The 71,675-nt window shown below is 38.8% G+C and overlaps 4 protein-coding genes across 6 annotated transcripts; 1 reads left to right on the top strand and 3 right to left on the bottom strand.

Annotated features, from left to right (window-relative positions):
• Window positions 1–13,550: 13,550 nt before the first annotated feature.
• On the bottom strand, window positions 13,551–18,492 carry CRYGS (crystallin gamma S). Its single transcript, XM_063307790.1, has 3 exons — window positions 18,390–18,492; window positions 16,709–17,046; window positions 13,551–13,963 (listed from the first exon to the last, which is right to left on the bottom strand). Exons 1-3 carry the CDS (start codon window positions 18,490–18,492, stop codon window positions 13,691–13,693), a joined length of 714 nt encoding a protein of 237 aa, XP_063163860.1. The 3' UTR covers window positions 13,551–13,690.
• Window positions 18,493–22,700: 4,208 nt separating this feature from the next.
• TBCCD1 (TBCC domain containing 1) lies at window positions 22,701–35,062 on the bottom strand. Of its 3 annotated transcripts, none has more exons than XM_063306825.1 (8): window positions 34,931–35,062; window positions 30,273–30,634; window positions 29,811–29,960; window positions 28,350–28,716; window positions 27,373–27,559; window positions 26,757–27,254; window positions 24,198–24,356; window positions 22,701–23,151 (listed from the first exon to the last, which is right to left on the bottom strand). In XM_063306825.1, exons 2-7 carry the CDS (start codon window positions 30,606–30,608, stop codon window positions 24,227–24,229), a joined length of 1,668 nt encoding a protein of 555 aa, XP_063162895.1. In that variant the 5' UTR covers window positions 30,609–30,634; window positions 34,931–35,062; the 3' UTR covers window positions 22,701–23,151; window positions 24,198–24,226. The 3 variants fall into 3 exon arrangements, with proteins under 3 accessions (XP_063162895.1, XP_063162893.1, XP_063162894.1); XM_063306823.1 differs by lacking the exon at window positions 34,931–35,062 and adding an exon at window positions 33,796–33,912; XM_063306824.1 differs by lacking the exon at window positions 34,931–35,062 and having other exon boundaries at window positions 30,273–30,766.
• Window positions 35,063–35,118: 56 nt separating this feature from the next.
• DNAJB11 (DnaJ heat shock protein family (Hsp40) member B11) lies at window positions 35,119–50,414 on the top strand. The gene is made up of 10 exons (XM_063306826.1): window positions 35,119–35,274; window positions 38,538–38,694; window positions 40,817–40,914; window positions 42,642–42,774; window positions 43,676–43,818; window positions 46,266–46,348; window positions 47,195–47,252; window positions 48,076–48,187; window positions 48,366–48,525; window positions 50,040–50,414. The coding sequence occupies exons 1-10, from the start codon at window positions 35,207–35,209 to the stop codon at window positions 50,102–50,104; spliced, it is 1,077 nt and encodes a 358-aa protein (XP_063162896.1). The 5' UTR covers window positions 35,119–35,206; the 3' UTR covers window positions 50,105–50,414.
• Window positions 50,415–52,846: 2,432 nt separating this feature from the next.
• On the bottom strand, window positions 52,847–58,656 carry LOC134499925 (endothelial protein C receptor-like). Its single transcript, XM_063306827.1, has 4 exons — window positions 58,331–58,656; window positions 56,180–56,431; window positions 53,901–54,170; window positions 52,847–53,323 (listed from the first exon to the last, which is right to left on the bottom strand). Exons 1-4 carry the CDS (start codon window positions 58,389–58,391, stop codon window positions 53,211–53,213), a joined length of 696 nt encoding a protein of 231 aa, XP_063162897.1. The 5' UTR covers window positions 58,392–58,656; the 3' UTR covers window positions 52,847–53,210.
• Window positions 58,657–71,675: the final 13,019 nt, after the last annotated feature.

The raw sequence follows: 71,675 nt of genomic DNA on the forward strand, positions 1-71,675 counted from the left end.
GAGGGGGACTTCCCCATTCAAGACTGGTGCACAATATCAGGTCATCCTGAACTCCCAGCTCTTGCTTGAGGAGCAGATAGCATCTGTGGCCAGGAAGGCCTTTGCAAGTTTGCAAATTGTGCCCCTTCCTTCCCAGATCGGGAGTCCCTCCAGACAGTCATTCATGTCCTAGTCACCTCACCAATGGACTATTGCAAAGCACTTTACATGGGGCTGCCCATGAAGACCACTTGGAAACCACAGCTCATCCAGAATATGATGGAGGTGGTGATGGACATGCCATGGTATGCCCATCTGTCCCTGCTGCTCTGCAAGCTGCACTGGTTGATACTTTGCTACTAGATGCAATTCAAGACATCCATAAAGCTCTTCTTGACATACTGCCTGGCTATTTGATAGACCATCTGTCTCTGGGAATTTCAGCCCATTTAGTGAGATCAGGCAGAGTACATGCACTCTGAGTCCCTTCAATTAAACAAGGCCACCCAGGAAGCATACCTTCTCTGTCACAACACCTGCCCTCTGAAGCACCATCCCCTCAGAGATCCATATGGCTCCCACTCTGGTGACATTCCAAAAGTCTCTGAAGATCTGGCTATTCTCCCAGACCTGGAGCTAGGGTGGGTGTCAAGCTAGGTTTCCAGGCACATGTGGGTTTTTTTCCTCAGGTTTATGGTTCTCTCTGTTTTAATTGTTAGCCACCCAGAGTGATCTGGAGTTAGGCAGCCTCTACGTATAAATAAATAAATATCCTAAGCTCTACTGAAATTGGGGTGGCCAAACTATGAAGTGGGTGGGACCATTGACCTTTTTCCTCCATTTGTTCTGACAATCTTATTTTGAATTTAAATGTATGTTGGAACATTATGCTAGCTCCACAGCTGGTGTTGTTTTCCCCCTACTGGGATCTCTAGTGGGAACCAGTAGATCCCAAGCCTTTTTCCCTACCCTATTTTGCCATGATGCTCCCCTTTCAAACTTCTACCAACAGAGAGGCCACTGGGGACAAATCCCTTTTCTCTGCTTGCAAATCTCTGTTTTCACTTGTATAGCATAAGTACATAACATCCACTGGCTGCCCCCCATTGCCCTCTCCAGGAGGACTGCTTCCTTAAAAATATTAATATAAACTCTAACATTACCTAGTATGGTCTCCTGCTTCTGTTCATGTATCACCTTTTTGTTCCTCTGCAACTTAGATAAAGATAGCAGCACCACCATGTGTAAATTTATGGAACAAAGTTACTGTACAGTTTAGTTTGCAGAAAGCATCACCAGAAGGTAAATGTTCTATAGTTCCATAATAGCAATAGTGATTAATTCCAATATAATTTCTCAGATTGTTTGTCATTTGATAGAAACATCAGACAAATAGCTATACTATGTTCACCATATGGGGACTTCTTGCAATGACATTCACATTTTGATGGCTCTGAGCAAACAGCCATTCATCTGAACCAAATCACCACAAAAAATTTACCTCATTGCAGGGCTCCATCAGCTGAGGCTAGGGAAAAAAATGCCCAGCTTGAAATGAGTTCTGTGCAAGGGTCAATCTAAAAAGGAAGCTACTGTATATATATATTGACATGGTGTTTTTCAAACTTGGCAGTTTTAAGATGTGTGGACTTCAAATCCCAGAATTCCCCAGCCAGCATGCTGGCTAGGGAATTCTAGGAGTTGAAATCCACACATCTTAAAGTTACCAATTTTGAAAAACACTGTACTAACAGGTTGCCATGTGTAACAGGTGTGATCCTAAGAACTGCAGTAGATAGTGATTTATTTACAAATTTTCATAATTAAAAATACCCCCAAACAGATTTCAAACTACTGTACAGAGCACACTTTCCTGAGTTTCATGTTACATATTTACCTGTTTCACATTTATGTATTTACAAGAGAGTGACTTTCCCTCTTACAAGAAACAAGTAAGAATATTTTGCCTTGGAGGAGCAATTAAGCCCACAATTTTTACTCTAGGAAATGATATAGTCTTTGAATAGACTGTAATTGTATGATTATATGAGACTGCTGAACTAATGTTCCATGGCATAAATTTGCTAAATAAATAATTAAATAAATAAAGTTAGTCTTTACCAGGGTTTGTCAATCAGGGTTTCATGGCACCCTAGGGTTCCACGAGAGGTCACTAAGGGTTCCCTGGGAGATCACGATTTATTTAAAAAATTATTTCATATTCAGGCAACTTCACATTAAAGAGGTAAGTTTCATTCTTTATTTTTAGTTTAAGAGCACTGTTAATGCATATATACAGGCCTACACATGAAACAAATATAATAATTTTGTAACTTGTGGCCTATATTTGAGCCTGAATGTGCAGGGGTTACCCAAGGCCTGAAAAATATTTCAAGGGTTCCTCCAGGGTCAAGAGGTTGAGAAAGGCTAGTCTTTACTATCGAGATGTAAGAATTATGTCATCACTAAAGACCATCCCAAAGAAGCATCAAGAAGTTAACTTTACAGTCTCATTACATCAAGAATGGACACCTGCAAATAGCTGTTTATGCAGTCCCTTTTTTCCTTCTAGGAACTGCAAAATCATGACCTGTAAGTTTTCTGATCGCAGAGAAAGAGTTACAGGTTTTTTCAGATATAAAGGTTATATATACTTTGTGTATGTGTATTCTCTTATATGAGAATATATATATCCTCATATAAAGGTTTGCTCGTAAGAATGAACCACTTCAAATATTAGAATCTGTTCCAAGGCTAACAGGCCTGTCGCTTACAGGATAAAACTGAAGGACAGCAATTCACAATTGTTAAAAAAGAAAAGAAAAAAAAAGAATTGCAAACAGCAAAATTAAAACCACTTAAGTAAAAACACTGAACTTTCATTTAATTGTGCTTCTGTTTAATGTAATTGTTAAGGTTAGCTGATCTGGATTCATACTTCTTACCAATTTACAGATCAACTTTACATTATTAAAAGTCTCATGTTATCCAACTTCCCAATTAAAAGCTGTCAACTTTGAAATTTTACATATTTTGATATTAGTAAACTATAATCAGTACTACCACCTCCTCCCCCTCCTTCTGCAGAGCTTCATAATATGAATATTGACAAATAAAGTAATGTTTATTTAGCAAACTTTTAAAAACAATGTCTGAATCACTTTTCAAAACTGATGGGAAAAGACTGCTGTCAGTAGAAATTACTCTCTTGAAGGGGGTGGGGGGCTTAACTATGCCTTTGGTGCCATCTGCTGGTGATTTAAAAACAAAAACCACTTATCTAATTTACTTTGGGATAATAAAAGCAGACAAACTAGTCCATATTTAAATAAGACAATTCCTTCCACTTTTATTGCTGCTTCAGCACACTTTTGATCCATTACATTTTTGTCCTGACTGCATCATTATAAGCCTAGAGATCATGAATTCCTTGTGCTCATGGAATATTTAGGGGGGGTTGGGAAAGTTATGAATAAGTACTATTTTGGTTTTAACATTTTTGTCAGCCACCCAGAGTTTTTGTAGATTAGGGCAGAGTATAAATACTGTAAATAAATAAATAAAAGTTGCAATTTCCCAGATCCATCCATAACTTTTTCATGGAACAATCCAAATGACAATCTCCAAAGGATTAAAATAGAACAGGAAAATCCCTTGTCATTAAAAATACCAGGAGAAAATCTCGAAGTAAGAAAGTCTGCCCTATGTTCTCCCTTCATTTCCATAGCAGCTCCCTGTAAGTACTTTCCATGCATATTAAAAATATCTTGTAGCTTATGTTGCTGCCAGCTTAAGAGGGAAAACATAGCTTTAAAATCAGAACAGCAAAAGAATTGTTTAAGTCTGTCTCATTCATGGGCTGAGGATGAGAGGAAGAAAATGTCATGGGAACAGGATTGCCAGGACACATTTGTTTATCATGGTTATATACAATTGGAGAAAGGCCCTTGCACTCAAAAGTTATTCCTGTATTCAGTTGTACAGTACAGTTGTACAGTAGTTAATAGAAGGAATTTTTTAAGGACAAACATTCCTACAGTTGGTCAATAAAGGTGGCTATTAATGAGCCCTTCATACTGTATGAGCCCTTCTGATCCAGACAAGCAACTATAGTCTGATGGGTGTTTAATTTTTCTTTTAAAAAATAAGAGCATTGTCCACATCCTACTGGGATTATGCAACACTATCTGAAAGACCAGGCAGAATATCTGCACGCTGATCCCCACTTTCAAAGATAACCGTGCCCCTTATGAAGCTGCCACCAGGCATCTCTGAAAAGTTACAGATTGACAACATTCTGAGGAATATTCTTCATTCCCAAGCATATCAGTCATACCCCCTGGCACAAAGCACATCCTCTCTTATTAATATCCCCTACATTTGCTAGCATGGAAGTCTAGGAAGAAAACAGAATGGTAAGTAAGGCAATGGTGGGAGAGAGAGACACAGCTAAGCAGACTGCTTTTGATTAATGGAAAATCCAGCCATTCTGTTCCTATCTAGTCCGTATGTACAAGCAAAGAAGATACCCATTGATGAAGGCTTTTTATAGGTATTACATTTTGGTATGCCCTTGGATATACCAAGATCAATGAGTAGTGCTTTGCTCACAGAATGGGCAGCCCTCCCCAACTGCAAAAGCCATCTCTTGGGATCAGGACAAGTTTCTAAAATAGCATGTGATACTACACAATGACTGAGATGACATGTGTTTGGTAGAAGAGTAGAGACTACAGAAACAGAATTAATGATAGAAACTGAATTAGCAGTAATCCAGCAGCCATACATGCATGCCTTCTCACCCAAATGCCTCTTTGGATCTCATGCTCCAGTGCATGCAAAGCCTCTCCTTCTGGTTATAAAGCCTTCTCCTCTTCTTCTATCCTGCAAATTGTCCTCTACGCCACGCTCTTTGGAAGCCGGGACTTCTTGATGGCAGTGCCAAGATACTACTCTAAGAAAACTGGTTGGCTAGGTTTTGTTGTGGGGTAGGGGAAGGTTTCCAGTAAGCAATAAAGGATTCTTATTTTCCATTCTCACTATGCATTGCTTTGAATTTTTTCTTGTCTGCCTGTGTGATTTGTGATGTGGTCCATGTATTCACTGTTTTGTATTATCATTTGCACGTTGTATCTCTGACTGGGAGGTAAGGTTATATACCATCTAAAATTTAGAGGCCTTCCGGTTAGAAATTAGCTAATTAAATATATTATCTCAGGACTTTTACTTTGTCCCCCTAAAAATTCTATATGGAAGGAAATTACAATGGGTTGGCAATCTGCATAAGTAACTTACAACGTTTGGGGTTTAGGGGTTTTTCATTTGAAGTGTTTCTAGCTCAACCAATCAAAACATATTATTTAACTATTCCATCTTTAACTTTTTATTACCACTTTTGGATAGGTCATTTGACTTTTCTCTGTCAAACGTGGGCTGTTTGCTTGGAGGCCAAACACAACTTTAATTCTTGATCCAAGACTCCCTTGTCATCTTAATTTCATATTTAGAATGTGTTGACATTAGAACCAAGGATTATCCAACAATCCAACAGTATTAACTGATAGAGAATAAAAGGCAGGGTAAATCTTAGCAACTTAAAAACAAAACAACAGCAACAACAGATGTAACTTCCAACCAATTATAAATATTTCACCTCCTGGCCTATAAACATTGTGAAACACTCTCAAACTAAGCTTCTGGCAGTTTAGAGGATTACCAACTCCCTTAACATTCTTCTTACTCACTTACTTATTTACACCATTTAGCATCCACATGGCTATAGTACCAGCCTGTATCTTACCGTCACTAAGGAGATCCAGGTCAGGGTTCCCTGAGCTTTGCAGCTCTCAGATTCTCAAATTTGCACTGTTTCTCAATCTTGGATACTTGAAGATGTGTGGACTTCAGCTCTCAGAATTTTCCATCCAATAAAGTTTCAAGTTGCCATGGTTAAGAAATACTGTACTAAAATTTCTCCAAAATTCAGGTAACCACTTTTAAACCTCAAGCCAAACAGGCAGCTTCTCTGGGCTCCAACATCCAACTTGCCAAATTGGACAATTTATTTCAAAAGTACTGTAAACTGCTTAAAGAGCTTTTTTTTCCCATTTCTCTCCTACTGAGCCTGACCCAGTCCCATGAAAGCTTGCTAATATGTTAAAAAATGCTGCTAATAATACAGTATATTGTTTTATAATAAGGGGAAACTCAACTCAACTCAATGGCAACTCAGATTTAACACTTGTCCAATAGAGCTGTCATGATGCAGACCACAACTGAATAAATAAAGTGACAGGAAACTGTAATACTTGGAGCAAATAATATTCTTATATAAAATAAATAGTGACAGAGTTTGAAATAATTGCTATGCTTGGTGCAATAGCCCTGGCAGAGTTGAAAGCACATATTTTGTGTAATAACATTAGCAGAGATAGAGGAAGAGTGGAAACCAATCGAAATATGGAGTACTTCCAGGATACCTTTTAAAATGTTAGCAATCCCACAAGTGGAAGGTGTCTTCCTTTTTGTAATGGGTACAAAGCATAAAGAAAAGAATTCAGGTCTCATAATCTTCCAGGTATCATATAGAACCGTGAAATAGAAAATTTCATGTTCAAATGTTATTTCAACTATGAGCTGCAATCCTTTGAATTATTTCAGTGGAACCCAGGACACAGCCAGACAGTACAGTACATTGCTACACCAAGCATTGTCTATTGGCAAGAAAAACAGCCACCAATCACTGTCCATAAAATGGAGTGGTGCAGGGTAGAATGAGTGTATATGGGTGCTTAGAAGGGAAGATTTACCATCTGTCAGGATGCAGGTCACTGATACAGAGGTACTCCATGCCTGTGACCTGTAAGTCAGAGTATTTCTGATCACAGGTTTAGCTCTCTTCTGAAAGAACATTACACTCAAGTTCAAAGGTTCAAATAAAGGAAGGGCACAGAAGAAAGTGAGAGAGTGCTCCTGCTCCAGATAACCCTCTTCCGTACCTGAGAACTCTTAGCCAGGCTACCTTTCACGTGGGTTTTAGCATTTTTCAGAAGAATACTACATTCACATTCAGAAATACCTCTATTTTTTGGTCTCAGATGTAGAGGAGGGATTGTGAGGATATCTAACATTGTGCCACAGAGAAACAGTGGAAGAAAGAAACCAGGGTTTTACTTACATCCTCAATACCCCAGGGATAGATGGAAGCAAAGCTTGGCTGTCCTTTGTCATTTTCTAGAGGACCTCCAACTACCAATTCTCTGGAACAGTAAGTCTCTGGAACCCTTTCCATTTTTATTTCCTTCATTTCCAGTTTTGGCATGTGTGAAAGGGACCAAGAATGCAGGAGGTAAGCAGACACTCTGTCTTGGACTGCCCCATTCAGCCACACTGTATAAGGGTAGGCAGGGACAGCATTCTCAGGTTTGGGCTGTTCAAAAGCTCTCCCACACATTCCTACATCTGTTAAATAAAGGATTTTAGGCAGCTTCCCTGAGATAGGATCAGCCCAGTACCAATTGTCCATTAAATTGAAGCTGGCTTACCTCCTCCCCTCTAGACCTAAGCATTATATTCCAGGGCCATTCTGCCTTGGGAAGTGGCACAATCCAGGTCTCTCATTCTGGGATGTTTTCATATATCCATCAGATCTCTGAGCCAATCCTTGGTTTGGAGGTGTTGATTATCCTGAGTATTGCTGACTAGTAGTGCAGAAGCAGGCAATGTGTGGTACATTCCCAAGAAACATAAATTCCATAAAATGCAGTCTTGCTGATTGCTTCTTTCCAGTGTATAGATCACATGTTACAGAAATTTGGAAGGCCATTTTGACCAGAAGCCCTGATAGATGGGGAGAAATTGTATTGGTAACAACAGTTCCACAGTACTTCCTGCAAACATCCACAAAGCTTGTGTCAGCACATAGTCTAAATTGCTCCAGCCCAGTGAATTCCAATACTGGAGCAGATCCCAAGTTTTAAAAACCATTATAAACAATCATTTAGACAAAGTACAGGAAACAAATACAAATGCCAAAATTTCTGCCAGACCTAAGATCTTCCTGCTTACCAGCAGATTAAGACTGATGGAGAAAAGGAATTCATTCCACTCGTGTAATTAATAAGTGGGCCAATTCTGGAAAATCTTGGGCTGGTAATGAACCATGGCACCATTTTAATTTCTTCTTTGCCCCACTGTCTTGTGATTGAAACCAAGAATAGGTTCTATCAAATATCCCATAAAGGAGGAAAAAAGGAAAGAAGAAGGCAGCTGGGTTTGTCTCAATGGAACATGATAAATTAGACTTTGCAGGATAAATGGAGACAGGGCGAAGGAGAGAGCGTGGAGTGTGAATTTTTATACACCTCCTCTGCAGAGTGTGTGTACATATACCTACAAATATATTCTCTTCTGGAATGACCTCCTTATGCCCCATCCATCAGCCTGGGGTTGGCTTATTCTAACTAGCAGATTCTTTTCTTCTGTCTAACAGGCCCATCAGACACAATCTGCATGCCAATTACTGGAACAGACCCCCTGATACTGAAAAATGGAAATTAGCTGTCAAGGCAAGGTATCAGCTGAACAGTTCCTATTGCTTGCTCTCTGTCTGTGGCTCATATCCATATGTACTCTGCACCGCTCCAGTGAGGGAGCCCCCACTGGAAAAAGTAATCTAAATTTTCCCCCTCTGCTGAAATACTGACTACACTTTATTGTTATTCGTATTACTTGCCAACACTGGGGCACAATGTGAAATTCACCAGAGGGCAAAAGCTGTTTGGAGGGGAGAGAAAGGAACTCTGATAATTGCATTTTGGTGCTAGGCAGATCAAGCAATCCAATAAAAGGGCACTCAAAGGAAATGCAAATGTAGGACAAATAGAACAGGCAAACAAAATGGCTTCCACACTTCAATCTTGTCTGGATTCCATTTACATAGATGAGCCTCGTTCTGCTGTCCAGGCATACATGTGGTATAGTGCACAGGAGCTCACGCAAGCTTGTTGTTTTAGCAGTAGTACTAGAACAAGATCCATTGAGCCATCGGGTTGGTCAGCAGAGACCACAGTTGGTGTTCCAGGTCTTTAGGTAATTGTGATTTATTTGTAATCTTCTTTATTCAAAGCAGTTTCACATTTAACATTGGGAGGCTGAGCTGCTTCCCTGAAAACCAGATGCTTCCTAGAACAAAACAGCTTTATCTGCAAAAAAAAAATTAATTGCCACACAAATTGCCAAGAATGCCCAAATCCAAACAGAAAGCCATTTGATGTAACAGTCTCATTGTCACTTTTGAATTGGTTGAAGGGGTTAGAGAATTTGGCATAAGCCTCAGACACCTGCATTCCCATCCACACTCAACTGTGAGATTAGGCCAATGTAATATTTAGGTTTACTGGTGGGAGGATAAAAGATAGCAAGGGGAAACTTCTAGAAGAATGTTGAGCAGTCACAGTAATCATAACAACAACAGTAGAAAATGGAAAACAGCATTCTTCTAGCTGAGATCTTACTCTGGTTACCAGCTTTAACTCAAACTTGGCAAACTGGATGATGGATTTCCCCTGGTTCCCAATTGCAATTTTATGTAAGTTTTAAGAAAGGGATATCACAAAACTAAACTTCTTGAAATTCTTTAGGCAAATATGTATGTATGTATGTATGTATGTATGTATGTATGTATGTATGTAAATCTAGATATAATATAGACAGCAAGCCTTTTCACAGCATGCCCTTCAGGCACTTACTAAATGAAGATTTTCCTGTGTTTCCAGCTGGAAATGATAGAATTAGATCTTGTCAGATTCAGTTCTGGTTTAGTGGCCATTCTCACTTGTCTAACCATGTTCAAGCTGACTGACTGGCTATTTACTTCTATAAAGTATGATATGTAAATTCATTGATTTAATGGAGTACTATTATTATTCCCATAGAATAATGTCCTTTTCATCAAGGTAAAGTGAAGGCGAGGTGTGTTGTACTATCTAGTTACTGTAAGGCCATACATTGTCAATTACTCATGCAGAACTAGCAAACCAACATTTTCTCTGCATGATCCTTCAGAAGTATGAAGCAGTTCATATGAGTCACATTTTTCAGAACTTTCCATTTGTTGGAGATTTGAATTCAGCAGGAGCCTTATTAGAGGATATGCTTCTGAACATAAGCAGATTGCTGAAAGAACAGTGAGTAATTAAGTAGCAGAATATCCCATTAAAAACACTCATAATCTGGTTGTCTTAGATGAAGAGTATGAATTTAGCCAGCTATCAGTGAATTCATTATATCTGAAGTAAAAATTAGATTTATTAAGAAACATGAAGATTTTAAAAATGTATCTTGAAGAGCAAGCACAAAAGAGAGAAAGATAACAAGTTCACTTCTGTATCTGTGTTTATACATTTAACTAAAAATAGGCCAGATGACAAACAGATACCAGTAAAGATCCTTCCCCTTATCTCAACCATTTGCCCTAGTGATCAAAATAGCTCATAGGTACAAAGAGATGATGCAATTTCCTACTTTTTCACCCTGTCCTTGAAATTAGGAATTTTTTGTAAATATATAAAATATAAAATATACTTTGAGTCCTTTTTTTGTTCTCGAGACAGTTGCATTCACCATCTCTGTCCCCATATTAAATCTATAGTATGGAAGAAGATCCAAAATGGAGGGTAGGCTCCCAACAGAGTCAAAAAGAAGACAGTTGTGCTACTGCTGTTGGAGATTTTCTCTTCCCACATGAAATGTTTGGCAAAATGGTGCTGTCATTTTTGCTGACTGCTGATAGAGTAGAAAAATTCAGAAGGTTTTCATCACTCATCTGTGGCTGAGAGTAAAGTTGATATTTCTAATCCAGCCCAGACACTTTATACATATTACATGATCTATCTTGAATTGCTAGACCAGTTTCAAATCAACTGAACGTCATGGTGTAAAACTCTGGTAGACAACTTTTTTCTGAGTATTTCACTTGTCCTTAACTGACATGTCAGAGACCATTCTAAAAACTGAGATGGCTGGGGCAAAAGATACTTTTAATTAAGTAAATGCAGTTAATATGATTACCCCACTTCTGTCACATTAAAAGTTTGTGTCACATTTTGGAGGGCTTTGAGGACTTCATGTGAGGCTATGGAGTTGGCACAAGTTATTCATTCCTGGGCTAAATTGTTCCCCCATACGATCAGCCATTTTGGTCCTCACCTTAATTGCCAGCAAACCCTTTCTTATGACCTACCTCATTTTACCTCATTACAGGAGACTAGGATCTGTTGAATTATTGTAATTCCAGAGGGTAGTCAACCATATTAGTCGATTGCAGGAGAAACAAAGGGGCTTTCTTCACAGCAGTTTTAAAGTGCAACTACTAGTCCTTGAGCTGGCAGAACATTTGTTGTCCCCACTGCCAATCCTTATCCTGCCATAAGCACAATGCTGTCAAATAGTGTTGTCCTTACTTATTGTCCAGAAGGAGCTGAACACAGGCTTAGTACTCTTCCATAAAAGCATTAAACCCATATTTCAAAGCAACCTAAACAATAACTGACATGTGAGGTATGAGGAGGGATGCACTGTGAAGTGGTAAAGGTCTGTCATTTTTACTCCCACTTCACTGGAGAACAGTTTGAAAGGTCTAGAGTCTCCCATTGATCAAAGCAGAATTACTGCCCATGGACTGGAGGGAAGGGACATGTCTATACTACCCTGAGTGGCCAACAGATGTCAGGCTGATCTCATGCCATGGGATCACTTGGCTACAACCCAACAAAATGGTCAGATTGTACCAATGGTAAAGTTACCCTGGCTTTTTGCCTGCCTAAGAGGTTAAACACAAGAACAGCTAAGTACAATTTTAAGTTGCCTAGGAATGGGTTGGGGACAAGATGAAGGCCATATCATAGAGACACTGCTGAAAAAAAGGAGGTTTCTGGAATATAACTGTGTCATGGTTAATGCAAGTAGGGAAAGCCCAGAGAGACTTGTGGTTGTACCAATTTAAAGATTAACACATTAATAGTGCTTCCACTGATTCCTACCACTCAGCAAGACTGAAGCTTAGTTCCAATCTTTCCTCCCCTGCTGGTCTCTCTTTCTTGCATAGATTGTTCCCTGCTTGGCCTGTCCCTGATCAGTAGTGTTTTCACAGAAGCTGTGTTGGAGCTCCTGACAAGCATCACATACCCAGCTTCATAGTTCCCTAATAACCTCATACATCAAACCAGAGGAGTCTGCAAGGCCCATGTAATAAGTGCACAGTTTGTATGCTGAATATCATTATCAAAAGTCCCCATTCTCCTGCTTGATATGCAAAAATGCATAGGTTCCCTGGAGTACCCAACACAGAAAATGGACCAACAAAATCGACATTTGTTATTTTCTAGGACTTGAGGCATAATATATGGGGGAGGGGAAAACCAGAATGAGTTTACCCAAACATTTCATAAATTATTCCAGTTAAGGAAAGAAGAAAATGGGTGACATCTGGTGACAAAGAAATGAAACACAACTATATGGGACAGAAAAATAATGAAACTATAGACTGGGGGGGCAGGGAGAAAAGAATAAAAAAAGTTCAGCTTTGATTGGAGAAAGCAGCTATAATTGTATTGATTTCAGTGAAGATATTACCATCCATTAGTTAACCATAGACAACTTAACTGAAGATTAGGTGAATTATGTGGGCTTACAATGTTTCCTAAAGAAATAAATGTACTTATTTCCCAAATTCTGCTATAGGATAAAGGAGAGAAACTGCAAATCCTACCCCAGTATGTGGACAAGAAGCATTTATTGGTGAAAGGAACTGGAGTTTTTGTTGTTGTTGTTTTGGTTTGTTTTTCAAAAAGCTAATATAGATAGGAAAGATTCGTGTTTCTAATAATTACATCCCAAATAACTGCCTAGATGTCGGGTTCCAACAGTAGAGACTAAAGAAATATCTTAGAGATAAGGGTTTAAATAAAAGATAAACTTTCTCCACATTTAACTAGTGCACATAAAGCTATTGTTTGGCTAAGCCCCAACTTGGAATTTCCATATTAGGTGATTTTTCAAACCTGTGATATTTCCCAATACATCTGGAGGACAACATCAGGGGGAAGGCTGCCCTAAGTTTTTTTCACATGGCTTTTTTCATCCTCCCTAATATTTATTGAGTGTATGAAGGAAAAAGGACATCTATATATCTATCTACTAAGCATAAAGACAAATGGAGGTATTGGAAGAGGTTGCTTTCCTTAGCCAATGTGAAAGGCATGGCCAAGGAAAGCAACCTATTCAGGGATCTTTGTGCTCAGAAAATTGATAGGGTCTCTGAGAAAGCTTCCTCAGAGTGATTCTGCTTACTCTTTTATTCAAACCAGTGTTTGAATTATACAGGAAAAGAAGTCCTTAATGAAATCTACAAATCCCACCACCCACCCACACACACACACACACATGCACATCTCAGTTTTAACCATATTATTATCTTTTCTCTAAACCATAACTAAGGAGATATCACAAAAGGTAAAAGGAATGGGTTCACTCTAATTCTGATGCTAAATAAATTTAATTATCTTTCCAAAATAGCAGTGCAGAGACTAGTCATCTCCTTTAAAGGATCACTCAAAGGGACACATATATCACAAATAATGACAGGCAGCATGAAGCCCACAGGTATGGCATCAAGTCTCTATCACATCAGCTTCAGACTCCAGGCAACTTATTATTCTGCAATATGGCGGAAGGACTGGACGAGTGGGGTTGCAGCCCCCCACTCCATGGGTTTACTGTATTCCCCTCTCTCCAGGAAATACTGCTTGCCACGGAAGTTGGGATGTTCATAGAAAACCCACGCCCCATCCAGAACTTTGCAAGAATGGATTTCTGGCAAGTGAAACTTCTCCATCACAGAAGGGCAATCCTCTGTGGATTCATGCATTTGACCACTAAAATCACCCTTCTCAAAGAGCTGGATCTGGTATTTGTCTCCACTGGCCTGCAATTAAGAAGAGGGAGAACATAAAGATTACTAAGGAGTTGAGCACAGACCTCTCTGCCTTCTCTTAAAATTTGATATAAAATGAAGAATAGCCATTATCACAAATAACATCTTGAGGTTGAAGTTACATACATTACACCACTTGATTAATACATTTATTCATTATATTTTTAAAATATTCTAATTTCAGGAGCATCTCTGTTAGATATTGTATCATAGTGATGAGAGAGAAAAGTCTATCACCAGTGGCAAGTGTTGTAAAACTACATTGTAGTTAATTGCATGTGCCCTCTATTTCTTCTACTTCAGTGGAACCTATAAGATAATTTTTCCCACAACAAAATACCTTATTGGGAAAAGCTGCTCTAAAATGTATCAAATTCTCAGGCCCACATTACAATATCTCTGCATTATTAACTTATCAGAATCCAGAACTCTCAAATTTGATAATATCTTGACTGATGAAAAGTCCTGAGGAACTCAAAATTTGCACAAACTTTGGTTTGGTAAAGTTGGTATACTGATTTACAGTATACAACCTTGGTCCTCTGACAGTATGCAAGGCTACCTCCTTGCCTTTTGATTGTTTATTGTTTAATTGGTAAGGAGTCAACACCTTTTGTCTTTTTCCATTTAAATTTCTGCTCTGGAGTGATGAAGTGGGATTATTATTATTATTATTCAGGGGCTACAGAAAAATGTATTGATCTAAGTAGGTCTACATCTAATATATCTACTACTGCTGTAAAATAAGGAAGTAGTAAGCATATTTATATGTGTGCACATACATACATTAGACCTATGGTCCTCAATTCAGCAGACTTCAGATGTAACGAATATAGTTTTTAGGTAATAGTGGACTTGAACAACAAAGTCCATTGTTCTTGAAGCAATCTGGGCAATGTTCCATATTTCCCTTTAAAAACTGACATGCTTCCTCACATTCTTCAGTTTGTGTTCCAGGTGAATTAGCTACCACAAATGTTCGTGTTTGAAATAGTGTTTGTAAGTAAAGTTTCAAGCATTTCATCAAACGTTGCTGGGGGAAGAGAGAGCAGCAAAGAGAAAGAGCAAATATTTGTGAACTAAAGGTTGAGTTGACTGAAAAATTAGAATCAGGAGTGTCAATTGCACATGTTTATGATTAGTATGATGTAAAAAATAAACTGTCAGATGTTCATAAACCAAAAGGTAAGTTTAAGATGTAAATGCTCTTAGTAAAAAAAGATGCAACTGGAGAAGAAAGCATATGAAAATGGCACAGAAAACAGCACTCGGTGAAACAACAATCATGAGGTGTTAATGTATGCAGTGAGGCTAAGGTCAGCAGCTAGCATAATAGCAGACCACACGAGAGTAAGTTTCAAAGCCAGTGATGAATGGCTTTGCAGCTTTGTAAATGACATGGAATTGTTAACAAGTGAAGCTTCAAGTGCACCAACAGAAGAAACAGAACCATTCAAGAAAAGTTTATATAAACATATTGATGTCACAAATCTACAGTGCCAGTAAGACTGATTTGTCTTGGCTTTTGGTTCCCAAGGACATTCAGACCTTTAAACATGAACATCGATAGCAGCAGGGTGAAAAATCAGAAGAAAGAGAATCTTGGCATCACTTTATGCAAACACCAATGGATTGCACAGATTAATACCAGTCAGTATGGCCAAGTTGTATTGTCCGACAATGTCGAAAAACATGAATCAACTGCAAACGATACACTTTGTAATTTTAGGGAGATAAGCAGACAGAAACAACGTGTTTCCTAGACACAATTAAAATTGGACACTTTCTTCAAACCAATCAGTTGTCCAACCAAAATCCAGAACCTCTCCAGATGGCTATCATTGAAGTAGGTTTTCTCATGTACAGTACAAGTGTGTGTTTTGGCTTTCAAAAATCCTGCTCACCATTTGGCTGACACTTTGATTTAATGGAAATCTCTTGCCTGCCATTAGTCCACTAAATCAAGAGGGAGATGGAACTCCTCGGCTTTGGGAAAGTTCCTATACCTTATTTTCAGTTTGTGTCTTCCAGAAGTCTAGTAAAATTAGTTATTTTGTTTCTCTTTTAGTATTTTCTTGACATTTTTATTTTGCTTTTTAAAAGTCTTTTACCGTTTTTAATTTTCTTATTCAATATTTTCATTTTTCCTTGTGTGTTTTTTCTTTTTTCTGTTTCATTCATTGGTCAAATATAGCTTCCTTTTCTATTAGTTGAACTACAGTGTGATTTTCATCTCTCAGCCAGGATTATTACAAACAGAGTTCTTTCTTTATCTAGCAAGATATCCTGTCTAACTTCTCAAGGATGTCCTTTACTTGGAACTATTGACTGTCAGGCGATTGAAGGACATTCTGGGTATAAAAGCAGCTAGTGCTCAACATAAATTATTGTGTAACAGTGATACAGTATGTTATATATTATGTATAATTACAAATTTTCTATGCCAAAATGTGTGTATGTGTATGCGTGTCTGTCTGTGTCTGTGTATGTACATGTGTGTGTGTGTGTACACACAACAGTTTTATATTGAATTATTCTGTTTCTAAGGTTTTCCTCTTTCTCAGGACTGAGTGATCTTTTCTCCTGTCTTGTGAATCCTTTGCCCCCCTTCCCCTTCCCCTTCCGAGGACCAGGTCTACATTCTTTCACAGGCAGTTTACTAGAAGTGAAATAACATAGTAAGAACTATAATTTTGAAAAGGAAAAATTGCTGAAGGAAAAAACTATTCTACTCACCAACTGAATGGATTTGCAGGAGCTGACTCTATCACTTAGGCCCATCCAGCAATGATATTCAGGATATTCTCCATGAGTTAAAATATACATGTTTCCTGCAAAGTTTGGCTGCTCATAAACAACCCAGGCACCATTTTCTACACGGATGGAATTGCAACGGCTCAGGTCAGTGTGGAAATCCAAACAATCCTTATCAGACTCATAGCGGCATCCTTGGAAATTCTTGCCTTCATAGAAAGTGATCTGAAACACAAGCGAAGGAGAGAGAAATATATTTTTGCAAAACCCTAGAGAGTTTGTCTGAACTCTGTAGCAGACCAGCACCACCCAGAGCAATTCTTACCTCTAAATATTAATGGGAGTTGCACAGGAACAATTGAAGCCTGCTTTGGATAACTATATGCCAAAAGTTGCTGATGATGCCCTATTATATCTTTTGACCCCAGGTGTTAAACCTACAGTATAAGGCAGGGTTTCTCAACCTTGGCAACTTTAACTTACTTACTTACTTACTTACTTACTTATTTATTTAAATTTATATCACCGCCCATCTCCCCCAGTGGGGGACTCTAGGTGGTTTACAATAAACATGATAATAAAAACATCTAAACCTAAGTTACAATCTAAAAATACAAATACAATAATAAATATAAAATCCAAGCAAGATGGAATTGCGATCAATAGGGGGTGCTGTGGTGCCAACCACCCCCAGGTGGTCCTGACATTTTGCTACTCCGAGTGTTTTGGGGCTGCTTGGCATTTTGCAGTATGAAGAACAGTAAGATACAATGCTTGAATTATGGCTTGGCAACAAAATAAGGCAAATATCATGTGGACAGAGGGTAAAATTGGGTTTGCAAAGTTGTTCCAGGTAATGCTATTAATAGCTAATGAAGAAAGGCTCTCCATTAGTTGTTTTTGGTTTGGGTAAGAAAAAAAGAAAGAAAGCAGTGTAATGTGGTGACTCAGGTTAAGGATTGGGATCAGAGAGACCTAGGTTTAAGCTTCAATGAGTTCACTGGGCAATCTTGGACTAGTCACCATCTCTCAGCCCATCTCTCTCTTAGGGTTGTTGTTAAGGGGATAAAATGAGGAAAATACCCACGTACAACACTTGGTCTTCCAGAAGAAATGCAATATATAGATGTGATATATTATTGTTGTTGTTCTTGTTATTACTGTTATTGCTGCTGTTACCATTATTACTACACAAGTGGGAGGTTATAAATGGAAGATGACCTCTGGAGCTCTCAAAATACTATGGCTCTAAATGAGTATCTGTCACATCCATTTTCTTCCCCTCCATACCTTTAGCACCAAACTGAGGACAGAAATATTTTATCTTTCTCATTTATTTCAATTCGTGTTCTTTTCATCCAACTGTACACAAGAGATTTGTAGATTCAAATGGTTTTTTACTATGTAAAGTAAAAATAGGGAACTCGTGCTACCCTGAGCAGCTGCCCCTTCCAGAGTATGTATTAAAATTAAGGCACACAATCCCTACTCATACAACATCTCCAGAGGTATGAACATGTGGAAGAAGGAGCATCAAAACTTCTCCAAGTGGCTCTGCACCACCCTGTCCCCAACTAGGTTTCTCCTTTGAAGCAGTAAACGAAGGATGCATGCTTGGTTTTGAAAAGAAGCATAGACGTAACATAATAAAAGCTGCACATACGGTGGTATGGGCTAAGGGTCTGATTACTCACATATTCACTATAAAAGCTGCATTTTGCACCACGACCTACACCAGACCTAGCTCCAGTCACAGGAACAAACATTTTCTCTTAGCAATATTCCTGCTGGAATGTAACTCCTGGTTTTGTCCAGAAACTATTTATTTAAAATCAAAATTAATAACCAGAATTTCTTTCTGCTTCACATTTCAGATGATGGTAGTCTTTATTTTGGTTAACCTTCCATCTAAGCTGACCCATTAAGAATGTTACTGTGTTTTGTCTTTTTTTAATTTAAAAAGTAAAAATAAAAATTACCACTTAGGGGGAGGAAGGGTTAGCCGTTCAGAAGTTGCACAGAGATCCACAGTGAGCTATTTTCCCAATACTGTAAAAATGCAGCAATCCAACCTGCTATTTGCCCTTGGAGGAAAGTATTCATTGGTACAAATACAGCTGGGTGGGAATTTTCACTGGGAAAATGATGCAAGGGGGAAAGGATTAATGGTACTCTATGGAGTTTTACACTAATTGGATCACAGATAGTATTGGAGAAATGCTCCATTACTTTTCCAGAAAATACAATAGCAATGAATGTGGAATATGGGAAACCACTAGTATTTCCACAGGGATGAAATAGAACTAATGAACAACAGCCTCACAAGACAAACTCAAGGGAAGACATCTAGATCACACACAAGTGGGTGCTAAAAGCATATTATTGCAGCAGTAACACAACAGACATAAATACCTGACATAGGAGAAACCTGTTTAAACGTAGAAGAGACAACATTGTTATGCAAAGTCACTTGAACTTAGCCTATGCACTCAGAATGTCTCACATGGTACAGACCTGTTAGAAGACTGTTATCTTCAGGATCAGAGATTTCATGTTTGAAAGCTCTTCCATGTAAATGACAATCTTCCTGCACATATTTTGAAAAGCTTTCAACTTGTGTATCAGAATGATAGTTAAACCTGAGCCTCCCTGTGGCATCTTATCAAAACATGGGGAAGCATTCAACTAGGTACTTCTCTGCTTCAAATTGACTAATAGAGTTTCAAAAAACTAGCTTCAATTAATTGTTCAGAACACATCATTTTTGTAAGTTTACGGTGATCTACTCCCAAGGAACTGTTCAGGGGTACAACCCCAACCCCTAACCCCAAAATCCAAAGCACCAAGGAAATCTTCCTTCTTTGTTCATTCTCTCTCATAGTAAACTCTGAATAATTATGAACTGCCCTGCTGAGATTCTAATCCTGAACTTGCTCAATTAGTGAACAGTTGTGCCTGTTGAGTAATGTGAAGGAAAAAATATCTGTACCTGGGTGGCACTGCAGATTAAAGTGATCGTCTGGCTATATTTCCCTTCTCTAACTTATAAAAAGAATATTTGAATGGAACAGCTGGAAATATTTATTCTCCACATGGTATGCGGAACATGCTTAATCAAGATGAGGCACATCTTCTCTGCAATATTATTGATCCTAATGCAAGAATAAATCTGCATTTCAAGATCACCCCAGTAACTCTTGGAATCTCTATATATTTTCTTATCTTCCACAGAATGAAGAAGCAAATTAGCATAATCTTAATGATGCCATCTTCAAATATGGACGGAACTTACTTTGACAAAGTAGTAGCTGTTTCGGTGAAAGTTAGGAAAATCCACTAACAGTTTCAGGCATTCATTTATTCCCTAACAATTTGCTTTCTAACAGAAGATGAGAAGCATCCTCCTCTTCTACTCTGTTCTTTATCTCAGTTCTGCCAAACTCACAAGCAGGCAGCATCTTGAGGTGTTATCTTCTTGTAAACAAAAGGACAGAGGAAAGATATCCTGAGACTGAAACCATAACTTACCCGGCTTCCAGTTTTAAACATGATCAACGTTGGGTGCAATATTTCTAAAGAGCCTAGAAGTAACTGTAAGAGCTCAAACCAGGAAGCCTCATTTTATAATGGGCTCATTTTTTAGGATGTTTGCTTTGTCATGAAAATGGGATCCCAAAATTGACTCAGTGATTCTGGGGCTATTCAGAAGTTCTAGAAAAACAAAGAGGATTATAAAATAAAAGCAAGCTTCACTGCTTCATTTCTCCCTTTATTTTTCCTCATTCTAATGCATTAGCTTGTGAATGCATTGCTGAGTCAGAACTCCAAACTCATGTCAAAAATACTCAAAAAGTGCTTGCAGCTCCTATTGAGTAATGGCAACACAGTTCCCACCCCGTTTTGATTACATATAATGAATTCAACTACAGGAAGCCTCAGTGGAGCGTAATGCCAGAAAACATGGGAACCATGCACGGATGACTTTATGGAGCAATAAATTGACTTTATGGAGCAATAAAGCATTACTTTATGGAGCAATAATTTTAACTGCAGTAATGCCACCTGCCATTGACTAGTATCTTCCTAGCTTTTGCATTTTAATTTGTTTGCAAGCTCTCAAGGAAAAGGCTACAAATGGCTAACAAATACTCTGTTTGGTCTTTAGTTGTAGATTTGGCTAACCAAAATATTTGAATAGTTCAGGAAAATACTGTTTGTGGCCATAATCTCCATACAGACTTGATTTATGCATTCCATTTTGGGAAAATACAGGTAGTCCTCATTTAACAACCACTATTAGGACCAGCAACTCAAGTGAAGCAGTTGCTAAGTGAAACCACAACTTGCTTACTTCAGCTTTCCTTTGTTTTACAGACCCACAAAGGTCGTAAATGTGAGGAGTGGTCACAAAGTTAATTTTTCACCACCCTCATAATTGCAGTCACCAAACAAGACAGCCGCTAAACGAGGACTACCTGTATATGTAAAACTGATATTATATACTGTAGGTTTGGGGATTGGCCACAGGATCTTTCCAAGCCTGCCATTTTTTAATCTAAGACCATATAAGCAAGTATTTCAGTATGGGTGTCTTAGGGTACTGCTTCATGAGATCTGACCAAGGACAATAGGCGGGCAATATTCTAGAAATTTTCAGCAGGATCCAGGATAGTCCAAGAAGGCACGGGGACAGTGGATATGGCTCATCTTTGTTTCCCTCAGCTCACCAGGCAAAGGTAGGAGTAAGCCATAAAACAACAAAAGCCAAGTTTACCTGAGCATGCTCACACCATTCTATGCAAGCCAGGGTCCCTAACCTAGAGATTAACTTGCAAATCAACGTACTGTTGCCCACATTCCATCACCTCAGAGTTGCATACTGTGTATTGCCAACATATGCAATTGTAAAAAAGAAAATTCCATGCTAAGATCATTACAAAAGGGAGAGAAAATAAAAATGTTCTGATGTGCATCTACTGTACATCCACTTCTGCAGTAATATTCTGGTCTTGCATTTGAAAAAGGATGTAACAAAACTGGAAAAGTGCAGAAAAGGGCAACCTTGCTAATTTTCTTACAAAAAAAGGCTGGAATGTTTAGCACTCTTTAGCTTGGAAAGAAGACAACTGAGGGGAAACATATATAAAACCATGCAAATATACAATCATGCATAGCATATGGAGAAAGCAGGTTCTTCCCACTCTAATACACTAGGACTATGACCCATCTAATGCAGGTGATTGGAAGGAAATTTAGAACAAACAAAAGAAAACAATTCCTACGTGATGCATAATTAACTTGTGGAATTCATTACCATAAGTCACAGGGATAGACGTTAACTCCAGTGGTTTTAAAGACAGGTTAGATCAGTGTTTCTCAACTTTGACCATTTTAAGGTGTGTGGACTTCAATTCCCAGAATTCCCCAGCTTGGGTTAGATAAAATGCATTGAGCACAAGTCTATCAAGGTGTAGAAATCTTGAAGAGACAGTATTACCTGTAGATCATATCCCTGCAGGGGGGAGTTTCAGGAGAACAACAGTGAGAGAAGAGTGTTTCCTTTGTCTGCTTGTGAACACTGAAGAGGCATCTAGTTGTCTTTCAGAACAATTTTATATACAGTTTTTTCAAAAATCAGACACCCCCAAAGAAGTACCTTTTTTTTCTGCCTTGAAACTCCCAACTGCCAGCTTCAGTGGCAGACCTGAGATTTTACTGTTGCAAAAAATGAAGAAAAATTATCCCTAGATCTGCCTATTTTTTTCAAATAGGAAAAAACAGCAACTTAGTCATAAGTTGGCCACTGAAATCAACTTAGTTCTGACTCATTAGTTCTGACTAACTTAAATCTGTACAGTTCAATGGGTCTACTTTAAGTCTGGATTCAATCCATGGTCTCCAAGACCCTTTTCCCAAAGTACATGGATGGTAATGTGTTGTTATGTCATCAAATCTGAAAAAAGGAAACAAGACACAAAATATCATTGTGTCAATTTAATTAAATTTCCTAGTTGAAGTGCTAAACAACTGATATAAAATATAACTAGAAACATTAATATAAACAATATTTAATTAATAACAGAGAAATAATTCACCCAGCAGCCAGAACACTACCACTATCTTTACATCAAGGAAGCAACTCCTTTTCCTGCACATTTAAGCATGCGAGGAACCTAAATTCTGCTGTCAAGTATACAATAAAGTGTTAATAGCAATATCCTGACTGGTTTCCTAAAAAGATCCAGAGCAAGTGAAGATACCACACAGTGTGAAATATGCAGTAAAGTCCATTTCCTTCTTGATAATGCCACCAAGCAAATCCATGTTTCTAAATTCATTAGGAAAGTTCTAAGAGTTTTTAATCAATTTGGCCCCAGTCTATTGTGAGGGAAACACTTTTCACTTGGCACAGTGCATCTCCAGAACTGTAATAAAAACAGATAGAGATTTAATTGTTGAATCAACAGTCTCATCACATTCCAATTACACAGTAGTAGCAGTTTACAATCACAAACACATAACACAGAGTAATAATATAATTATGGAGAAAAGTGCCCAGCTTAGTTTGCCATTAGTAAGCAACATTTTGTATGCATAAGAATGAAATGAAGCATCAACCATTTATTTCTAAACAGTGATCTTTCATATATTAAACAGTAACTGAATGTTAGCACTGTACAGAATACCAAAGAGACAAAGCCCTTGGTCATCAAGGTTGCAATGGATTGTACACAATGATAAAAGAATGATACTAGGATAGTCAGTAATCCAGAAGCAGAAAGTATAGCAGATGAGGTACAGAAACTGCTTAAGTAAGACTTTGCTAAGTGATACAGTTTTGAAAAGGAAACAGTTTGAGAGAAAAAAAATGATGGAATTTGAAGCATATTTATATAGCATAAATAGGAACCAAGAAAATTAATAAAACAACTATAAGGACATATGTCAACCCACTACTCATTCCAAGGCAAAAGGGCATAGCAAATTGATGCCTCTAAGTTTATTACTGTAACTGGAGCATTTATGAAAGCATGAGGTGTGGATTAGGGACCTGAGAGCCATAATTTGTTTTTCTTCTGAGATGTCCAAATTTAAGAGAAAATAGAGAATGCTTATTATATTTTATGTGAAGATAATAATACCACACATTTTATTCATGATAAGTAAAAGGAAGTCAGGATTTTAAAAAAACACCTAAGAGGAGATAACTAAAATATTTGTAATCAACATAATCTTTAATTGGTAGATTTTTTTAAATCTACGAATTAGAGATTACATTGCTTACAAATATCTTACAATGCCAAATTAAACTGTACTTTCTAGAAGTGCATTCCTAACCTACATCACCATAGCCTGAGACCAGATCAGCCTCTGACTTGAATTACAGAACAATAATTGTTCATACTGTATTAAAATAAAATACAGTACAATGTTTTTACACCTGCAGTATAAATGTGACCTCTGAACTCACCTAATCACTCGGTTGCTTCAAGAGTTCTCCTATCCTGCTGCCTGTTTAGATCCTGCAGCAGGAAGTACCAAGCTATCAAGCTGTTGACGACTCCCTGTGTGGACTAGCCATTCATAGAATTTGTTCTCCACTAACATCTGGAATGTCTTCCTCTGATTCCTGAAACCCGGAAAAGGATTAGCTCTGAGCTGTACACATTTCTGTAAACATTCATTATCAGCTAAGTCTTTTCTTCAGCGAACATACACGCTGTCCAAATGTTTTTATCATTATTATTTAAGGGTTTTGATTTATTGTATGGTCCTGGTTGAGATTTTTACAATATTAAAATAAAGCAAAATTATTTAAATCTATATAAAAACTTAAAGTCAACAGAACGTTTCATAAAATGCTTCAGCAAGCTGTTGTGCTGTAATGGTTACAATGTTGGACTATGAATCAGGAGAGTCAGGTTTTGTCCATGGAATATAAATCTAACAAATAAGTAAAAGACAGTTCTGTTAAGAACAGGAAAAACAACAGAAAAGTTTCCACCATCTTTATACACCTTAACAGCACATCTGCCCTTTGAGGAAGAAGTTCTAAAGGAGGTAAGGCTAAGTAAAGGGGAAAAAAAGACCTTTAAAGAAACAAATCATTGCTGTTTAATTACAGGCACATCATTAAACATTTTTAATGCAATATGAGATAAATGAATATTAAAATTCAAATATTCAAAAATAAGGTGGAACATTCAAGACCTGATTAAATTCTAAATATTATATTCAAGGGGAAATTACTGTAAGATTTTTTCCATTGAAATATTAGCTGAGTATTGATTGCCAAAATAGGTAACTCATATTCAAAAAACTGCTAGAAAAACAATAATCAAATTAAATCATTTTTTCATACTTGGTAATGTCATAAAGTTCAACAACTCTAGAAGATGATTCACCACAGAATGAAACAAACTTTAAATATCAACTTTTTCTATTACTAAGGATTATATTCCTACAAAATATACAGAACTAGCTCTGTCCCTGAGAACAACTGCTAGCATAGTTTATGCTTCTTACTGAAAATTACATATAATTCTTATTTAGAAGAATGGAGGATCACATGATGGGATATACATCAGTGTAATATTTACAAACCAAATCTGATTCAGAATTTAATTCAATCTGGAAACTGTTTATGGACTATAATTTTACACAGTGATTTGTACCACACCTGAAGTTTGGGTTTCTCTTTGCATAAGACTTTAGAATATTGCTTGATGTGTTATAATAAGGACAGGCTTTCCCAAATTAGACAGAAACCCCTATTGTTTAGTCTGATGGACGCTTCTTGCATTAGTTGCCTTTGCTAATAATTATTTATTTGATTTTGACAATGGTTTTAAAAGGTACACTGATATAAGATCACCTTTATATGTAGTATTAAACTAATGTTACTTTGAAAATTCTTATTCAACTTGTAAATCTCTTTTCTATTTCTTTTTGTGCCTTTATTTCTTTCTCTTTTTCTTGGTTGCACTTTTAAATATCTAGTACAATAAAATTAAATTAAATATTTTGTTTCCATATTATTTTATATTATATTTATATTTTACATTTCTATGTATATAATACTTTGTATCAATAAAAATGCAAAAAAATAACAAGATGTATTATGTATAACTTGGTTGGACCATAAACTATGTCAAGTCTATAAAATTGAAGATATGTTCAGATAGCTTATCAATGTATTGATCAAATTTACTTATTTTTGTAAGTAATGTATCACTTCATGACTTTTGCCTCTTTAAGGAGTAGCAAGCAGTCAAATGGTTAACATGAAAAACAAAATAATTTTTGCAATTTTTCCACAGTTGTGGGTGATAAGCGGAAGCCTAGATTTTTTTTTCATTTTTTCCCATCTTCTTCTAGGCTTTATATCTCTAAATCAGTATGTAAATTCAATTCATTTTGTATGTGTGTGTGTGTTATAAAAGAGATTTTTTTAAAGTATGGAAAATATAATTAACAATTATTATTTTTAGAAATTATTTATGTTACTGAACTACTCTAATCAACCCAAAAAGTTCAAAAGCATTCATCATCATTAAACGATCAACACAAAATTAATAAGAATAGCAAGGACAAAAACAAAAAATTGCATTATTTGTCTCATACATTGTGGCTCCTTTCTGTTCATGAGATATCACCATGTGACAGCCTGCACCCTGAGACATTCAGAAGCTGAATTTTTTTTAAAAATTAAAAAGTAGAGTACCTTTACTGCCAAAAGGTTGTCCATCCCCATTTCTGGTGTTTTTGATATTTTGTTTATTAATTTTCTAACTTTTAATTTACTAGCCAAGAAGCTAGGTTTTACAAAATTATTACTTGATACGTGTAAAACCTGTAAAAACAGATTAACAAAAGGTCCACAGATGTCCTTTGGGACTATCAAGTCAAGAGACAATAATAAAAAACATCCATCCAAGAAATTTTCATTATAATTTGTAATACTATTGACTCATTTTGTTCTAAAGCCATTACAACTGGTTCTTCCTTCCGAAAATTAACTGTTACTTACTTGGTCAGCCCTGCTTCCTTCACTGTTTTCTGCCAGATTCGTATCCTCTGTTCTCGTTGGCTCAGTGCTTTTTGGTATGCAGGTGGCAGACCACCAGGAATTTCTGTTGTGTCTCCCTCCATTTCAAATGGAACAACAAAGGGGTAAAATTCTGAGGGTGGGAGAAGTCTGAATACACCTTTATCACAGTTTTCTTTACATACTAACATTGGATTATCCCAATTGTTAGGCACAGTGGCTAGGCCAGTTCTGCCCATGTGATCCTCAAGCATTGGATAATGGGTATGGAAGGGAGCAAAGGTTATTGCTTGGTTACCCAATAAAATGAGAGGTCTAGTTGGAGTAAGAATATGCAAAGTGCAACCAGTCGTAGATGACAGAGATAGGCGATGGCAAACAGCAACAAGTCTGACATTGTCACAACTATGGAGATGTACTACGGTTTGCACTGGACCTAGGACAAAGGTGCTATTCCTGCACTTTTCTATTGTTACAGACCTGAAAGACAGGAAAAACAGCCAGTAAAAAAAAGCAGAAGATTGAAGACAATAAAATACAATCATCCACATATCTCTGATATCAGATTGCAAAGGCTGACCACTGAAAAATAACTTACCTCAATGGAGATAGTAAATAGATAAAAGATTCACAGCAGTGATGAATCTTCACATGAGTATCTTCTAGGGTAACAGAGCTCTTTGCTAGTGTTTGTTTGTAAACCTGGCTCATCACAATCATACGGTGTACTGAAGGGACTATATGAGTATTACAGGCTATTTTAGCCCGTTTACTTGTTCCTTCAACTGGAAGAATCATTAAAATATTATTTTTAAAAAACAGTTCTACTGAAGTCAAAACCTCCCATTTAACTTATTTCCCAAGGACAAAGAAACTTTCAGTAAGAACAATTCAAAAATATATTCTAGTTAAGTTGGTTAAAATAATTTGAACACACTCAATTTTCTTGTACAAGTTCCTAGATTTTATGCTGTATGGTTGATATTTATGTACAGTGCTCTGAAATCCTCTTTACAACAAAGGCATGGCTTCTAAGTATTTATATTAAACAAAAACAAAACAAAAAACTACATTTCTTTCTGGCATGTAACATAGCCCAAGCAGTAAGGATTTTAATTATGAAGTTAACCCATAAAACTCACCAATTTATTATCAAATCAAAGGCCCTATAATATCCCTATGATGTCCAAATATGCACTTACACATCCTATATGCATTCTTAAACTATACTTTCCCTCTTAATGGTATTATGGAGATACAGAGCGGTAGTCAAAGTGCATGTTACATGAGATTAGGACTTCATATAAATATCCATTCTCAACTCAGGCAAATATGCATAAGAAGCTAATAACTGTCTATTCCAGATCCTGTTTAACTTTGTGAATCTTACAACATTTCCCATTTATGATGTCAGAGTACTGTTAAAATTACTGTGTTATGAATCCTAATGAGGCCAGTGTTTGGATTGTAAACTTGAACTAAAATATCCCTTGGTAATGATTAAATCTGGGTAGTTATGCTGGAGACATCCTATCAAGTAGTTAGTAGGAAGTCTATGATCAGAAATAATTGTACCTTGCTGTGCCCATGCAAGCTTTCTTCCAGATGTGAGGCAGGCTGTTGTTCCAAATGGGTTCCCAGTCAGACAAGCCCTCAGCCATGATTCAAATTTTGCAAAGGAGAAGGCTTTAGAAAGTTTTGAGAAGCCACTCTTGGCATGCAATGGCTGCCAAAGCGCAAGTTCATGAAGAGGGTGGACGGTCCTGTTTCGATTCACACTTCCTTCAATAAGGAAACTAAGAGCTCGAACAGCTTCAGGTGAGACCAGGCTATTGTGCTTAGAATGAGAGGAGGCACTGAGCTGATCTGGGTCCAGTAGCAATTCCAGAAGATCCTGGAGATGGTTTTCAACAAAGTCATGGTGGTAGTTGTCATTCCAATTCTTGCAACCAAACATAAGAAAAAAATTAGAAACAAGAATCAATCCACAAAACCACATTTATATACTAATCTGGGTGTAAGTGATTATGATGTTAGACTGACACCAAGGAGACCAAGGTTCTTGCCCACAGAAGCTCACTGGGTGACTCTGAGCCAGTCATTCTCTCTCACCTTAACCTACATCACAGGGTTGTTGTTGGGGGTAAAAATAGAAGATCAAGCATTATGTATACCATTTTAAGTTTTAAGAAAAGGCGGGATATAAATGTAATAAATAAATGAAGTATAATATAAGTAGAAGTAATTAATGTGCAGATTCTTTTTCCAGTCTTTTCTTGTTCAATTGTTAGGAACTGTAATAGGCATCTAATATAAAAAGTAGCAGAGAGCAGCTCTTCAATTTCCCTGCATTCCTATGACCAGGGCCAGAATGGTACAGGTTTCATCCTACTGTTTATTAAAAAAAAAAAAAAGTCAAAAAGCTAGAAATTCTTAAGATCCTAAAGTACAATCATGCTAAAATATAAAAGATACAAAGGAAAATATATTAAGAGGTATTAAGATGCGTGGTAGGTGCTTTGATAAAAGTCCATCAACATACAGTGCATATTCAATCACTGAAAAAGAGGAAAGATCTATAGATTTAGCACTTATTATTCTATCATGGTCCATACTAACTGGGGATAATAGGAGTTGAAAATTCAACATATATTGAGGGCAGTAGGTAGGTGACCTTGATAAAATTCTCAGCATTAACTAAATTGCACATACTCAGTAGTAATATTGTAGAGTTATAGAGTTTGCTGAATCAATTTAATTGGATCATTATTTTCTTATTTGTTTTGACTGTATACATGGATATCAAAGATTATTTTATAGGTATTCATACTATATGTAATGCCACTTTTTAATAAAAACAAATATTTTGTTTAACTATTTCAGCATGCAGTGTAAATGTATGAAAGAATTTCAGAAGTACATTATAATTTTATAAGTTACTCCCACATTATCTTCAAACACAATCATCTTTAAACAAAAACACAGAAGGTCCTTCTACAGGGAATGGTTCTTGGAGGACAGCAGTTCAAACAATACCTTAATCTGATTGGCAGATTCTTTTGTCCCACTGTAAGACTTAGACCTGGGATTTGGCCACTCATCTCCAAGAAGGGATGTCCTCAAGGAAACCTTGTTTAATTGCTGAATATAAAGGAACAGCAGGAACTGAAGAGTATCCACAAATAACTAAGGAAAGATCCAAAAAAAGTTTAAACTCAAATAGAATATTTAGTAAGGTTGTCTGATTTTCATTCAGAAAATTATTGTACCTAAGTGGAATAGACAGATAGACCATTGCTTAAATTTCAAGTAGCTGAAGGAATTCTAAAAACAAAGTTGGTCCACCTATTATCAGTGCTCTATGCTGCAATGTACACCAGAAAGGAATAAACCATTTTTGGGCAATGACTGCACAGGACATCAGAGGCAAAACTACTATTATGAACAGTAACAATTCAGATTCCTTAAAAATAACTTGAAAATATGATTATTTCATACCCGATTCCTTTGCTTCTCTGCCTCTTCCTCAGTTGTGCAGCTAGATATCACTTCTGCCCATTCAAGACGCTCCTCTGAAGTCCGCTCAACAAGACTGTCAAACAATTCAAAATATAGCCAAGCCAGGTCTTTCTCTAACTGTAGTTTTCCACAAGCAATGTGTCGCCACATAGACCAGGTAAGGTATGGATAATAATCTTGACCGGAGCGCATCCTGACATAGGTTGACATTTTCCGAAGGTAATGCATGCTAAACTTGGCAGGAGGGGGGATTTGCAATGATCCCAGTATGAAAGGTTCCATCTTGACCCACAAACTGACCGAAGGTTGCTCCATTTTTGAAAGGTGCAAAGTTTATACATCTGAATTTGAAAAAAACATAAATACCACAAAATACTGTTTCCAGGCCTGTCTCCAATTCAGTCATAAATGAAAATGAATGGACTATTTTCCCATATTAATTTTTCCTGATTACCTCATATTTAAATATTTATATCTTAAAACTCAAATTTAAATATTCTCCTGATTATATCCTATTATTTAAATAGGATATACACATTCTATTACCAAAATATACACATTAAGTTTCATCTATATCAGGGGCAAGCAAAACTTTTGCAATCCAGGACTGCATTTAAAACAAAAAATGTTTGGCATGAGGCATGGTGCTAACCTAAGTATTCACTGGAGGATGGAAAATATCAGAATGTTGAGCCCAATGTCCCCTTTTGGATGTGTGCACTGGAGGAAGCATTAAATGCGTAAAACCTACTGGAGGTGGTGTTTATTTTATTTCATATCACTATGGAAAGCTGTTGCCAAATTTGTTGCCAGATTTCAGCAGTACAATCATGAGATTCTGGGGGCATAAGGGCAATGGGCAAGCCATGGATTGCAAATTATTCAGTCCTATTCTACATGGAAAGAAAATGAATAATTGGACATTTGACTTCTATATACATTTAATGGGATTTGCCAGATAGTAGATCCTGTTCATAAGTAATTTTGAACAGCAGCTGTATTTTGAATGGAGCCAGAGCTTAGAGCCAAGCAGCTTTGGCTTATTAATCCTTTCTTTCTGATACAAACAGTGAAAGCATTTGAACAGTCTTTTTTACTTATTCACCTCAGCAGTTCAAAGGAAGAAGCAAATGAAGAAAACACTCTTAAAGTGTCCCTTGTACACTCTTAAAGTGTCCCTTGTATTACTGTATTCATTAAATCTAAACATGACTCCTATTAGAATCATATGCATCAAGTTTTTACTTCAAATGTGTTTAATTCAACTGTTTATTATGTGGTTTCACATAGAGCAATTTTTTTTATTTACACATAATTCCAAAAAACCTAGCATCAGAAAAGCTAGAAATTACTAGAAATACAATTTTCCAGTAAAAAGTCAAAGAATGTTCAGTGGGTACAAACTGAGTAAGCAATACATTTTTTCAGTTAAAGAAATACCATTTCCTCTTGAAAGTAGGAAATAGCTGCTATTTCAAATCCATATTTAAAAACCATCAAAAGTCTGAAGAGGATGTAAATAACGTTTGACTCCTGAACAGACTCTTTTCTCCTATTCCTTGATCACTCACAAGTGAAGCACGGGATAAATAATTAGAGATGTAATTGTAGAGGGCAATATTGGAAGAATGGTGTATTTATATTTCACATATTAGTAAGGGAATGTCATCAATGTTATATAAACACTGACCTTAAGCAAAAAATGTTTTCCTGAAAACTTTGGAAGAGTAATTTGGGAAGAGAAAATAATCAGTTTCACTGGAATTCACTATAGCATAGAACTACTTTTGAATTATCAGTGAATCATCAAGAATAGCCTACATAAAGAATCTATGCATCATATTACATTCTGCCAGAGTAATACTATAAACATTGCAACTCTTCTATAGCACTAGCATAGGGCATAAAGAAATGGATACATATAATCTTTGCTGTCAATGCCCAGATAATCAGAATCCAGGCAGTAAGGTCAAAAGTTTTTGAAGAAATTGGGAAAATCACCCAATAATATTTTGTAATGAATCCTATAATAGATTCACTGCCTATATTTCCTTATGGATATAAATTGGACTAGCCCAAGAAATTGATTCACATTTGATTGTTAAATGCTAGATTTATGACAGTAAAACCTTGGAAAGTAAACTGCATCAGTGGTATTTAAAAGTGTGGGAAACTGTCTTAAAAAAAACCCCTAACAGCTCAACAAACAGTTCTAAAAACTCTACAGTGAAGAACAAATTCAGCCTAATCCAGCCAAATTTATTAGTACTATTAATAACAATATTTTTTCTGTACACATGTCATTTTGGAAAGAAAAAATGAAATGTAGATATTTGAAATGTTTTTTTCTCAAGACTGTGTGCAAGTGTGTGTCCTTTTTTTCGAATATGCTCTTTGGGTTGTTGGTTGTTTTTCTTTTTAATTTTATTAACTTTTTAAATAAAAAGTTTTGGTTCTTTTTTAACTTACAAACTAATGTTTAAAAAAGTAAGTCTTTTTTATTAGACATGGAGCATTCTAAATTGCCTCTACCAGCCACTGATGCAATCATTTATTGAGGCTTTGTACTGCACCGTTTTGTTACTCAAAAGCCTAGTCCCTCCAGCCTGATTCTGCTACTTGTTGCTGTTTGCCTTCTGCTACAAGTTTGTTCTACTTGCACTTTCCATAGCATCATGAATGGTCTCAGTCCCCAATTAAATAGCTTCTATAAAGGCAGGTGGTGATAGAAGCTATGCTCCCTTCTAACCAGATTTGTTTTGTATTATTGTTGTTCTATTTTATGGGCAAATGAAAATGTATTTATCCCCTCTATTTCAATTCTATGCTGAATCTTTAAACTACTGTACTAAAATTTGTTTTTGGTAAAATTTTATTAAATTTGCATTGTTTTATTTGTACATAGTTCACACATATTTATACATTCATATGACCAGTAAGCTGACTGCTGTTAAAATTAAGTGTACCGAGGCAGAATTGATGCATTCTTTGTTTCTTGGTTCAGGAGGAAGCAGCAGATGTGCACAAAGGATACAGGGTCCTTAGGAAGGGAATCATGATGGAGGCAAGGAGGTAAACTAATCTGGAAGTCCTTGAGGACCATATTTGGCCTCCTGTGGGTTCCCTTGTATAGGGAGACATGCTTGTAACTTATTTATTCTCTCATTCCATTTTAGCATATGAACAGCAAAAATTAATCCGATATGCAACGAAAGGCAGTAGGGCAGGAGATATATGGACGGCAACATTTATTTCCGCATCTGGTTAGAAGCCTTGTGAAAGGAAGTGTTGGGATAGCATGAAACTAGCTTTCGTCTAGTTAGGCAGTGTTGGTAAAGGAGGTTTTTTGCAAGAAAAAGAGGAGCGAAGGAGAAGCTGCCCTTCTGATAAATTATTAAGCAAGCGGTCATAGCATCCATTATGAAGCGAGAGAGATGGGGTGATGAAAACGGAGATCGGCATCGCCCCTCAACACCCTACAGGCGGAGGACGAAGCACTCACCCGCCGCCACTCGCCAGAGCTTCTCCGCAGCCAGCCGCGAAGTCGCTTTCGAATGCCCACGGCCTCCTCCTTCCGCGCCTGCGCACAACGTCTGACTCAGTCACCCGCCACCGATAAATTCGCTCATCAAAGAGGGCTTCAAAAGACGTGCTATTGTAGAACGACTAGACTAACCACCAATCGCCATCCCCATTCCTCTACTATTTTGGGAAGAATAGGAAGGACACTTGAAAGACTAAGAGTTCGCAACAGCGACCTCTCTAGACAGGGCGGATCAGGAAGGTTGACTCCATCTGCGTCTCCTAATTAATCTAGCGCGCTGTACCATTAGTTATTACTGCTCTTGTGAACAGCCAGCCTGTTTTATAGTTTTACATTTAATTATCACATATCGTGTTTAGGTATTTTATAACAGTTTGACTTCACTTTTTATTCTTTCTTGTATACATTTTATTAACAGTCTCTTCTTATAGTTACGGAAGTGATTTGTCAATGCCGGGACGGTTTTTGACTTCCCACCCTAGTCTAGACAGGGTATAAACTGCCAGACAGCCATTAAATGTCAGCCAAAAAACTCTTGCTGCCATCTAGTTGTCATCCAGAAATTTGCAGCTGAGGCAGACAGCCCCAACTCTACAGACCTGGGATATTCCTCCATTAACCAGATCAACCTGGTTAGTTTTCAACCTCAGAGAGAGTCAGCGAGGTGCTGCCATCTGCTGAGGCAAATATTATTCTTGTATATATTTGCCGAGGACAGCATTTTATGTGTTTCCTTAAAAACAGTATATTCGCGGGTTCCAGCCAGCTTGTAGCAATATGTATTACCATTTAAGGTGCCAAAGAATTCTGATCTTCAGAGAACCGATGAAGAAAAGAGGGGTGGGGGGAAGCATAACAGACTTAAGCATTTAGGAGGCAGAACCGTGTCAGATTTTATGAACCGTCGGAACTACCGTTCACGTAACTATTATTTTTTAAAAATGAGTTCGTTGAATTCGGTAAGTGACAGGCTAAAAAACCTCTTTGCTACGAGCTCAGCGTTAGAAACCAAAGAGGAAACCCAGACTTCAAACAAACTGCTTTAAAATCTGTGGAAGTAAAAAAGGGAACAAACACCTCTTTAAAACGTTACCTATGAGTGACGTCATCATGGCGCTTCTCGCCACGACTGAGCCCATCGCGCTCTCTTTGGCGTCCTAATTAGTTGACGTTACAAAGTTTGATTGGCCAAATCTAACCGGGTCGCGGTGAAGTGTGCAATTGTGGTTGGCCAGAGGCGAACGACGGTAAGCCTGCTGTACTGGGCTCTGATTGGCCGCTTAGCTGCACCGGGGTTCTCTTTCGTGCCTATGGTTACCGGCGTGTGAGGAAGGTAGGGGTTCGGAGCTTGTTCGACTAGACCCCCGCCATGTCCCCCCGCTCCCTCGGTGGTCTCATTCTACTGCTGCTGTGCCTGCTTGGGGACGCCATCGCCGGGTGAGTGCAGGGAGTCAAAAACGGCCGGAAGGAACGCCAGATTCCGCGCCAAGACTTACAGGTGGCCCCGCGGTAGGGTGGAGCCCCCTCTGCCTTTCTTCCCACTCGCTGTTCTGAAAGGCCCGCTGGACCTGTTGTGCTCTGCCCCGTCTCCAGTCTCCGCACAATGGTAGCTCCTTGTCTTCCTTTTCCCGCTCGTTCGGACTGTCCCCTATTCCGCTGATTCCTCTCAGTTTCTTCCTACAGAGAGTCTTGGTGGTTATCGCCATTTCCTTCTTCATCTCCTTTCGTGGGCCGCCAGGAAAAGGTTCGATTTCCTGTGCCTTCATAGTTAGATAGATGAAGGATGTGTCCTCTGTTAGAAAGTGCGGGGGTGGGGGGGAGGATGCGTCGTAGTGAAAGTGATGTGTTAGGATTATAGCCACCCGGGTTCAAATTCCCCCTCAGTCATCAAGCTCTCTTTAGGCCTGTTACTTCTTTTCACTGGCAGGAATCTATATGCCATGTCTCCACTTTTACCTGTCCGTATACTGAAATCAGTTATTTGAATCTGCTACCGTCCATGGCTATTGACTTTCTCAGTAGTATTCCAATTATGGAATGTTTCCTCATGGAAGCTTGCCAGTCACCTACTTTTGATGTAATTTTTATAGCAACAGAAGTATGATTTAAGTATTTAAATAATTTTGATTATAATTGCTTTTTAAATGTTAACATTCTTTTATAATCTTATTTTTACTACATTTCTTTTTTTAATGTAAGCCTTTTATTTTTTTAAAAAATTGTAAGCCTCTTTGAAAATTTTATTGAAAGGCAGGATAGTCCTTCCACTCAACACATAGAGTGCAATTATATATACTTAGAGTTTTATTCCTGTTTCTGCCTATGAATTCAAGGGCATATGCAGCTTAAATGCTGTATCTATATAAGAAAAAAATAAAGGGTGGAATTTTCTCTGATGTTTGTAATCTTATGACAGGCTTCCCCAGCCTAACTTTCTAGATGTGTTAAGATTACAGTTTGTTTCTTTGTCTGTTAGGTTTGGAGGCCAAACAGTTCCAAAACAGCTCTGGGTGGCTTACAGTTTAAAAACAATAAAGAATCTGAAATGTCTGGACAACCATATCCCATATACCCATCCCCCCCAAAAAAAATCCTTCCACCAAGAGGATTCACAAACACCCTATCCCAAGGGGTGGGAGAACAGTCATGTTTTTAAAGACTTCCAGAACATTATTAGGGTGGGAGCTACAGAGGTCTCTGGGAGATATCATTCCAGGGGGCAGGAACTGCAGCAAAGAGGACATACTTCCTGAGTCCTGATAGATGGCATTGTTTGATTGAAGGGACCTGGAGCACACTAACTCTGCTCACTCTTACCTGACAGTCATAAATCATTGTAGATAGATGGTCCTCAAATAACCTGGCCTTATGCCATAAAGGGTTTTATAGGTGATAAGCAGAAGTTTGCCAGCAACTAGTGCAGCTCGCAGATGCCTTGGCCATACCAAGGAACGTTTGATGCTGCCTGTTCTGTTGCATTCTGGACCAGCTGTAGCTTATTTCAGTGGCATCCCCAGGTAGAGGGCATTGCAGTAATCAATTGTCAGATGACTAGGGCATAAGTGATTGTCTGAAGGCTCTTTAGATCCAGGAATGAGCACAACTGGCACATCAGATGAAGCTCTGGAAAGGCCCTCTTGGCCATAGCTGCCACCTGCTCTTTGAACAAGAGCTGCTAGTCAAAAACATCCCCAGACTATACTCCAGCCTTGAATGGGGGAGTGCAGTCCCATCCAAGATTAAAGATGGGAAGTCCCCAGATTGGGTGGTCAAGGGGAGAATCCACAGCCATTTGGTCTTGGCAGGATTAAGCCTGAGTCTGTTCCACCCCATCCAGATACTCCCAGATACAGCCTCCAGATACTGGCACAGGACTTGACAACATCACTTGGCTGGCCTGGGGTCAAGATGTACAACTGAGTAACATGTGCATATTGATGATACCAGACCCCAAACTGACAGATGACCTCCACCAGGGTTGTCATGTGGATGTTAAATGGGAGAGGAGAGAGCATCAAGCCCTGAGGCACCCCACAAACGGGGGCTGAGGGCATGATCTCTTCTCCCCACCATCAAACACAATTGAAATTGACCATAGATAAAGTGCCTCTTTATCTAAAGTGCCTCTCATACCCAAAGGCCACAGCCAGTCCAGAAGGATATTGTGGTTGATGATACTGAAAGCTGGTGACAGATCAAAGAGTACAAGGATGGACATATCATGCCTATCCCAGCTCCACTACAGGTCATCAACGAGTCCAGCCAGTGCTATCTCCATACTAAATCCTGTCCTGAAACCCAACTGATCAGCTTCTTCCACAGTGCTCTGCAACTGCTGTTTGACCACCTTCTCAACAACCTTCCATAAAAAGGAAAGGTTGGAGACATTACAATAATTTCCAGGATTATCAAGTCCTCATAACTTGACTAATGTAGTCTGGATTTGGAAGCTAAACAAGATTGGATCTGGGTAGTACCTCAGTGGGCAACCACCAGGAAATTCCAGGGCCATACACTAGACTGGGAAGTTGAAAAAATATAATGGAACAAACCACTACTGTACTATTACCAAAAAAAAGTGCATAAATGTTTCCATGAAGTCACAAGAAATTTTACTTGAGGGCATTTTTACTTTTGATTGCCATCTACATAATTCCATACAGGTCGTCCTTGTTTAGCGACCACAACTGGGACCAGCAACTCAGTTGTTAAGCAAAGCCATCACTAAGTGAAACTGACTGTGCGTACAATCTTACTTCAGCTTTACTTAGCTTTACAGACCTGCGAAGGTCATAAATGCAAAGGTTGGTCGTAAAGTTACTTTTTCATCACTGTCAGAACTGCAATCGCTAAATGAAATGGTTGCTAAACAAGAACTACCTGTATTTGCTGTATAATCCTAAACATGATAACTGACTAGGAAATATATTTAAGAATACAGCCTTAAAATCACAGGTTATATATCAAGAGCACTAAAGTTATGCTCCCAAAGTATACCTGACATCCCTCTTTGGGAGTTCTGGTGCTTTGCAAGAAACCATATAGCTGCCATCCTTAGAATGCAAAGCTTGTAGAACTTCCTCTGTACGTTGTAATTCTTGTTGTTATGAGCTTGTGGCAAAGAATAACATAAAATGTCTTTCTCCTCCTATTTTTTAATGTGAGGATCGTAAGAGGCAAGAATCTTCATTGTTTTTCAGGAGAGATTTCTATAAGATTTTGGGGGTGCCTCGCAGTGCATCTGTTAAAGATATTAAAAAGGCCTACCGAAAACTAGCCCTTCAGCTTCACCCAGACCGAAACCCTGATGATCCACGTGCACAGGAAAAATTCCAGGATCTTGGGGCTGCCTATGAGGTAAGTGTATTTAGGAGAAATCTGTGGCCAACATATGCATCCTTTGCTTCCTAGATTGTTCTCTTCAGTGAAATCTTGGTAGGATGGACATTACCTGGAAAATAGCAAAGTTTGTGACAGGGAGTCATTAATGAGACTTTTGTTCTTAAAAGGTTATCTCCGTTTTCTTTATGCTGATTTAATTGAGTGCTTCAAAATGATTTCTGGATAGTGTTACTTTTGGTGACTAGGCAATACAAGATTTTTATTTCTATTCTACTTTTAAATATGCCCGTGTAGGAGATCAAATATGTCAAAACATGGATATTCATGCTGCCCTATTAAAGAATATATGGTGATGTCTAAAAGTGTAAAACTATTTGTTAGAATGTTGTACTAGCACTTAATATGTCCTGTAGTTCAGCTGCTAAAGTAAGAATACTTTCATGAAGTTGATTAATGGTAAGCTAAAGCTCCTTTCATATGTAGATGGATCTGTACTGTAGGAGGGAAAGCCAAGGTTTCTGCTTAATTTAAGTGTCAAATTTGGAGGGTAATTTTTTCCTTTAGTTTAAGTGTGGCAGATTCTTGCATTGTTTTTGGAAATGCTAGTCCAAGGCTCTGTATGAGGATATGCTTTGATATTAGATTCACTGTGCCTGTATGTAGCTTCCTTATGGACACATTGGGATGGAAAAGAGTATAGGTAGCATGTTACAGAGAAGAAAATAAACAGATTAAGTTATTATCCTTCATTATTATTCTTCCTATTTCTGTCAGTTTCTTCTAAATCTTTTTCCTCTGAAACAGAAATGTCTTTTTTGATAATTAAGTAGTTAGTAGTTGCTCTAGTATAATCAGTCCTGTAAAATATCGTATGGCAAAATGAAACAATAAATCTGAACAAGCTGCAGCATAGCGTAAGCAATATAATTTGGTAAGAAAGAACTCTCCAAAATTAACCATTTCTGGAGTTTACAAGTTCATTTTACCTAGCTGACCACTGGTTATATAGAGATAAAAGATTGTGCAGTATTATGAAAAGTGCAGTTCTGGGCACAGCTTGTATGAAACTAAGTATTGCTAAATTAAATTAGGCTTACTTTTGAATAGACAGAATTAGACTGTAGTTGCTAATGCGTAAGTTCTGGATGATGGGAAGACCAGGTCCAGAACACCACAAATTGCTTCCAATTTGGAGGATTAAATTCCAGAAAATCATTACACTGCTCCTGGAATTGCCAGTTCTGTGTGGTTTGGAGGAAAAACAGTTGATGTTGTGTCCCAGTAATCCCTATGTACTACAGTCACGTGATCTCAAAAATTATTCTGTTTAGAATCTTCTGTCAGCCTTAATGTTTTGTTTCTGTTAACCTGAGATTTGTTTTTCAGCCCACATAACACCTTTACTGAGGATATTTTTCTGACAGAAATCAATGGAACATGTTCCTATTTGATTTTATAGTATTTAGGAATAGATGTGAATTCAAGAAATATATAGTGTTAATTAACTGGGAATAGATTTAGTATGTTCAAATAGAATGTTCTAGAGAACTTTGGAATGTTCTTTTCTTCCAGACCAGGCCTGCACAACTCATAGAGGGGAAAGGGCCAGATTGATACCTTAAAAGTAATAGTGGGCCCCAAAGGAATAGCTGGCACACCGATCAGTTGTTCAGTGGCTAGCAGCATAGTGGCAGGATGGAGCTGGCCATGTCCATGAGGTCTGGAGGCTCTCAGCAGTATGCCTTTCAGGGCAGAAGTGGCTGTGAAAACCAAGGTAGCAGATCCTTCTTGGTGGCAGCAATATTTGGTGGCATTGGATTATTTTTCAAAAACGGCCTATGGGCCGCATGATGATTTGGCCATTTTTATGTGTTCTGGCAGTTTTCCAGTAGATAATTTTCTGAACCAGAAGCAATTTGTGGGATTGCAGGTGTGATATTCTAGGTGACGGGTAGCCCATGTCTGGCTACAATAAACTGCTTTCAGTTTAAAATATTTATTTCTGGACAAATATCAGACCACTGCAAAAATGCTCAGGTATAGTATGGAGACAGAATGATAGTTTTGTTCATATTCCTTAACAAGAAGCACCTTAAACCTATGTTTAATGCATGCCTAAAACTTATGTCTCCTGCAGGTATTGTCAGATGAGGAGAAACGAAAGCAGTATGATGCCTATGGAGAAGAAGGGTTGAAAGAGGGACATCAAAGTTCTCATGGAGATATTTTTTCACAGTAAGTCCACTTCGCTCCTTTATGCTTTTTTGCATGATAGAGAAAGGCTTATCTTACAGTATAGTACAAGGACATTTTTGCTAATTAATTTCAGCCATATTACTATCGTGTTTTGTTCAGTAAGAACAAAACTGCAATGAAACATCTAAAATCAATATTAAACAATATACAAGACAGCAATAAGAATTACTGTTAGTGAATACCAGCAGAACAATAACACCCATATCAATTAATGAGTTAAAAAGTTGTTCATAACAATTAAGTTGCACACTTAAAGTGATAGCCCTATGCAAACCTCTGGAAAAGTTTTATGTGTCTTTGGAATGGAAATTATAATAATTTCTCCATTATTCAAGTTTTGTCCAGGACTCTCCAAAGACCAAGACCATCTGAGGGGAAATTATCTTTATTCCTCTGTTCTGAATTACATACATTATATTCTCAGGGCTGATTACTCTGCGGATTTAGAAGCTGTGTCATAAGTAAGAGCCTCAGCCTGACATACAGGCATTCACGCTTCACAAGATACAACAGGGCTGCTGATCACAGCTATGCTGTCTCTAAATATTATCAGCATCCTAGCCCCCCACCTTGGTACTGTTAACTACTGCAGGACCCAGAGCAGGGGAGGGCACATTTCTGAGAACACAGTCAGGTTTCATTAACACATGCCAGGTCTGCCTGTTCAGCTAACACTAAGCCATGGATGAACACTGCCAGCAGCTGCTGTCTTGCAACTGAAAGAATAGCATAATCACATCCCATGCTATTTGTTTAGTTGGGATTAACCTGGCCTTAAATTCTGAATGTGAATGCTCAACTCTGTTTCACATTTGGAAAGCCCACTCACCAATGGCACCTCTTGAGTTGCATAGCCAGTGGATTTATGTGAAGACATACTGATCAGTTTACTTCATACAAGCATCAGGCCTGGCAACATAGAATATTGGTGTTCACAGTTAATGGATCAATTAGGAAGTGTATGGCACTTTGTTATTAGGCAGGCTTCTTTACTTTTCTTTCTCCTCTAAAAAAAAAAGATCAGTTTTTATAGGAAGCTGATGGTTGCTTTGCCCAATCTATCAGTCAGTTCCATTTTTGCAGTCAAGGATAAATGTAGCCTGTACTGATTTTCCAGGACTCCTTACTTCTCCACAGCTAGCTAGTAATACCGTGGAAGTTTCCCTAGAGCCCTACCCAGCCATATCAGGTACAGAGGGTTGTCAAAATAGAGTTGCATCTTAGCTAAAATTCTCTGATTTGCTGTAAAGAGTAAGGAAGATGACTTGACAGAGATATGCAAGCTGTTGCCAAGGCAACGAGATAAAACATATTTTAAGTCCAGAATGTCCAGATAATGTTTGGAAGCGGCTCAGGCAGACACTTCTCCAGTAACAAAAGCAAGATCTTTGGCCTGTCTTAAAAGTGTAGGAGACTTGCAAAATTGATGTCATCCCCATTAGGTAGACCAGACCAAGAGATCAACTCCACAGGAAGGCTAAAACTACTTCTACTGAGATTGACTATAACAGACTCTTGCAAGTCTGATTGTTCTGCTGCTGCTGCTGCTGCTCCTCCTCCTCCTCCTCCTCCTCCTCCTCATAATTCAGTGAATCTCTGTCAACTTCCTTACTCTCTGTAGTTGCGTCAATTAATCATTTCTTACTTGCTCTCCTATAAGTTGAATAGAAAGGAACCTAAATGAATAATTATTCATGTCTTTTTAGTTTCTTTGGAGATTTTGGTTTCATGTTTGGAGGCAATCCTCGTCAGCAAGACAGGAACATTCCAAGAGGAAGTGACATTATTGTGGACCTAGAAGTTACACTGGAAGAAGTGTATTCAGGAAATTTTGTGGAAGTAAGTTAGGCAATCTGCTTAATGAATCTCTTTTGCCTATATAAACATCTGTTTTTCAGTTTTCATTATTAGAAATAGTTCTGTCTCAGTGAATGAATATGAGAGAACACCAAAACTATCCCTTTGGCCACCTATGTATCTCCTTTGGAATTGCACTGCATAGCGAAATGTTGGTTAAGTGCTTTCAGTTTTGTCTGAGTACTGAGAGCTGGAGAGAAACTCAAGTTAGTCAGTGGCCTTATTTATACATAACAGGAGCATGTAATTTTTTTCCATATAAGGAGTCCCACTTTGCCTTTGGTAGCAGACATACTCCAAAAAGTGATGAGCAGAACCAAGACGAAAACTAAATTTTATTTCTATTACATTTCTATTTAATTATATTTAAAATTAAATATAGTCACTACGATTACTGTCTAGGAATGTAGCTAACACTTTCCCTTTTTGAGGCCTCTGGGGAGATAACCACTAGCTCTCTTGAACTACTTCTGAAGAGTAAGCTGGTCAGTCCTCTATCATGGTCAGAGGATTCTTACTTCTATTCTGTGTTTTGATTATACACCTCCTTATTGGTACAGTTATTAATAATTCTTAATAATAAGGGAAAGATCAGTAATAATCACAACTAAGTGCTAAGTGAAAAGCCAGGGTATAATTTGAGGATATTATTCATACTGCTGGGCATAGCTAAACAAATTCACAAAAAAAGAGAGATTCAGTTTTGAACATAGCAAGTCAGAATATGGTTCAGTTACCTTTGTCTTATTTTTATATGTGAGATCAATTGTGTTATAAAGTTTAAATGGCAGATTGATGTTTGTCTGCTTTATTCATATGAGGGGGCTAAAGTGTTGCATCTTGTATAATTTGAATCCAGCAAAATTATTCTTTACCATTGCAGGTTATTAGAAACAAGCCAGTTGCAAGACAGGCACCAGGGAAACGGAAATGCAATTGCCGGCAGGAGATGAGGACAACCCAGTTAGGCCCAGGACGTTTCCAGATGACACAAGAAGTTGTCTGTGATGAGTGTCCCAATGTCAAGTGAGTTTGAGGTCCTGTGGCTATTTGGTGCTTGAGTAATTGGTAATCATACATAGTTGTTAAAAATAGCAGTGAGGGAGGATGATTACATTATCAGTATGAGCCACAGGGTTGCATAGAGTGTTGTCTCTTTTATGGATTAAAAAGAGAACAGAGAAACTTCTATGCCTGAAAATCTTCTGGGTGACTGAAAGGAGCTTGTATAATTGCTCTATCATTATTACATCCCTGGTAGAATTTGTTCTGCCAAATAGTAGTGCTTCAATTACAGTACAGTGCTTCAAATTCAGTCAGAAAAAAAGGGCTTCAGAGGATGCAAGGTAGCACCTGTTGACAATTGTTTAAACCAAATGTATCTTTTCCCAGGTTTGTACTACAGTGCAGAGGACAGCTATGCTATGCCAGGAAGACATAGTTGTTTTAAAGAGTTTCCAACAGGTGCTTTGTGAATGTCCATGCATTCTCCCTTCACATCCTTAGCCATGTACATATAACAGTGTTTCTCAACCTTGGCAACTTTAAGATGTGTGCACTTCAACTCCCAGAATTGCCCAGCCAGCGTGGTAGTTGAAGTCCACACATCTTAAAGTTGCCAAGGTTGAGAAACACTGTTGTACAGCATATGTATTTAGCTAGGGTTTGAGGCGTTCCCTATGGCTACATAGCTGTGCTCATAAGTTTGCATACCCCTTGAAGAATTTGTAAGATGGACAATTTGTAAGTAAACATGAGTGATCAGACAAAATACATTTTTAAAATTTGTAATGTGTTTTAAATTAAATTATTAGGCATCACAGAATAGCACAATCATTAAACAAACCATACCAATGAAGGAAATAATAAAATGGTCCTGTTCAGAAGTTTGTACCCTTAGTTATTAATATTGTGTATTGGCCCCTTTAGCATCAATGACAGCTTACAGTCTTTTGTGATAGCTGTGAATGAGGCTCTTTATTTTCTCATGTGGTAAAGCTGCCCATTCTTCTTAGCAAAAAGCCTCCAGGACCTGTTCTTTGGTTGTCTAGCATGAACTGCATGTTTGAGATCTCCCCAAAGTGGCTCAGTGATGTTGAGGTCAGGAAACTGTGATAGCCACTCCAGAGCCTTCACTTTGTTCTGCTGCAGCCACTGAAGGGTCAGCTTGGCCTTATGTTTGAGATCATTGTCATGTTGGAAAGTCCAAGTGCACCCCATGTGCAGCTTTCAGACTGATGAATGCAAATTTTCCTCCAGTATTTTCTGATAATATGCTGCATTCATCTTGCCATCAATTTTGACAAAATTCCCTGTGCTGTTGTAGTTCACCCAGCAGAGATCTACCTCCTTGCTTCACAGTAGGGATGGTGTGCTTCTCTTCATAGGCCTTGACTTCTCTCCAAATCCAGCATTTGTGGTTGCTTAAAGCTCAGTTTTGGTCTCATCATACTATTTTGTGCAGAGGTTTTGAGGCTTCTCTAGGTGCTGTTTGGCATATTGTAAGCAGGCTGTCTTGTGGCATTGGTGCAGCAATGGTTTTTTTTCTGGCAACTCTGCCATGCAGCCCCCATGCAGCCCATTTTTATTCAAGTATCCCCTCATTGTGCACGCTGAAACAGCTACGCCACTTTGTTTCAGAGAAGTGTGTATTTCAGTAGCAGTTGCTTGTGGGTTTTTCTTTGCATCCCAACAAATTTTCCTTACAGTTGTGTCTGACATCTTTCTTGGTCTACCTGACCACGGTTTGGTATTAACAGAACCCTTAATTTTCCACTTCTTGATCAAAGTTTAAAAATTATTGATTGGCATTTTCAAATATTTGGATATCTTTTTATATCCTTTTCCTGATTTATAAAGTTGAACTACTTTTGCTTGCAGATCCTCTGACAGTTCTTTTGCTTTCCCCATGATTCAGTAACCAGCCACTCAGTGCAGCCCTAGGTGAAATGCACAAGGGGTTCTCAAGAGCTAAGAAACTCATGACTATTTATACAGAGATACTAATTACAATGAAATAAGGCACATGTATGGATACTACCCTTCACTGCCATCTCAACCCATGTATGTCAATTTCAGTGTATACTATATTATCAGCCCAAATATTCAGGAGTATGCAAACTTTTGAACAGAACCATTTTATTATTTCCTTTATTGCTATGGTTTGTTTCATGATTGTGCTAGTCTGTGATGCCTAACAGTTTAATCACATTACAAATTTAAAAATGTATAAGTAAACTCATGTTTACTTACAAAATAGTCCATATCTTACAAATTTTGCAAAGGGTATGTAAACTTTTGAGCACAACTATAAATAAGAATAGAATTAAACTAACATTGGTAAAATAAACAGTATACAATAGAGTCTGATTGAAGAAAGACTCTTTTGATAATGCAATATTAAAGGGAAATTTCTGCTTTCGTATAAGTACATTTATTGTTTAACTATTTGATGATATTTTCCTGTTTCTCAGACTTGTGAATGAAGAACGAACATTAGAGGTGGAGATAGAACCTGGTGTTAGGGATGGGATGGAATATCCCTTTATAGGGGAAGGTACATCTTCTAATTTTTATTCTTTAACTTTTGACATCTTATTGGATGTTGTAATTTATGGAATGTGTAAAAAACCTGTAACAGAAAAAAAACTGACAAAAAACAAACTCTTTGTTTCAAATTGATGGAAATAAACTGAGGCTGAAATTTTGGACCCTGATTTGTTTAGGCTGCAAAGTGCTACTCTGCTTTTTTAAATATAGTTGGAACATTTTATGCCTTTGAAAAAAATATTTCCTATAACACTACTAAAACTTAAAAATTTCATTTGTGCAGACGATTATGTATGTTCTGTATATCGTGATATTTTTCCTTTTTATTTTTTATTTTATAAGCCTTTGAAAATGTCTGCATAATGATTATCAAGCGAACTTGGCTGTGAGTTCCTGTGACTCTGGAAATAGAAATTTATATTTCAGTCTAATCATCTTTGTGTTTTTTATCCCTGTCCCCTGCAACGGTATCTATATTTGTTCTTGTTCCCAGATATTCCATAATCTGTGGATTGGCATATTGATTATGGCAAAAATAAGTGTTTGTGCTAATCATAGATTTTTATGCAGACTAAAAGAGGCAGTTTACTAGGTTTTCACATTCAGGCTAACCAGTTGAAAGCTTATATTTTCAGATCTTATGGCCTGAATAATGTGTACCAATAATAATTTTTAATTAATCATATATATTGAATTTCATTAGGTCATAAGGGCAGAGTCTGAGGAAAAGTTCCCATCCTGGTAGATCATGTCATTATAGAAAGCTTAAAGGAACAATGACCTAAGGTTTCAGAATTAAGAGTCTAGTTTTGAACCATTTAAACATACCTAATACATGTTCAAATTTCATCAGGTGAACCCCATGTTGATGGAGAGCCAGGTGACTTGCGCTTCCGAATAAAAGTTCTTAAGTAAGTTTCTCTTCTTTACCAGATAATTTACCAATGGTTTTCCTGTGTTAACTCATCAGTGAACACACTTGCTTTAGTGATACTAACAATTACATTGTAATTTTTTTATTGTAAACCACTCAGAGTTGCTCTTCAAGTGAGATGGGTGGTGACTAAATTTGAAATGTAAATAAATACATTACATGTTTTTGCATGAAAAAGTACTATGCCATTCAAGGCTTTGGTGGGCAGATTATTCCATTAAATCAGTAGCGCTCCAACTGTAAGATAGTCTTTTAGAGCAAGAAGTGCATAGAGCATGTAATTTTAAATTATAATATTTTTGCTTCTGGGAAGGAATAGGCTCCTGAAGCAGATGAATCTTTCTTAACTATTACGAAAGACCTAGGTGAGTTGAGTTGTTTCTGGCAAAAATATCTGCATTGAATATCTAAGGATGATTGAAGAGGACACCCACAAGGAGTTGCTACGAAGTTCAAAAAAAAGTTTCTTCTATGCTATTTTATGACAGATCCAGAGATATCTTACACATATCTAAAAACTACTATGTAAAACTAGAATTAATATCCCTACGATGTTAGGGCAACTGCAAATTTAATTCTAATCATGATGCAAAATTACTTTGCATGACTATATTCACTCAACAAATTTCAAAACATTTTAAATTGAATTCTTCAGAAAATTAATAAGTAATTCCCAACTTGCCAGTAATTTTAAATTATAGTTTTTTTTAATAGTACTAGAAAATGAATGTAATTGCCATGGCAGTACATGTAAGAAGTAAGAAATAGAAAATATTAATCTTCTAATACGTTGACTACAGGCATCCAGTCTTTGAAAGAAGAGGAGATGATTTATATACAAATGTGACTATCTCACTTGTGGAAGCTCTTGTTGGATTCGAAATGGATATTGCTCATTTAGATGGACATAAGGTAAGGTAGAAGATTACTTTTGTCTGAAAACATTTTTCAAAGAATCCCTTTTACTGTTTCCATAATACACAAGTTGGCACTAAAATACGCTATTGACATTGTGATTCTGATTTGTAAAAGACTCCCTATTTAAAAATGTTAATCCTATTGAAATTCTCCAACATATTTCCTTTGTTAGGTCCATGTTGCCCGGGATAAAATCACAAAACCTGGAGCCAAGCTGTGGAAGAAGGGAGAAGGTCTTCCAAACTTTGATAACAATAACATCAAAGGCTCTCTAATAATTACATTTGATATTGATTTTCCAAAAGAACAGCTGACTGGGGAACAGCGAGAAGGTGTGTGCAGTAGTACCATAATGATAACTCAGGAAGAACATTGACTTATTAAGTTCATTGCCCTGGTTGTCAACATACTAATGCTCGGAATATGGGGAAAAAACATGAGTTTGAACTCTTAAGTACATGACAGTAGGTATAACTGAGACCCACTGAGATGGTTGCTACAGTGGCAATGTAGGAATCAAAGGATTCTGTTCAAAAAGAACAGAAATTACAGAAAGTGCAGGAAGGAGGAGTTGAAGCCATGCCTGCTCAGCAAACCAAGGAGCCAAGAAACTAAGCAACAGTATTGTTGTTGGTGTCGATTGTCACCTGCTAAGCAAAAAGAAGATGGGAATAATGCTTTCCTAAAGCAGACTGCATTTTTTTTAGGAGGCATAAGGTATAAGTGGCCTTATAAACATATTATATTGATATGATATGATATATGATATGATATATGATATGATATGATATGATATGATATGATATGATATGATATGATATGATATGATATAAATAGCTAACTAGCAGCAGTGGGGACTTTAATTACCCTGACATCTTTTGGCACAGAAACTTGTGGGAAAATTTGACATCCGTTACTGACAGTTTTCTAATTTAAGGAATGGAGGAAAGCACTAGAAAGAGTATCTGTTTCCCATGTTTTGATACTAACCAATTGAGAAGATTGTGTTGATGAAGCAGAAGCAGAAGGAACGTTGTGGGGAAGTGAACATGGTGACTATTTTTGTGGTTCTTAGCACAAAGAAACATTTAAAAGTTGAGTATAGTCAAATACAAATCCTGGACATCAAGAAAGCAGGCTTTAATAAACTCAGCAATAACAAATAGTATTCCATGTCAGAAGCTAGTAAGGAAAGGACTTAATACTGCAAACCATTTCAACAAAAAAAAGGAAAACAGCAGAAGTTAAAGTGGCTATACAAAAAGCTTAGTGGAGATCTGAAATCCAGAAATGAAACAGAAGTGGAGAGAGGGGGAGATCACCAAGAAAAAGTACTCAGTGTTTTCCAAACTCATCCCTACAGTTTTAGTATAGGGATGCTAAGAAGCACAAAAATAACCATGTTTTGAAATAAAGTAGATTTATTGAATTATATAGCCCCATAGCAGCATATACTTTTAAAACCAGTTTGTTATAGCATATTAAAAAGGCTGTGCCAGGATCTCTTACAGTACACATTTTAGAAGATATAAATGGCAATTAAGAAAGCATCCACTATCATATATTTGAAATACTGCTCATTATATAACAAAATGGCTTGACCTAAAAGTAATTGGAATCTCTTTCAGGAAGGCACCTGGCTTCTTCTCATTCTGCTTTAGCTATTCATCAAGAAAATTGACGAATAGTCCCCCTTTGAAAAATAATTGGACATATAACATTATGGGAGTTTTTTCTCAGAATTGTTATATGCTGGTTGAGAATTTGGAATAATGACCTTTTTTCCCTTAATATGTTAGCAGTCTTGGATGTTTTGTATTGTGATAGTTATTTTATTATTTTGCAGGTCTCAAACAACTGCTGAAACAAGCATCTGTTCAGAAGGTGTATAATGGACTGCAGGGCTATTGAGACTGAGACAAATGGACTTTCTTGTGGATGAATGAAATAAGTACTGTAAACTGCAGTCTTTTCTGCTGGTCATTGTAGAACAAAAGCAGAGGTGTTGGAGGAACCTTTGAAACCTCTTTTTTTACAATAGCAAGGGTAATTCTGGGATGGATCAGAAGACAACAAATGAAATTTCCTTATTCTGAATACAACCGGTGCTCTATTTGGAGCAGTTAGGCTCCAGCAATTGAGAGAGAGGAGATGTTTTTAACAGAATTAGCACACTGAAATTCCGTTTTAAAATATATTTTGATGTTACTTTTCTTGCCCCTCTTAATGAGTTTTCATGATTTTTTCATGGTTCCTTTATCTTGTATCGCCTTGGTTTTGAGATGTTCTTTGGCCCATATTTGAAGGTATTGGTTAAAAAATATTTCTCCAATATCTTGATTTATCATCTTGCAGTTACACCTATCCCTATCTTTCTTACTCAGATTTGAGGCATGGGCAGATAACTGCTACCTCTGCAAATTGCTGACCTCTCTTCTGGTTAAACTGCCAGGTGTTTCCTGTTATTTACACTGTGGAAGTGTGTATGTTAGGTTTTGCCACCATCCAAAGGGGGTCTTACTTTTCTTCTCTGAGCATTGCTAAAATATGACACAAATATGAAAGACTGGCAAGTTTGTTGTACATCCCTAACTTTGACAGCAGTACTTCTATATACCTGTAGGGTTGACAGCACTTCTGTTATGACTATAATGAATATTTGTAATTTCACAAAGGGGCAATCCATCAAATAAAGACTGGAATCTCTTAGGTGGAACAATTAACTTCAACATTTGAACAGAGAATGATTATCCTTTGGGATGGCAAAGAGAAGACTTTTCAATTATTCTAAACCAGTCTAGTGCTTTCTTCTTCAGCTTCCATCCTCCCTATTAGCACCTTGATATGCTGACTGGGGGTGATGGGATTTGCAACTCAACACCTAGAAGTTGATAAATAGAGGGAAACTGGTTTAAATGAACTGAGGGCCTTTTTGCTGACTATCTGGTCATTGCACCTAGAAGAAAATGTGCCACCTTGCCTTTATTCACTTCTAGGTAATAGCTGCTGTTTTTTGAACAGAGCTGTATACAGATATTTTCTCCTAATTTGCAGTTCAAGAAAATTCAGTTACAGCATTTTATGTAACTAGATTAATAAGAATACTGGATTATAATTTTGTGGGAACCTTAAGGCCAATTCATGTTTTAAGTAACATATGTTTGCAGAAGTGCGAAGTATGGAATCTGAGTATTTGGAGTTTCCCAAATATTTTCAAATTGCCTATTTTGCACAGTATATGGTACTTGTTCCTGTAAATATTGGCATATTTTCATACATACTGCAAATACCCTGCAACTGCTCAATAAGGCTATAGGACCATTGTTCCATATACACAAGCTATGGTTAGAAAGGTGCATAGTTTGTTTTTCCAGTCTCTTAGCCAATGTGCACACCCATAACTGTCTCATATGGACCTTTGTGTGTTTTGAAATTTTACATTTGTTTATCTTTAGTGAAAAGTTAGCTGCAGTTTCTGGCCCTGGATCAGCCTCTTATTCTCAAGAATGACCTAGGAGTAAAATGATGTTTATTTTCTTGGAAAATGAAATTGCTTTCTTTAATCTGAAATATCAGCCCATTGATATTTACCAGCAGCAATGTATTATAATGATGATGGAACAGAGAAGTAGAGAAAGGTCAGCATTGAAATAAATACCCACAAACTGTGCATAGGTTGGAGTAACTTTATAAAAAATATCCAGCCAATTCTGCCATCCTTCCTTCTGTTTTAAGGAGTATATTCTAGGTTCTACAAATAGAAGAAAACTTAAGAAGAGCTAAAGGAGGTTCAAATACTTTTTTACAACTTCTGCCATCTCATAGCTGAAAGTCCCAAGTCTACATTCTAGTAAAAATTATTAAGAGTAGAACCCTTAATTAACGAAGCACTTTTTGGAGGATCTTTAGAGCACTTAGAAATGGTGAACAGGGAGCTGTTTTACAATGGTTGGCTTTCTGCTCAGTGTTATAAGGATAAAATGCATGGAGCTGTTATCTAATGTTTTCTTGGTAAGCACTGTACTCCTAAATGTCCAGAAAAAGTAATGGGATCCTAATTTCTAGTAAAATTCTGAAGAGGTTCTGTAAAAACTCCTTGAGAGAAACATTATTTCTAGCTGACCCAATTTAATTTAAAACGTACACCTGGTAATTCTGAATGCTCTTAAAGTTCCGTATGCTTGTAGGATTCCTCAGATAACTGGATTTATCATCAATTGTGGACAATGGAACTACAGAAGCGGGGGGCAGCATGTATTGGGAGTATAGGAAGAGCCACTCAAAATCGGCTGGAGTGTATTATGTTGTCATCAATATGCTCACTTTGCCAAAACTCTACAACTTGCTTTGACCAGGGGTGCCTAAATTTTTCATACAACTGTACTGTAATTGTATCACGGTACTTCAAAGAAGAGTGTAGAAAGAAATTCAGGCATTCTAGTTTTTTTATACTGTATTTCCCCTATTGTTAAGGAATAGAAGAACATCTAAATCTGATTATTAAATATCTCAAAAAAATGGAGTATAGGACAGTGCAATTTAAAACAATGCCCACAGAACATAGTAAAATGCAACATGGTCACAATAAAACCAGCACAATATGAAAAGATATATATACTGACAGAGCATGAAAAAAAAATAATGCCATACAAAAACTGGCATATTGGGTTGAGTTGGGTTGAAAGTGACTGACCCAAAGTGACTGATTGAGCTTTGTTGGAACTTGAGCCTGGGCCTCCTAGTCCAAAATCTTCTATTACACCAGCTGAGGTTTCTGGGCTGTCTTCAAAGAAGATAAGACAACATTTGTTCAGATAAATACAAGATTTCTTAATTTATCATAGTGTTGATCTGTTTAGAATTTGACTTGCAGGTGTCAGAGGTGAATAGTACAGGCTTGTTGTGTAAACTCTGGTCTGTTTCCCCACACACTTACAGGTCGCTGCATCATTCTCTTCCGATGGGCTCCACTGAACTACCTAGAAAGCTGATGTTCATTTCTTTGTCAGTGCTTGTGCTATCTCTTCCCACCTGTGCACAAGAACAGGCAAACAGCTAATCCCATTAGAGAAAGAGCACCGATACTGATGCCTATCACCAGTGGGGTGTGTGAATGTCCTTCACGTTTCCCTGTAAGAGAAAAGACAAGATTTAGGCCTGTTTTTAGACAGTTTTTTTGTGGATGATGACTGGGGGGACAACATGTTGAAATGACTGCCCACACACCTGATGTCATTTCAAATAATTTCTCAATAGGATGTCATTTGCTGGGAAGAAAATACTAAAAGCAAATGTCTGGTGATGATTTACAGACATATATTTTCTTTCCCAAGACAGAATTGTACCCAGAAAGACCCTGAAAGACAAGCAGACAACCACACATGCAATATTTATTCTGTACAATATTTCACACATAGGATTACTTCACACTATTCTTATATCCCCTTATGAAATTATCAGGTATTTTATTTTCCTGTTTCATTATGCATTTCTACGTTTATATTCCTTTTATTAAGTTTGTTTTTTTAAGAAAAATCAAAATAGTGCAGAATTTTGCTCTCCAATGTCATTGGGACGCCAGCACTACTTTTATTGCATATCCTTTCATCTTAGAATTAGTGGGTAAGAAGAATTGACTGAGTCTACAATTTGTCAGGATATCTGGCTAGCCAAGTGCTTCTCAGGAACTATCAATTGTTTCACATACCAGTAATAGCTCCTTTGTTGTTAGTGTGCGCCCTTACAAAGTTGACACACGTTTCTTGTAGGAAGAACTGTAGATTGGTGGTTGTCTCTGGGAATTTATTCAGCTTCTTACTGGTAAAATTGGCCATAAGAGTGTTAGATAAACCTTCCCAGCTATTATTGTTTGTGTGAAATTTCAGGAAATCAGTCCCATTGAGCAAAATCTTGTAGAAGCTTCTGGTGCCATTTTCAGAGACTTGGCACCCCTTTGTGCAATATATGGATATGGGATCTGCAATCAAAATGTATATTAGAAAAATATGCACTAAATTTTTATCTATTTGAACATCTCACACAAAGTAATGGTTAGACATACATATAATTTTTTTATTAGAGAAATTTTTAAAAGTAAAAACAATACAAATTTTAAAAGAAAAAAAGTAAAGTAATAAAGTGAAAAAAGTGCAGAGAAATAAAAGAAAAAGTTACAAAGAGGCAGCTTCTGATCTTCTATTTTTACTTCACTTTTAAAGGCATATTCTTAAACAATTTTTGTGGACATCTAGTAGATAGACTAACTCCTTATTTTTCCTGCCAGTGTTATGAATCATTGAGTTGGAAGGAACTTTAATAGAAGTTATCTAATCCAACTCCTTCTTCACTATAGCATCCATTAGAGCATCTCTGACAGATGACCATTCAATTTCTATTTGGAGATGTCCAGCAAAGGAGAACTCACATGTGGCAACCTGTTCCTCTGGCTTACAGTTCATACAATCAGGAGGTTCCTCCTGATTTCTAGCCTGAATTTACTTTCATGTAGTTTTAACTCACTGGGTCTGATCCTGCTCTCCAGAACAGTAGAGAATACATCCACTTTTATCTGATAAGCCTTCAGTTTTTTAAAGACTGTTACCATACCTCACTTGGTTCTTCTGCAGGTTAAACATACCCAAATCCTTTAACCATTCCTCATAGGGCTTGGCTTCTAGACACTTTACCATCTTAGAAGACAGATGAACTTGTTCCAACTTGTCACTGTCATTTTTGAACCTTGGGGCCCAGAACCAGACACAGTATTCAAAGCCGGATCATGGCCCAGATCTTTTTCATATGGACTACTGCCAAGCATATTATACTTGTGCTTTTTCTTTTTCCTACCCAGATGCAGAACTTTACATTCCTATTAAATTCCATTCTGCTTATTTCAATGTACTGTTCAGGCCTGATTCTTCTATCCCCCTTAAAATATTAGCCACCCCTCCCTCCTTTTTGTTATCTGCAAACTTTATAAGTGTCCCCTCAATTCCATCATCCAAGTCAATGATAAAAAGTTGAACAGCACAGGGCCTAGGACAGAGCTCTTTGACACTCCACTTCCTACTTCCCTCAAGCTGACATGGAGCTATAACTAGTATTCTTCAGTCAAAGTTCACCTAACTATAGTGTGAGCTAGCCCCTATTTTATCATTTTATGAAGAACACCTTGAAAAACTCAAAATCTTTGCTGATACAATGGTATGTGGGAAAGACCTTGGGAGACTGGGCAAAGGGACGCCACCAAGGGAATGGTCAGATAAGAGACAGCATAGCCCAAAACTGGATAGTGGGTGGGGCAAGAGGCTCAGAAGAGACCCACCCTAGTTTCTCAGGCTGTAAAGGAGATGGGGGAGGATTGTACTTTGAGGCTTGCAAGATTGATGTTGGCCTTGCAGGGTAAACCATACAGGAATCACAACCAGATGAACTAATTCTACTTCATTGTAAAGCTACATTGACAGAATCATGCAAGTCTGAAAGTACAATTAGGAAACAACATTAACCTGTCACAATTCGTTTGCAACAAACCCATGTTAGCTCTGTTAGACATAGCATGCCTATTCAATGCTCACAAACATTGTTTATTAATTCCGTATCTCCGATGGAATAATTCCATTTATTCCCACTCTGAATAGGAGACAACCCCTTTCAGGTGTTAATCTGAAAAAGTGGGCAATGCAGTTTTGGCAGAAATAAGGGGCACAATGGGCTGAGTGATGATGCAAAATGGATGTGATAACATCACTTGTGAGGCTGGAATTTTCCAATTCTTTCATTAATTTTTGATGCTGGGAAGTAATGCTTTGATGTTTAAATTGTTTTTAGAAATTACATTTTGCCTACATTTCCCAACTCCAAATAGTGAAAAATGATGCAGCCATAACTGCTGGTGCTCAGCAATACCATCTTGCCTGGCAAAAAGTCTGTTTCCCCAACACACACTCCAGCTATTGCCATCTTAGACCCTCCTTCATTACTCACAGGATATTTTCCTTTCCTTAGATAACAACATAACCAGTGCCTGGAAGCTCTGCAGGTAATCAAGCAGATTGCTTTTCGTCTGGTCCCAGATGTTTGGTGGCTGCAATGGAAGCAGCTGGCTCACATTGAGTTGTCCATTAGGACCGTCCAAGCTATGGGTCAGTGTCCTATCTAGGATGGCACTGCCTACAAATTCCACAGAGTTGTCTTTTGAAAAGTTGGCAATCAACGTCATGATGAATGTATGAGTTTCTGAGAAAAAAGAAAAATACAGAGAGATCAGGCAAGCATAGGCAACAGATCACATCCCTTCTCCCTGGGCCTAAATAGTCCACTGCTTCTGGCTAAATGAGGGATGGCAGGAGCTTACTCAATCCTCACCTTCCGTCCCCTAGAAAATGGAAACAAAAGCAGCATGGCCCCTCTTTATCTCACTTGTTTTCTCCCCCTTTGTTCAAAGGCAGAGTCTTAACTGAAAAAAGACGGGTTGGTACAGGAAGCATCGCACATTCAGGAAGGAGGGGTTCTCTGCCTGATTTCCCCTAAGACAGGATACTTTTCATAACACTGACTGTGGCACTGATTGGATGATTGCCCAGCCACAATATGATCCAGACTGCCTGGCACCACTCTTTACATGTTAGCCTCAACATTCTTGCTTTAGCACAAAAAATGCTACTAAGAGGGAGGGAAATCTGTTACTTCTGAAGTGATCCTCTGGGCCACAGTCATTGGCATTCTCCTGTCAAGTTCCCTATTTCTCCTTATTTTTATTTTTAATTTATTTTTATATGATCATATGACCAATGGGTGGCTACTTTTTGATGGCTGGAGCCAGTCTTAATATTTCTGGGGAATCCATGTTCCATAGTGAGCAACGTAATGATGCAATTGTGTCAAGATGTTTTTTTCCCTAGATTTGGGATTGGTTTCTCGATTTGAAAAACAATGCAAAGTCTATTTACACTATAGTTTCTATTTATTCTATGCTGCAAAACAATGCAAAATTGTGGGTGAAGGTGGGAAAAGGATAAGCAGTTGGCTCATCATATACGTGGAGAGGAGAAAAACTGCTTTTGCAAAGGACGTTGCTATTAGTAAAACAGGAGATACATTCAAGATTGAGTCACTGCTCCTTACAAAACTATATGGGTGTGTTTGGAATGCATGGATGTACATGAAGCATGTGCCAGTACATGAGAAGAAACTGCAAGCATAAATAAGAAGCTCCCTGAAGTTCTTCAGGCTCCATTAAAACTGGATACCAGCCTTATCTCATGGAATCTTCCCTTATTTTAAAACACTGTTGCTCTACAGAACATGGTGACTATTGCACAATATCCTACCTCTATAGTGTCTTTTTGGTTAATCATTTGCACAAACTTGTCCTGGTTAGGCTAAAAGAATGGTCCTAAATTTATCTTATGCATGAGGCTGAAAATTATTACTAGATCTGTTCCCAATTTACAGTTCTGCATCTAACACTGCTATTCTTGTAAGATAATAGAATTTTATCTCTGAATAGTCATTTGCGTGATTGTAATATGGTTGCTTCAGTCTAATGCTAATTTCCAAATCACAGCTGGAAGTTCAAAACAGATTGTTTGTTAATTTCAGGATGCTATTAATTTCAGAATGCCATTAAAATAAGTTTTACTGACTTGGGTGAAGCAACAATCATTCTATTCCTGCACAAATGTGTTCAGAAGTCACTTTCACTGTTTTCAGTGGGATATATTCCCCAATGAATGACGTTTAAGATTACTGAATTAGTAAAATATTTTTAAAAACCAAAAGTAAATAAAAGTATAAATGATAGTAGGATTGGTCCCAGGCAAATTATTTTAAGGAGAGTATTCTGTAACTTGGTACCATGTATAGGTGATCCACCAACAGGTATATGAATTAGATCTGTAAAAATAAGGATGACACAGAAGGAGAAAGATCCATGGGATACGCATGTTAGTATTTTACAGCAGAAATGACAGTGTTCAAGACTAATGCATTTATTCCGTAACTTTTCATAGCTCACATTTATAGAGTGGTTAGCTGGCTTTATATTCCTGCTCCTATTCAGAAACCAGATAAAACTACATGGAGTACTCACTAGTCCCAGTTTTAAATCAAGTCAGCATGATTTTCCAAACTTACCTTCACCATATGCCCAGTGATAGAAAGCCCAAGACTGGAGGAGAACTTGCAGGAGCAACATTCCCAATCAGGAGTCACTTATTTGCAAAGCCAGGAAGCCTTCAGTGCTGTTAGTGTAGTCAGGTCCGTGGAAAGGAAACTTCCCAGTCTTTTATACCTCAAGCCAATATGTGTTGAATTCCCTGGGGAATACAGGCACCATCAGGGATCAGGAACATTAACTTGCCCGGACTGGGTTGGTGGAGAGAGGACACGGTGGGCTGGGAATAGGCGGGTGGGGCATGTTCTCTTTCCTCTTTCCTCATCTGCAGCAAAGGAACTGACTTTTTCCTTGCCAGATCTCACCCCCCCCCTTCCTGCTTCTCCCACAGCTGTGCAGGCTGTAGCTGGAAAATGGTCTTCAAATGCCAAGCATGACTCTGTTTTTTGCCAAGTATATTATTTGAAATAGGGAACTGAGAAACAAGGAAAACAAAACTTGAGAAAAAGATCCAATCCAAATACCAGCAGAAATAATATTTGCAAAGGACAGAGAGCGCACTTTTGCAGGCAATATAACCTGGATCATAGTGCCATTTGAAATTTTGAGTTTTGGGGTAAGATATATAAAGATATTTTATTGCACACTACTCAAAAGAGATTGCAAACTGATTTCATTTCCTTTATGTGAGAGAACATTGGAGAGACATGTAGAATGTCTTAGGTCCAATATATAATTGGAGACAAGATGCATCCCAGGCAACAAATCCAATACTGTAAAAGAGCCAATTCCTACACCCTAATCAGTTCATTTCTTCCTTTTTTACATACTGTGTCAAAACACAGTTTGCCTCACCAGGTAGGCTGAGACTGCAATTGTATGCATATTCTATAAAGACAGCCAGTATGAAATAGTGGTTAGGGTACTGGATTGGAGTGAAGGAGACCTATGTTTAAGATCCAGTTTGAGGGTCCAGGCCCATAGAGAAGATACTGCTTTGTTAAGATTTATTGTTAAAAGCCTTGTTAAAATTTATTGTTCAATGCTTGCCTGCTAATAAGTAGGCTGACCATACGTCCCATTTTGAACAGGACAATCCTATTTTTTTAACATTTCCAGACCGTCCTGTTGTTTTAACATAAATGTCCATTTTGTCCCATTTTCTTAAAAACCTTACTTTAAAATGTGAAAGTTCCCGTGAACCTGTCAGAATGCAGTCTGACTTTGAGTGGAAGGAGGGGAAGCTCAGCAGAAACAGCAGGAAAAAAGCCGCAGAGCTCAACCTGGCAGGAAACCTAAAAAGAAAAAAACAGGATCAGCTGATAGGCGGTGATCAAAGGGCCAGCCCCTGGCTCCTGCCTTGAAATGGCGGGAAGAAAAGGACATAAAAGCACAGCCAGAGGAGGAACGGCTTATCGGAGACGACCGTTCACTAGACTCTCCAGCCCAGTCTTGCCTCTCACAAACGAAGGAATCTGAAGATTCCCGAGAAAACCGGAGAAGTTCCTGCCTGCCAATCCAGCCCGTTGCCCAGCCCTGCCCTGTTTTGCCATCCCAATGTCCTGTTTTTAACCCCGCCCCATTTTACCATCCCAATGTCCCGTTTTTGTCTCAAGGAAATATGGGCAGCCTACTAATAAGGCACAGGTGGAAAATTGTTGCTTTCTTTCTGGCTGATGCAACAGAATGCTGCCCCTCTTCTCTCCCCAGCTGTTACAAAAAACGATAGCTTTAAGTAAAAGGGAGGAGGGCCTCACAGATGTCTGTAATCTTTCAAGCAACCTGCTCCCCCACTCTTCTAAACTGCTGAACTGGAAAAAAGGAGAAGATAAAAACACTAGCTGAGACCTAAAAGCCAATTAGCATAGTAAAACACACCCCCAAGGTGGGGATTTTAGAAAACATAGAACATGCCAAGGGATATTATGGGATAGCACGTGGCATGTAAAGCTACTGCACAGACTCCAAGAGAACCAGCCAATAAAGAGCTTTTGCTGCCTTTGTTTCCTTGCCAGAAATTGTATAAAAAGGAAATCAGATGTGTTGTTTGGGGCTTCTCTCATAGGAGAGGAGTCCTCCTTTGTTGCAGATGTCTTCAATAAACAAGCTGTGATTCTTCCTGCCCTGGGTGGTGATTGGTCTTTCTGCACTGAGCGAGCGTACCTAATGGGAAGCCAAGATTCGGCCAACAAGTTTAAACCATAAACTACATGACAGAAAACCACAATCACAATATGAACTGTGAACTCAGCCAAAAGGACACTATACGACTTGGTTTGGTAAGTGGGTTTGGTTAAGACTGTCACTATCCCAAAGTCACCCAATAAGCTTCCATGGCTAACTGTGGTCTAAAACATGGGAGTCCCCGGTTCTAATCTAATATCCAAAGCATTATCTTACCCTGGTTCTCTTTATATAATATTACTAGAAGAGCAGCCTCAGGCAATATAATGCTGCCACTGGCCATATATACTCAAGTGTGAAACAGAATTATTGCAACAATTCCAAGAATTATTAAATGCACTTGAATGCTGTAGCTCTTACATATGGCACTGTTTGCAAGCAGCAGCTTCATCTTTCCCTTTCACTGCTTTGCAGAAAACTGAACTGTGGCCTCAAAAGGCCTGCTGGTAGAAATGCATTGTGGGAAATTAGAATGATACATTGCATCAAACCCCAAAAGCACAACACTGTAATTATGGGCAGAAGAAAAACAGATCATGTTACATTTCACAAAAGTTAGGCAGGCTTTGAATTTTAAGCTGTCTTTCTATGGATGAAACTACAAACAATCCTATATTCATAACACACAAGTGCAGCCTACTTCTGAGTGGCAAGAAGTTTCAGCAATTCTTTCCTGCATTTGTCCAGTGTTCAGTTTCAAGGGAAAAAAGAAAGAAATAGCATATTTCTGGGAAAGAGAGAGAAGCTGAAAACTCAGAACATAATCCTGTTCCCATCTAAGTTTCTAGGAGAATCCATAGTGCCACAAAATTCCCAGCAAAGATCTGTATAATCTCTGAGCCTCCTCTTCAGGCCCAAATTTAGTCCAGAGTGGGAGACTATATAAAACTGAAATGTGTTTTGCTTCAAACATGAAACAAACACATTGCATTCCAGAAGTTCTGCTGAACTATTCTGGATGGGTCATGGTTTGGCAAGAATAAAATCCAGGATGTTTGTGTTGTATTTGATTTCAGCCAAAACAAAACCCTCAGCGATCAATTTTACATGGAAGAAGGACAAGGCTGGTGCATTTTCTCTTCCCTTCTTCCCTCTGCAGCTTCCAATGCCGCCCACCCATCTTGCTGACCTTCTTAGCACTTGTCCTCTTTCCTCTGCAACCCTCAATCAGGCTGCTGCCAACACCCCAGCACAGCATATCCCACCAGGCCCCCCAGCCCCAATCTTCCAGTCCCTTCTCTTGCCTTCCTTTCCCTTCTTCTCCTCACCTGATGATGATTATGTTCCTAGCTTTTACCCATGCTTATTCCCACCAAAACACTTCTTCCCAGAACAACCATGTTTCAGTTCGTATCTGGGTAGAAAAAAACTCCAGTTGTGTTCTGTATTCAAACATACATTTAGTTTGGATATGAGCCACCCAAAACTTGCTGTTGAAAGTACAAACAGTTTTGCATCTCCCTAACCCAGAATGATTTCTCGCTTACTTGTATACACACGTACTTCTCACACACATCTCCCCTTGACTATTCATGAGATAGAAAGTTGAATTAATTCACCTATCATTATCTTTGAGGGGATGGGAATCATCCTATGAAATGCACATCTCCAGAATGTTACCTTTCAACAGTCTTTTCTCAGTGCCTGTGTTCGCATTATTTTAGCCTAACATGTTGCATGAACCAACTGTGAATCCAGTTACATAAACCTAGAAATCTCACTTACATCAATAATAGTTAAGTTAACCATGGGCATATCCTCTGAGTATAGCCTGTAAACGCCATTGCCTTACATCACTCATATTGATAGTTCAAAAGTCAAAGTTACAGATTTGGTTGGATTTAGTAGAATCATCTTGACCACTCCTAAAGCCATAATGCTATGTTTTTGGTAACAGAGATTATTGAGTAAACATAGGTCAGATAAGGGAGTCCCAGAGGACAAAGAAATGACAAAGAGCTGATTCAGTCATCATGATGTTTGTTCACTATATAGCTAAGGTGTCAAAGAAAGCTTAAAGAAAGAATTAGCTGACCATACAACATCTTACATGCTTTTTTAAAAATCTCTTTTAATCTAATCCAGTTTTTTATTCTTAATGAAGTTTCTGGCTGCTGCTTTGAACTGGATATGGGTGAATTAAGAAAGCTGAACAACTGGGGACAGCCAAGTAATTATGAGTCAAGCTCCTTGTAATGGCAAGAACTGAAGAAACAAAAGGCCAGCAGAATCAGATGTGAGTGGTAGTAACAAAATCAAGAATCTTCTTGAGCCTCCACTCATAGGTGAGGAGTAGTTTATACACCAAATGAGTAGAGCCATTATCCATTACTGTTAGCTTCTACTGATCTATCTACTGTATATGGATAATATTTTTCATTCCTTTTTACAACATCTTTACATTTTACAGCATCACTTTCCTCCATTCCTTCCCTATGCTCTTTTATACAATTATTATGTATGAAAAATACTTCTACCAGCAACCCTTAGAAGGAGAACCACAAAGTTACCAGCTGCCCTACCAGTTTTCTTTGTAGGAACATGATAATTGAAGATTCACCCAGATGAAGCCTTTGGTATAAAGACTGAATCATCTGCTCTCCGGGTGTAAAAGGATCCCTGTCCTTGAGGTTGGCCACCCAGTAACAGCAGCAGCAGCAGCTGGAGAGGGGAGCTGTCAAAACAGGCAAGATAGTAGATCGAAGCCCCACCCCTTGTGTACATGCATTTGGTGTCACTTGCATGTACAAAGAGAAGGAGGTTGAATAATCCTGCTGCAGTCATTAATTTATCTATTTTTATTGTCCTAAATTGCTTTTGCTATCAGGTTGTCTTCATGTGCAAATATTTGGGAAGAGATAAGATTTTAACAGAGAAGGAACTGCCGCATATTACTGATCTTATTTAATTATGGTGTGGTGTTAAAAGACAGGTCAGGGAGAGAGGAGAATGGGTCATAGGTTTTGAGGTAATAATTGACAGTGAGATATATGATGAGAAACTGCAATCTAGCTATTACAAGGAATGGGGGGAAGGCCAGTGGCTGATCTCCCTTCCTTTCAGACTACAGCCTTATTAAAGAAGTCTATGTGACAGTGTGTCATGTTCGCCGTTTCAATGTCTTTGATGCATCGTAACGTTTCGCATGTCATTAATTGGATGCGTGTTTCATCTTTCTGGGGAGGATGGGAACGGTTATCTTTTCGCTTTGCTTTGGAATGTATTTGTATTATCTACTGCGCTCAAGGTTACTTTCCCAGGCTAGCAACTCTGACGTTTGCTAGCACCTGTGCCGGGCGGGGCTGTTACGAGGGAGGCGGGATACGTTTGCACCAAGGGTTTAAGTTTGTATTTGGCGCGCTTTTGCTCATTCTCAGCTTTCTCTGTATTTGTCTTTAGTACTCTAATAAATCAGATTTCATTTAGCAGCCTCTTGTGAGTCTGAGTATTTGGGGCTAGGGCAATCATTACATAAAGCTGAGAATCTAAGTTCCTAACTCCGCTGGCCCCTGTCCAGGAAAGACAAGCGTCTAACCCTGTGAGGGAGAGAGCCCGCGATGACTGAACCCGACATCATGATGATGGAGGAAGGGGAACCGGACTCGACCGTGAGGCAGTCCGGCCGACCGTCCCAAGGTGGGGAGCTGTCAGCCATCCGAGAGGAGGCGAGCTCCGAGTCGGAGAGTGAAGCCGGGGGGCTGAAAACGGCCCCAGAGACCACCGTAAATTCTCCGGGCGAGCTGCTCACCTGGGATGAGACCCAAGGAGATGCCACGGCAGCGGGGGGTCCCTCCTGGAGGCAGAGATACCCATTATCCCCCAACGTGGTGCAGGTGCAGCCAACGGAGGGCTCACCCACTCCGGATCGGATCCGAGTGTTGGAGTCCAAAATGGATTCGTTGGAGGCTATATTGAAACAGCTGAGCTTGGATGTGACCTCGTTGCGAGAGGTCCGGGAAGAATCAAGCCAAAGGCATTCAACCCCCTCTTCCCAGGGGCTGTCCCCGGAACGGCGACGGGTGGTGCGGAGGCGCGAAGGGGACCAGTCGGTCCAGATGGAAATCGCCGCATCGCCAGGGCGATCGCCCCGGGGCCCCGTGCCGCCCCGAGCCAGGGAAACACAAGCCGCGGCAGCACCGGTGGTGGGGCGCAGCGCGGCGGGAGGCGGCATGCGAGACTTCCCTGTCAAGTTTGATGGGGACCCGACCAAACTCTCGTTCTTCCTGACGAACGCGAAAGCCTATATGGAAGAATGGGGGGCGTTTTTCCAATCGGAAAAGGCAAGGATCATCACCATTGCCACCAAACTGAAGGGGAGGGCGGCAGACTGGTATGTCCAGATGTGCCAGTCGGAGGCGCCTGAACTGGAAAGTCTCGAGGAGTTCCTCGGGGCGTTGAAGCAACACTTCGAGGACCCCTTAGCAAAGGAGAGAGCAAAGCGAGCCCTGAAGGAACTCAAGCAGGGGTTCAGATCAGTGGCCGATTATGCTTTGGAGTTTAAAGCGCTAGCTGGGAAGGTGGATGACTGGTCCCAAGCAACCATTATCGAGCTCTTCAAGGATGGCTTGAATACCGAAGTGCTACGCTGGTCCCTGGGGAGGGACGACCCATACACGCTGTATGAGTGGATCCTGCTGGCGGGGAGGGCTGAACATGCCCAGGAGATCTTTGCCCAGCGGAAGACCGCCAAGTCGGGGCGGGAGGTGAAGCCCAGCCGCCCATCGACCACCGGGGGGAAACCGGGACAACGACCCTGGGACGAGGAGCGGGAGAAGCGATACGCAAAAGGCTTGTGTCTGAGATGTGGTAAGGAGGGGCATCGAGTGGCAGCATGCCCGAAGGCGAAGGTAGAGGAACGGCCCGGAAAACCGCCAGCAAAGTCCCCTGCATTGCCGAGGAAACAGAAAGCTGCGGTGGCTGAAACCGAGGGAGACGATGTGATGTTCTTCGAAATTGAGGGGGAGACCGAAATCCCGCAGCCGGCGGGAAACGCCAGCCACCTGCTCTAAAGGGCGCCGCTGGGCAGGTGGTAGAGGACGGGCGCGAGCCTCCATCGGTGAGTGGCACTTACCGCATACTCATGGTGAAATTGAAATTGGGCTCCCAATCCAAGACTGTGGAAGTATGGGCCATGATTGATTCGGGGTGTTCCCGGTGTCTTATGCACCCCGACGTGGTGGCGGCTTTGGAGCTCCCCACGTTCCCTTTACAGCGACCCATCGCTTTTACTCAATTGGATGGGTCCGTGGCAGGGGGCAAACCGGTCACCCATTTTACAGGGCGTGTAGCCTTGCAACTGGGCAGTCACCAGGAAGGGTTGTCTTTTGTCGTGGCTCCTGTTGGGGGACCATTGGTGGTGTTGGGGGTACCCTGGTTGGTGCAGCAAAACCCCCAAATAAACTGGGTCTACCGAACTATCACGTTTAGGGATGGGTTTTATCAAGCGGCAGAGGGGAAGGGTGCCCCAGAGGAGATGGTGGGGGTTGCGGCAGCTGCGACTCCGCCTTACCCGGCCTCTCCTCTGGAAGGCTTGCCGGCTGAGTACTGGATGTTTGCTGATGTATTCGGTGAAAAGGAAGCCGATCAGTTGCCCCCCCATCGAAAGACGGACTGTGCCATAGAACTGTTGCCCAACACCCAATTGCCTAAACCAAAAATTTATTCCATGACGCAGAAGGAACTGACTCTGTTGAGGGAATTTGTGGACAAAAATCTGGCGCGCGGATTTATTGAGCCGGCGAATTCACCCGTGGGGGCGCCGGTTCTTTTTCGCCCAAAAAAGGACGGGACATTGAGACTTTGTACGGATTTCCGCGGATTAAATGCCGTCTCAATTTCCAACAAATATCCCTTGCCATTGATAAAGGACATGTTGTCACATCTGGCCAAGGGCAAGATCTTCTCTAAGCTTGATTTAAGAGAAGCCTACTATCGTGTACGGATCAAGGAGGGGGATGAGTGGAAAACTGCATTCAATTGCCCGTTGGGAGCTTTCCAGTATAAGGTGTTGCCGTTTGGGTTGGCTGGGGCCCCTGGGGTATTTATGCAATTAATCAATGAAGTTTTGCATGAACATCTGTTCAAAGGTGTACTAGTGTATTTGGATGATGTGTTGATTTATACTGAAACCATGAAAGAGCATGTAGCTCTGGTAAAGCAAGTATTGTGTAAACTCAGATCGGCTGAATTGTATGCCAAGCTGTCGAAATGTGCCTTTCATCAAACCCAAATTGACTACTTGGGGTATAGGATTTCAGCTAAAGGCATAGAAATGGACCCTGCCAAGGTGCAGGCTATCATGGACTGGGAGAGTCCCCGCACCCGCAGGCAACTTCAAAGTTTCCTGGGGTTCAGCAACTACTACAGATTGTTCATAAGGGGGTTCGCTGAGATTGCCTTGCCCCTAACTGAGCTGCTGCGAACCAAAGGGGTGGGAGATACTAGGAGAGTCAAGAATCCCGGAGCGCTGTTGAGGTGGACGCCTGCTTGTCAGACGGCGTTTGAGCAGCTGAAAGCAGCTTTCGTCAAGGAGCCCATTTTACAGCATCCTGATCCCTCAAAGCCGTTTGTTGTACAGGCAGATGCCTCCGATTATTCTATTGGGGCATTGTTGATGCAAAAGGACGAGGCAGGATGCCTCAAGCCCTGTGCCTACTTATCCCGCAAATATTCCGAGACTGAGAGGCGTTGGCATGTTTGGGAGAAGGAGGCATTTGCCGTAAAAGCTGCATTGGAAGCTTGGCGGCATCTGTTGGAAGGGGCAAATCATCCCTTTGAAGTATGGACTGACCATAAAAACTTGGAGGCTCTTAGTACCCCTCGAAAACTGAGCCCCAAACAGGTTCGTTGGGCTCAATTGTTCAATCGATTCAACCCTGTGACTTTTAAACTTGACTTGCCTCATAACCTTAAACGCTTACACCCTGTTTTTCATTGCAGCTTACTCAAACCGACTATTCCTTCTGACCGCTGGCATCGTCAACCTCCACCTCCCACCCCCATCATGATTGATGGTCAGCAACACTTCGAAGTTAAAGAAATTCTGGACTCTAGACGCCTTCGCAATACTTTGCAATACTTAGTTCGTTGGAAACATTTCCCTCATCCAGAGTGGGTCGCTGCACCAGATGTAGCTTCCCCTGTTTTGGTGGCCCGCTTCCACTCTGCTTATCCCACAAAACCGGGTCCCTAAGTCTATTTTTAGGGAGGCGGTATGTCATGTTCGCCGTTTCAATGTCTTTGATGCATCGTAACGTTTCGCATGTCATTAATTGGATGCGTGTTTCATCTTTCTGGGGAGGATGGGAACGGTTATCTTTTCGCTTTGCTTTGGAATGTATTTGTATTATCTACTGCGCTCAAGGTTACTTTCCCAGGCTAGCAACTCTGACGTTTGCTAGCACCTGTGCCGGGCGGGGCTGTTACGAGGGAGGCGGGATACGTTTGCACCAAGGGTTTAAGTTTGTATTTGGCGCGCTTTTGCTCATTCTCAGCTTTCTCTGTATTTGTCTTTAGTACTCTAATAAATCAGATTTCATTTAGCAGCCTCTTGTGAGTCTGAGTATTTGGGGCTAGGGCAATCATTACACAGTGATGGAGGACCCTCCAATCTAAAGGTCCAGTCTCTTTAATGCCAAGTGAGTTCCTGGCAAAGCATCTATCCAGGATTTAATTCTGGACAAAACACTGATTTGACATTTGTCACAGAGACCTGGCTAAGAGTAGAGGGGGAGTTAATCTCTCCCAGCTTTGTTGGATGGATTACTGTGTGATGAGGCATGCTAGGGTTGGAGGGTGGTGAGATGTGTGGCCATAAGGGACATATGGAATAAAGGAGTGAGACAGCTGCCATGGTGCTACTATGCTTGATCCTGGTAGTTCTCAGATGTGAGTTGTTTATGAGAAAAGTAAGTTGAGAAGGTCAGGGATACAGTTATGAGGAAGGATGTGAAAGGATATTCTGTGCAAGATGTGATAAAAGGAGGCCATAATTTAGGGAAGATGGTAAGAAGAAAACCAAGGGGCTGTGATAAGGGAGCTTGAGGAATGTACTTTATATTGTCAGGAATTGTTAGAAGTCTGAAATCAGCATAAGTAATGTCCTAACTTCTGATTGGTTGATTTTGTTTACTGAACTACATATACTGTATACAATGTATGTTTTGTTTTGTTTTATTTCTTTATTGTCCTTCCCCTGGGAATACCATTTTCTTTGTGCTAAAAAAATAAACTTTTGGGAGGTATTGAGCTTCAGGGTTTAGTGGCCATGGTCCAGACAACAGATTTCCTGATGTTTTTCTGGCAACTGTGGCTGGCATCTGCAGAGGCAAGGTGAACAGGGACTGACTGGGCTCCTGTCTTTATAGCCAGGTGACCTGACTGTAAGTGAGCAGGCTGAAGACCAATCAGAAGTCAAGAATACTGTTGAAGACCTGCACAGAGAAACAGCCTAACAATTAATACTATCATTTCTAAACACCCTCTCCCCTCCAGTGGACTTCAGACACCATCCTGATTCACCAGGGAGCTGAGAGTGATGAAGTGGACTGGTGGAGAGTTGTAGCACAAGTGGAAAAGCACTCAGGACACATTGGTTCAAACATGGAGTTCAGCTCCTAAGGCCCACTTACAATCTTACTCTGTAGCAGTAGATATTGTGAAGAGGGCTTAATTCTGTCTCCATTGTGTCTGTACAGAACAGGCTAACATGATTTTCCTTATTGTTGAGTCCCTCAAGATAATGAGGGAGTAGAGCCAAAACAGTCAGAGAAAACTCACCACGAGCAATTTTCATTGGTTTCTGTAGATAAAGTTAAGTTAAAGTTAAGTTGGATGGGAACAGGATTATGTTCTTCAACTTGAATTCCAGTATTGGGTGAGGTTGTAGGAGGGTGCATAATTTGGTACACCTCAATCATATCCCATCTCATTCACCTCCTTTCTAGATTAAAAAGCCCCAAAAGTTGTAACTTTTCCTTGTAGGGAAGCTGCTTCAGCCCTTTAATCATCTTAGTTGTCCTCCTTTCAACCTTCTCTAGCTCCACTACATCCCTTCTGAGATGTGGTGACCAGAACTGCATGCAATATTCCAGATGCAGTCACATCTGGATTTATATAAGGGCACTATAAAATTGGCATCTCTATTTTCAATACCATTATATATATATATATATGCGCATGTGCGCACGCGCACACACATATATTATAATAGTAAAATCTAATACACACTAAGCTTAAAGAAAGAAAAGAGAATAGAAAGAAAGGATAAAAAGTGCAAGGAAAAAGAAAAAAGAGAGAAGAAAGAAAAAAGTAAGAATATAATAAAGAAAGGAAAAATATATAAAGAAGTGACTTCCAATTTTCATCACAAGCATAAACAAATTTAGTAACTCTTCACCCCCTCTAAAGTTACTAACATTTATCTCTTCATCCCATATCCCATCCCTTATCTATAAACAAATCAAAAATACAAAATAAAAACATCATCTTTTCAGTCCTGGTGTCAGCAAAAAGTCCATAAAGGATTGCCAGAAGTAACAACATATCTTGTTTTAATCTTGATCTAATAAATCAACTTTATATTCCTTCCTTTTACTGCCAATAGTCTTAATCTTTAGTTCAAATATTGTTGTAGGATTTTATTTCTCTTCATTTCTTCAATCCATCGCACAGAATTCTTCAAGGCCTTTACATGCCTCTTATGTAAATCCAGTAGGAGAAAATTGTCCAGGTCACTCTCTTCGTTTATCATTTGTATTTCCCTTTTAAATTTTAAAACCTCAAAAGGTTTTAAAGCCAATTTCTTTTATAGATCCAGTGAAACATCCTTTCCCAAGTCATTCTCTTGCCCTGTCAGTTGTAAATGTACTTTCGATACCATCTCTATCTTGTCAAATAAAATTTGTTCCATATCTGTCATTTCTTCAATAACATCTTTTGGACATCCATAGAAGTAGTAGTCATTACCGACATTGTTGATATTGTGGCTACTAATTTCTGACACCATTCTTCAAAAGTCTCCTTCAATATTTTCATTGTTACAACATTTTGCCACATTTTACAGGCTTGTAAATATTTCCTCTACTGAAAACCTTTAGTCTCCTCTAGTGTCCAGTTTTTAAATCATGAAATTACTTATTTCTGTTATGTCTTCCAAAACCCAAAACAGATCTATTTCCCATGAGAAGCTGTTTGTTCTTTATAATTAATTCCAAAGTCTTACTGTAAAAGTTTCAATATTCTAAATTTATCTGGACCCTTAGTGCATTTATAACTTTCTAAGAACAAAATCTTATTTGCTTTTTGCTGTTTGTCAGATTCTTTAAGTTCTTAAGCTTATAATTAGTTTTACTTTTGTTTAGAGTTGAAGATAAACCCAATGAAGACTTTTAAAACTTGTTGTTCCAAAAGTCTCTAATAGTTTTAAGATGGTTAATAGGCAGTTTCCAAAAGTGATTAGAAAGTGAGGTTTGCGAACTTAGTGCCCTTTAAAAGGTTCTGCTGTGCTTGCAAGCAAGATGGCTAATCCCTTTGTCTCCAGGTGCTCAAACCCACAGAAAACTGCTGTCCTGAGGTCTCCTCATGAGGAGCAGCTGTCTGGAGCACATGTGGGCAATCTCCCATCCTCTCCTTACCCATCTTCAGTTTGCCATACCTTCCCCCAAAGTCAATACCATTTCATATTATCCATAACATGCTGTTGGCCTTTTTTCTAACAGCAGACATACACTGCGTCAACACCTTCATTGAGCTGTTTACCCTTACTCCTAGGTCTCTCTCCTCATCACTGCTAACTTTGAGCCCAGTAGTTTGTATGAGCAGTTAGGATATTTGGCACTAATGTTGATCACTTTACACTTGCTGTCATTGAATGACATCTGCCATTTTGATGCCCACTTCTAAAATGTGCAGAGATCCATTTGCAGCTCTTTGCAGTCTCTTGTCATTTTTACCACTCAGAACAATGTAACAATTTAGCAAACTTGGCTATTGCACTAGTCAGGCCTGATTCCAGATCATTTATAAATATGTTAAAAAGCACCAGTCCCAGGACAGAACCACAGGGGACTCCGCTAGTTACAACCCTCCATTGTGAGAAATGTCAATTTACTCCTACTCTTTGTTTTCTATTCTTCAGCCAGTTGCTTATCCATAAGAGGACCTGCCCTTTTATTCCATGGC

The sequence above is a fragment of the Candoia aspera genome, chromosome 6 (genome assembly GCF_035149785.1).
Source record: "Candoia aspera isolate rCanAsp1 chromosome 6, rCanAsp1.hap2, whole genome shotgun sequence".
NCBI classification, from domain to species: Eukaryota; Metazoa; Chordata; class Lepidosauria; order Squamata; family Boidae; genus Candoia; species Candoia aspera.

Coding starts and splice junctions, on each gene's coding strand:
- CRYGS (XM_063307790.1), bottom strand. CDS start 18,492: ATGTTTGTTCCTGTGACTGGAGCTAGGTCTGGTGTAGGTCGTGGTGCA. Junction 17,047..18,389: donor GACCCTTAGCCCATACCACC/GTATGTGCAGCT, acceptor TTTAGAGGTAAG/AATTGCTCTGGGTGGTGCTG. Junction 13,964..16,708: donor CCTGCAAATCCATTCAGTTG/GTGAGTAGAATA, acceptor TCTTAATTGCAG/GCCAGTGGAGACAAATACCA.
- TBCCD1 (XM_063306825.1), bottom strand. CDS start 30,608: ATGGAGCAACCTTCGGTCAGTTTGTGGGTCAAGATGGAACCTTTCATA. Junction 29,961..30,272: donor CAGAGAAGCAAAGGAATCGG/GTATGAAATAAT, acceptor ATCTTTCCTTAG/TTATTTGTGGATACTCTTCA. Junction 27,255..27,372: donor TATTTACTATCTCCATTGAG/GTAAGTTATTTT, acceptor CCTGTCTTTCAG/GTCTGTAACAATAGAAAAGT.
- DNAJB11 (XM_063306826.1), top strand. CDS start 35,207: ATGTCCCCCCGCTCCCTCGGTGGTCTCATTCTACTGCTGCTGTGCCTG. Junction 48,188..48,365: donor CTCATTTAGATGGACATAAG/GTAAGGTAGAAG, acceptor TTCCTTTGTTAG/GTCCATGTTGCCCGGGATAA. Junction 48,526..50,039: donor GACTGGGGAACAGCGAGAAG/GTGTGTGCAGTA, acceptor ATTATTTTGCAG/GTCTCAAACAACTGCTGAAA.
- LOC134499925 (XM_063306827.1), bottom strand. CDS start 58,391: ATGTTGCTCCTGCAAGTTCTCCTCCAGTCTTGGGCTTTCTATCACTGG. Junction 54,171..56,179: donor TAAGGAAAGGAAAATATCCT/GTGAGTAATGAA, acceptor TTTTGATTGCAG/ATCCCATATCCATATATTGC. Junction 53,324..53,900: donor CAACAAAGGAGCTATTACTG/GTATGTGAAACA, acceptor TTTCTCTTACAG/GGAAACGTGAAGGACATTCA.